Below are 72,089 nucleotides of genomic sequence, written 5' to 3'. Positions count from 1 at the left end.
ACTGTTACAGTAAACACATTCTTAATTCCCCACTATAATAAACAACTCTCTAGGGCCTTTGCAATGTACTCCCCCTTATGAGAAGAAACTGGGACAAAGGATATAATTTTTTTATGAAGCCTCCACTGGTCATGTAAAAAATGTGCAGTAATGCACATATAATTGATTCTCTGGACGGAAGTCCATGTATCAGTGGTTAGACTAACCCTTTGAGTGCCCACTCTAAACAACTTCTTAAGGTTTAGCCTCTCATCAAGGAAAATTTGGTAGATGTCCCTAAAATGGTCCACATAGAAGGGATAAGAAACTTAGGACAAGCAACCAGAACAAACCTCTTGAACCCTTGGCCCTCTACAAACCTAAAAGGGAGCTCATCTATGATTATCATCTCACAAATGGCCCTCCTAATGGCATCTTGATTAAATACCCATGTCTCCAAAACACCCTCAGGAGCCTCTGTTACACCCTCATAAGTGGACAAAGTGTTGAATGTAAGTAGAGACTGCCTTGTATCCTTTGCATGAGGATTTTTAAGACAACTCACCATATGATTTCTTAGTGATGATGTGCCATGTTTTTTAGTTTCACAAAAATACTGTTTTGCACAGTAAAGGCATTTGCCTTTAATCACTTTATTATCAGCATCTTTGATCTTTTCAAAGTGCTCCCACACAATAGATCTAGAATCTAATTCCTTCCTCTTCTTAACAGCAGGAACATTAGGAGTGGGCTTAGGCTATTGAGCATTTGTCTCAATGCCTGACCCTGGGGTTTGTACTCCTTGTTCATCCACTGTTGAAGATGGAAGAGGTCCAGTTCCACATCCACTTATATTTTGATTGCTCTCCATCTATAAGGAATTAAGGATGAGCAAATTGGGTTCACATAACTTACAAACTTAGGAATCAGTGATTCACATTTCACACAAGCACACATAAGGACATACACTGATACATATTCCATAATCAGGATTCATGATTCATGAACTCATCATTTTATGAAAATGCCCACAAATTAGGGCTTAACACTTCCCCAAACCACAGTCAACCATCAAGGGATCAACAATTTAACCAATTAACCATTTAACCATACAGCCATACTCAGTAAGTCAGTAGTAAGTACTCACTACTCAGTACTGACTACTGACATACATAATTACATATAACACATTAACAAATTCATTCCATAATCAGGAGTCATGGATCATGAATCATGAACTCATCATTTTATGAAAATGCCCACAAATTAGGGCTTAACACTTCAACAATCATCCAACAACTAACATAACCAATTAACCATACAGCCATACTTAGTACTTCCACAATGGCACCATAAGTGCTTAACAACATACATATAACTGATATAAGTGAATAAGTCATATAACACATTCATTCCAATTTTCAACAGTCAACCATCAACAATTTAGCATTCAACATGGATATCATAAATTCATAATATAAATTACAACTCAATAGGCTTCCACCACCAACATACATTTTGAAATTACAAATTTAAGTGTCTTTTAACCATAAACTTACAAATACATATCAGAATAAGCACAAATTCATCACGCATGTGGAAAGCCCTAAAAATTAGGGTTCAGTTACAAATTAGGGTTCATGCAACATCATAAAACTAGAACAGAACAGACAAACATGCAACGGGAAAATAAGAAAAAAAAAATGACAGAGTTACATTTTACTTGTTTTCTCAAATGTTGCCTCTGAGATCTAGGGCTTCAAGGCGTCAAACTTCCACTAGCGTCCAACTTCTACCGTCTTTCCAGTTTGCATAGAGATTTCCACAAGATCCCCGTCGAACTGTCGAAGACTCGAAGGGGAGTTCGGGATGGACAGACTCTAAGACTCTCAGAATCTCAGACTTTAGAGAATCAGAGATTCACGGGAGAACGGAACTTATGGAAGAAGATTAGATGAGAAGGACTGAAGATCAGATGGGAAGATCAGATGAGAAGATCAGATGGAGAAATCGAGAAGAAGCTTAGAGAGAGTTTGAGGTGAGCAGTGGAGGAGAATGGAAATGGCATAGTGGCAACTGACAAACCTTAAGTCTAAGAAGGGTTTTATATTAAGCATATACTTCGGATCTAGGACGGGTTCGGTTGGGATAAATCCTAACCCTACCCGTCCGTCCTTTATATACAAACCATTACTCGCCGGTTCGGATATAATCCGAAGTTTTCGGATTCCCTCAAGATGCGGTGATTCATTGATCGGGTCGGACGGGTTGTTCGAATCCTTCGGGGGTATTGCACAGCCCTACTCAAGGGGTCAAGCCATGCATTTTGGACCACCTCTCCTTATCTATGCAATACTCTCTCCACCGTACTTTCACATCATCAAATTATACTCTCTGTCCCATTTTATCTGTCCTACTTACTATTCATTGTTTTCTTTGTTTATTTTCTTATTGTACTTTTAGTGTAGTTTCTAAATATATAAATTTTATATATTAATATTGTTAACCAAACCAGACATATAAAATGGGACAGATATACTATATTCAAAAATCACGTCTACCACCCACCATTTAAGACGGAAATATTAAGGGGATAGGTGAAATTACTATATTCAAAAATCACATCTAACACCCCTTCATTACAAATTTAATTCAAAGTTCCAACTTTTGTAACACCCTTTAATCGAACTCATTGTGTAAGACCAAAATTAGTATTTGCTCATTCAAAAAGTTACAAGTTTAATTCCATAAGATCAATTTTTGTAACACCCTTCTAATCAAACTCATTGCACAAGATCTTCCTAGTAGGAGACTTTCTTTCTTTGAATAATGATGCCGACCAATACACTAACTTTTTTTATAAAAAAAAAATTAAAAATGTACATAGATGACATACAATCCAATCAAAGAACTGCAAAAGGGATAAAACAATAACATCAAGCCATAAATATTAACAAAAATGAACATTTTGCTAATGTGACAACCTGTCTTAACAGATAAATTAAAGAATGTGCTGCTCACAAGTCCTTTCTACTTTAAACAAACACCTAAAACAAGCTAATAAAAATGGTAAAAGGAAACAAAAAAGAAGGAAAAAGAGAACAAAAAGGCTCACCACAAACAGGTGGACACAATTTCTAAAATTAGTCTACAACGATTATAGGACCAATTCAATATCATCCTAAAAGTTAAATACTCGCAACAATTTGAGAAAAAACAGGATAACATAGAGAATTTGAGCAGGCACTCTTAGAACATCATAGTTGCTGCAATGCTTTCTGGTTTTGACCAACTAAGCACCTCCAGCTACCGCATGGATCGGCCCATTTGATTTGAATCCACGCCCTCGCCCCCGAGGTCCCCCCCTTCCATGACCGCGGCCTGCACCATTTGTCACCCATGGAAACGGTGAATTCATGTTTGAAGTAATTGTAAAAAGGATGGATAGTCATATTGGTATCAAGGGCTACTACTATGTGCAAGTTTTGAGATGCTTGAAAGAAAAGAGTTATGCACAAGAGCAAATGTTATTTAGTCTAGAGATATGCAATGCAGTACCTCGGCCCTGAGGAGGAGCCTCGTGGTTGTAGCCACCATCCTGTTGGGTATCAAACTGTGGGCTATTGTAACCACCGCCCCTTCCACGTCCGCGGAAATAGCGGCCTCTACCCCGACCCCTTCCCCTACCACCATAGTTGCGACTTCTATCATAACCACCATCATCATACTCCATACCCATATAACCATTTCCTGCAGCAAGATGTAAAAATCATCATTTCCAAGCAAATATGAGACTGAAAAATTAAAGCCTCGCAGTTATGATCAACACAAAATAACAGTACAAGGAATCATGTTCTAACAATATGCATAAATCTACTATTTTACTAGACAAATAATGTTATATTACTAAATTCACTTCAGATCATCCGTATAAAGTAAATATATATATATATATATATATATATATATATATATATATCCTAATTGAACTGTATACAGATCAAGACTCTATGGAAAAGTCCTCTTAATCAGCTAGTAGATGGTAATCAAAATCCATACCAGATGCAGCTCTACCACCTCGGCCTCTTCCTCTACCACCCCGGCCTCTTCCTCGAACATTAGGTGATCCTTCTGGATGAAAATTAAGTATCAGATGATATTCCAATTACACACATCAAGAATAGTAAGTTGCAAAATAGGATACCACCTCCTTCATAATCAATCTCTGTAAACACCTTCACCTGATCTGCTGGTATGGGTGGCTGATACCTGCAGAACAATAAATGGTAATGAGCATTATAAATTTAAACTAAGAGCCTGTTTTGGTACTCTCCCCAAATTTCATTCACCCAAAGAAAATTTTGATTTGGCTCAACTAATATTGTTAGGAGAAAACTCACTAGGAGATATTATGTTCTACATTCAGTAAAAAAATTGTAAACTCACCCGACAGATTTTGTATCAAGCTCATTCTTAGAGAGAGTAATTGTAATCATTGAAACATGCCTGACGGTTTCCAATCTACAACCAAAACAACGAAAATAAGGGACAGCCACTTCAAAATGCTTGTCATTCAATACAGTGTGAAATTCAGTTTGAGGTGCTCTTACGGAAGGAGGCCTTCCTCCAGGGGCTCCCATGTATCAGTGATATCAGTGGATGTAATAGCTGTAATTTGATGAAGGCCAACAATCCTCCTCTACAATAAGAATAAAATAATTTTAAAAATCATGATAAGGAAAACAAAATTAAGAAGAGCAAAAAACATAAGAACAATGAGATAGGGCAAACCTTAATAAGCTCCACCATAGTTACAGTTTTGTTGATTGCTCTACCCATGGCCTTGAACACAATCTCATCGGATCCTTTTTCCTACATTAAAAGGCATTCAATAATTCACAAATTCAGCCTTTTGCCAGTCTCATTACACCATATATCAATGAATTTGACGTATTGCGTGTAGGACATTCAATGATTGGTAAAACTTCTCAGGTATAGAGAAGAAGATTCCTCATCCATCTCAGGTGGAAGATGACGGCTCTTCGTCCAATGAAGAAGAGGAAGCATGAAGCATCACATCACGAGGGCCTAATTGCATTGTTTCCAGAATTTAAGTGCATATTTGGAGTTTTTCCAATTCGGTAGTCTAATTGCATTTGTTTGTTTAAGAAGTTTGAAGACTTCTGACCATTTATACCAAAATATTAAAAAATCACAGGCCAGTGGTTCAATGCATGCACTAATTAAAGAAAAGTTCTCATTTTAATGAGGAATCCAAATTCATAGTTAAATCCATCCGCTACAATTTGCTGCCACATCAACAATGAATGTAGACACCCTTCAAAAATTCATACTCTTTTTATTAGTCGAACAGCCTCATTTTGTAATAGGAGCTAGGAAGCACCCATAAAATTTATATGAGACTGCAAATGTCAAAAGTTATTGTCTCAAATCGAACGGATTGAAGCACAATTGAAGAAAATTGTGCTTTAATACATCAACCAAGTGAACATAATCTTTGAGGAGAGATTCAGTCTTAAGAATGCCAACCAGCCTCCAAAAACTTCATCAAATCTCAATCTAATGCTTGTCAACTCCGAAGCTTCCCAGAAATTTATCCACGACTCCATAGCTTCAGGCGAGAATTGTTCATCCTAGTGTGTTCAGTCACTTCACCTCAGGTATGCATTCAATATATTGTGCAGTACTATTGTACTAAAGCTATTAAGTTCCTCAATGTTTTTGAGGAACTTGTGGTTGGAAATGGTATCTTTCCAGTTATTCTAAGAAATAGCTATTTATATGTCACAATCGATTAAAAGAAGAATGGAGTTCCTAGGGATTAGGGATGAAAAAAAGCATGTGAACAAGATGTGGTAGTAAGGAGGTGAAACTAGGACTAACTCTCAGGTGAACAAGCATGCGAACTCTAACTTAGTAAGACTCGGGTTTCTCTCTTCAATTCTTTTCTAAAGATATACCATATTCCAGTAAAATTTCTTCCTATATTTGGTTATCTATGAACGGTTTACCTTAAATCATAACTTAATTCTAACACACATAGGCAAACTTTCAGCACCAAGGTAACACCAATTCATTTAACCAAACCATATAGACAGCAAAACATTCACACAAGTATAGTTTCAAAAGCATATAAGATACTCAGCATGAATCAATACATGTGAAGCAAATAAGTATGGTGTGCACCAATTAATATAAACTGTATACCTGAAGCAGACTCATAGCATAAGTGATGTAGCTTCGCATCCTTCCCTGGCTAGTAATCCGAATCTCATTCTCATCAATGGGTGTCTCTGCTCTAGGCTTCTCAACCTTCTGGTACCGATCCATCTATCCACAACAAAGAAAAACTCACTGCTTAACACTGTAACCTCCAGAAAAAAACAAAACGAAAACAAAAACAAAACTTCAAGCAAATCCCAGATTTTATTCCGTACAAGGTTGGATCTCTGAGTGAAAAATCAAATTGAACCGCTGAACACAACAGTAAAAAGAATCTAGGGTTTCTGAATTAAACCTAGGGTTTATCGTTTCATCAATCCATTATCCAGAAACCATAAAACACAGTAAACTGTTACTAGGATCTGAAATGACTGAAGCTTTTATCCATAGATACCTGTGGCTTGGAATAAGGATAAGATTAGTATGCTCCACGAGAGAAAAGCCCTCTTCTTCGGCTTCGTTTCTTCGTTTACGCCCTGGCCGCTTTGCTGCGGAGTCGCAAATATTTATAGCCGGTTCGGGGCAGCTGCCCTAACTCTATTCGGCCGGTTTAACCGGGAAAGGATTTGCCCTCCTAATCCTACTAAACCTCAAAGCAACAATATCGTGATATAATATTAAAATTTGTTCCCTTCAAATGATTTTCATACCGAAAAATCACGAAATTTATCAAGTATACTCTCTTATGTTGTGAGCTGTCTTTGATCATATTATTTGAAGTGATGTTCCTCTTTCGTTTATTGTAAATGTTTCTGATAACGAAATACAGTTACGTTCATTTTCAAAAAAAAAAATAAAGCAAGGTTGTGAGTTGTCCTCGTAATTACATTTTTTTATAAAATAAATAAGATTTCCAATTTACTTAATATGTTTTAAAATCTAAAATATTAATCACAATCAATAATATTTTATTTCTTCTATTTGCATATTGTTTATTTTAGCTAGTAATTAGTAAGTATCATTAGTTTATAACTTAAGAAATTGTTACTCACCCCTACAATTTTAGCTGCATTTTTACTAATTGATAAAGAAAATACAAATATTATGTCTAAATATGATATGGCAACGACCCTAATTGTCTGTTCTTTGTATACTCTAGAGAATTATAACTTCATTCTTTCCTTACCATATGTGCAACTATGAGTTTTAGTTCTAAAATATGAAATTTGTTATTGTTGTTATTGTTATGTCAAGTATTTAAATATGATGTTATTATTACTTCATACGTTAACATATTTTCATAATCTTTATTACCAAAATATGGTTATTTTTATTTTCAAAAAAAAAAATGGTTCTTTTTGAAGTATGTATCATTCTATCATTGATTACCAGAATATGATACCATTCTCTTAGTAAAAGTCAATACAAGTGTAAAGTGCTTGCAATAAACGCTAAACCTCAATAAATATATCTCCATGGCACCAATGAAACTGGTATGGGGTTTCTCTCCGTATAATAAGAAAAAAGTATATTTTCGTGGCATAAATTTGGACAATTATTATAGTATTAGAATAAGTTATGATAGGAGTTTCAAAGAGGTAGATGTTGAAAGTGTTTCGTTGAATGGTATAGCAATAAATACAAAGAATGATGTTGTGGATTGGCATGCCAAGATGGTTGTGGAAAGAAGTGAAGAGTGGAGGGTGTTCAAAGACTCACCACCGTGGTGTTTTGAGATTGTGAGGGATGATATATTGAGCTTTGTGGAACAACATTCCATGTATGCAAGGGTGTAGGCTCTCCCGTAGTTTTTATTCTCCGGGTGTCCTCCCCTCCCGTTCCAAAAAAAAAAGTAATGGTACCTTGTGTTCATGTTGTGAGAGCAATTAGGAGTATGCTCCACAAAGAGTGGTCAATAACGATCTCGTATACTACATAAATTGTATTCGCTCCTCATTGTAATCCTAATTAAAGGCCTAAATAGTTCAAACTATGTGATCTTTAGAGCTATTGAAATAGATGGTCTACCTACTGATCGATGTTGACCTCCATAGTATTTCATTATTTGTGTTGTTTTTCTTAAATGCTCAAAGTAAATAAAATTAAATAAATTATTTACTTGTAGAGTGTCGTTCAAAAATTGCAATGTGATAAAATTTTGACAAGAATATAAAACAATTTCAATGTAAAATTATCTCTTTAATTTTAAAATTAATTGCTATGGAGTAGCCTACAAAATTCTTTATGTAAAATCTTGAGTTTCATTGATCAACAAGGGTTATAGCTTTTAACCCAAATAAAGTTCAACAATACTTGCACGTTTAATTTGTTAAAATTTAGGGGAAAGAACCACCTTCTTTAGCAAAAAGGTTGGCAACATACTTTGCAAATTGTTTAACAAAATGAAGGCAAATATATATATATATGGCCATGTTGTTAGGTGTGGTCATATGGTCAATTATAGGTCATTAGATTAGATAGATCCAATGAATCATATTAATCAAGATTTTTTTAGTATTTTCGCGCACATTCTCCTACCCAGCGAACTGCAAGGGTAAACTCGTCATAAAATACCAGAATATTAATCAAGATTTTCTTGTGTGTTTTATTACACTATTGGTGCATGTTGTCAACACTGTTGGTGTATTCTGGAACCCGACCGCTATAAATGGCCATTGTAATTACCATAACTCGGGAATACACCATTGGTGTGCTTCACTGTGGTGTGTTTTATTACACTATTGGTGTATGTTGTCAACACTGTTGGTGTATTCTGGAACCCGCCCGCTATAAATGACCACTGTAATTACCATAACACCCCCACCTACCAAAACACGCGAAAATCCTCAAAATTATCACTGCCGTTAGATTAAACTGATTCAACGACACAGATATGACCACACGACCACACCTAATGATATGACCACATATGAGCGCTCTTCTATATATATATATATATATATATATATATATATATATATATATATAAATCTTAGTTGAATTTCAATCCACTAGAAACTTAAAAGAATTAAATTTACATCATAATTAACTAAATTTATATTTCAGTCATAACTGATAGATTAAAAGTGTTTTTTTCTTTAACATTTTATAATTATCGAATGACGAATATCAAATTATAAAGTTCGCTACTAGATCGATTCAACAAGTCAAGATAAGTAGTTTCTTAAGAAGGTCAATAAATTAATAACTCGGGTGGACTAAACTCGTCATAGCTCATCATTATATCAATTCCCGGGTCTCACCATGGGATAGCCCGACCCGCAAATATTTCCCACGGCCGATATTACTGTAACCGATACAAAACGTATACATTCATGCAAAGAAATTAAACATGGCTGAAGAAGAGAACAATCCAGCGAGAACGAAGGTAAAAGCAAAGCAAAGAACCTCTCGAAAATCAAACCTAATAAACCCTCACCATTGATCAATCCTCCCACAAAATCGCCATTAACGTTCTCCGTACGTCTACTCAAACCCTTATCTACTTCAATTCCCCGGCAGGCCGGCAGTTTACCTTCTTCTTCTTCAATTCAATGGGTCAATGCTGCCCAATCGGGAGGCAAGAGATTCCGATATCATCTGATCCAGACGCCGCTAATAGCTTCGCTCATCAGATAACGATAGAAGCGCCGCGTCAATCGCCATCGCCGCCTTCGCCGCCGCCGAAACCGACTCACACTTTCGTGCCGCCGAAATTCGGGAGATCAGCGACGCTTCCGCCGAACGTACACATCGGCCCGATTCTCGGGAATCTGTTAGTGGATATCAGCACGATATACGATATGGACAGGGAATTAGGGCGGGGGCAATTTGGAGTTACGTATTTGTGTACGGAGAAATCTACGGGGCTGAAATACGCGTGCAAGGCGATTCCGAGGAGGAAGCTGGTGGCGACGAAGGATATGGAGAACGCGAGGAGGGAGATTATGATGCTGCAGCATTTGACCGGGCAGCCGAACATCGTGGAGTTCAAGGGGGCGTATGAGGACCGGAGGACGCTGTATTTGGTGATGGAGTTGTGCTCCGGCGGGGAGCTTTTTGACCGGATAACGGAGAAGGGGAGTTACTCCGAGAAGGAGGCGGCGAAGATTGGGCGGCAGATTGTGAATGTGGTTCATGTTTGCCATTTCATGGGAGTGATGCATAGGGACCTTAAGCCTGAGAATTTCTTGTTTGTGAGCAGAGATGATGACTCTCCCTTGAAGGCCACCGATTTTGGACTGTCTGTCTTCATTGAGGAAGGTAAAGTTGAAAATTCTCAGTTTCATTTCCTAACTAAATTTTTAACTTTTTTTTTTTTGCTTCGTCGCAACACTGTACTTCCAAATCTCAATTCTTGATGTAGCGGGCTCTGATACTATTTTTTTATGAGTTAATACCCAAAATCGTCCTCGACTATAGTGGTTTTTCTCAATTTCGTCCTAAACGACTTTGGTGACCTAATATCGTCCCAGACTTTTGTGTTTCGCTCAATTTAGTCTTCCATTTGTTATTCCGTCAAATTGGTGTTAAATAAAGGGACAATTCAGTAATGTCAATATTGATCTCTCTTTACTTTCAACTTGTGAAGTGCGAAATTCCTCTTTCTTGTACGAATTACACCCAGAATTACTCCCGGACCTGCAAATCAAATTTTATATTCGCAGTTTTAGGAGTAATTCCGGGAGTAATTCGTAAAAAAAAAAAGGATTTTGCAGTTCACATGTCTATGAGTAAAGAGATGCCAATATTAAAATTACTGAATTGTCTATTTATTTAACACCAAATGGACAGAATAACAAATGAGGGACTAAATTGAGCAAAAACACAAAAGTCTGGGACTAAATTGAGCGAAATACAAAAGTCTGGGACGATATTAGGTCACCAAAGTCGTTTAGGACGAAATTGAGAAAAGACACTATAGTCGAGGACGATTTTGGGTATTAACTCATTTTTTTATATAGATCTTAATATAAATATCTATATCAAAGATTTTGTATCTGGAGTAATAGTTGAAAGTATAAACTAGGTGTACAAATAGTATTTTTCTAATTTCTATTAGACGGTTACGGTTCTTTTTTATATGAAAAAAAATAATTATTATTATTAAATATGTTTTGGAATTCAATTAGTATTTGATCGTATATATGGTAGCGACACGTGGCTAAAGTCATCAATACAAATAATTTTTAATAATAATATAAAAAAGAATAATGAATATTAGAAATATGGATTAGGAATATTTTTTATTTTTCAATTTTTGAGCAACCAACTTGTTGGGTGTCAGCAAAGTTGTTCGAGACGTGACGTTGCCATGACTTATCATGGAAAGGTGTGGTTAAATGATTAATGTTTACCTATTTATCATTATAGATTTTAAGTAGAATATGACAAAAAAAAAACTTTGTGGTTGAGTGTGAGCAGCATAGTGCTGCTGGGATGTGGGATCCATCACAATTTATTGAAATCTCATGTTTTTTTCGATAACCACTAGGTTTAAAGTTCGACTCTTCGTGAAAACTATCTATTGGTTTGAGCCGGTTAGTTAATACGGGTTTCTATAGATTAAAATAATAGGTATAACTTACTAACAAATTGCTTCATTAAGATGTGGAAGCTAGACAATAAGTTAATTTATCTTTTATAAACACACTTTTTTAACTCCCCTCTGTTGTTTGTCTCTGTTCTAAGTTGTGACATGAACATGAACCTCTTATGTTAATAACCCATGAATTCAAAGAACAATGATTGTTCAGGCAGAGTGTACAAAGAAATTGCCGGAAGTCCTTACTACGTAGCCCCTGAGGTATTGCGAAAGAGCTATGGAAAGGAGATAGATGTGTGGAGTGCTGGAGTTATACTATACATCCTTTTGAGTGGATTTCCCCCATTCTGTGCAGGTAATCATACTTTTACCTCCACATATACACTTCCGATCTTAATGGCAAATTATTCTGTGGACTCAAGTCCACATTGCAAGGTAAACCCGAATTCAAAATACACAATTTACATACTGATAGGGTTGAAAAAATCGCTAAACGCCTAGACAGCCGTTTTAATTTTTTAATATTAATTTTTTAAAAAAGAAAATTAGTTAAACTCCTGCCTAGGCCACGTCGACCTACTCGGCGCCTAGAGCGCCTAAGCGGCCGACCGCCTAAAACGGCGATTCCAGCGAATTTCTATGCGACCGACCGCCACCTAGCGCCTAGGCGCGATTTTTGCAACCTTGCATACTGAATGCTCACAATTTTGTAAAAGGTAAAAGAACATTCAATATGCAAATTGTGTATTTTAGACCTGAATTTACCTTGCAAGGTGAACCCTGGTCCATGGTATAACAATTGTATCTTAATTGTGTGGGTTTCCTAATGTCATTTCATGTTAGAAGAATGAACTTATCATGATAATCCAAACTCAATGTAAAAACTAGGTTAAGATGGTATTTATAAGATTTACATTAGTTGATATATGCATCTTGCGAAATAAGACTAATCGGACTGAAACTTGGTTAAGACTCTAAAAGTCAAATCAGGGGACAACTCTCTTAAAAGCGCTCTACATCCATTGGGCTAGTGGGTTACACTCATCACTTATCAAACTCAGCATGTTTCAGTGAACAAGATCTCTCTGTTTTCCATGATCTGGTCTCTGATAAGATCATATCCTTACTCCTTAGATTCCTATTGACCTGACATTACATGGCCAACATTTGATGGCTGAAATATTCCATTCTCCTATGCTAAAAACAATATCATCATGGGCAGTAGACATAGATATGTTGTCTATGCCCCATTTCTTGTGCAAGTAAGAAATGGCCAATACTATGTCTGCCCAATAGTTATGCTGTGGAATCGTGTTCACCATGCGCATGGTGAACACGGGATAGATCCATAATTTCTAAGCTGTAGATTCATAATTTCTATACTGTAGATTCATAACATCTATACTGTAGATTCATAATTTCTATACCGTACTGTAGATTCATAATTTCTACAACATAGAAATTATGGATCTACCTCTGTGTTCACCATGCGCATGGTGAACACGTTTCCACAGCATAATTTGCGATGTCTGCCCCACCTGTTAGCTCTGCATCACATAATTTTTCAACATCTTAATAATCATTGGTTTGCTACACTTCAGACAATGATAAAGGCACATTTGAAGAAATTCTGAAAGGACAGCTTGATCTAAAAAGTCCTCCTTGGCCTTCCATATCTCCTGATGCAAAGGATCTTATCAGAAGAATGCTGGCAGTGGATCCCAGAAAAAGGATAACTGCAGCAGAAGCCCTTGGTGAGTGGATATTCTAACTCGTTCTTTAACCAAATGCCTAACCTCAAAGTTAAGTAGTAAAATTTCAATCTACCATTCAAATGTACAGTAAACTAAGCATATACTGTGTCTGTGTGAGTGTGTGTATTCATTTTTGTAAAGCATCGTTAAAATTTGGAACGTGATATATGAACTAGAACATCCATGGCTCAAGGAAGATGGCAATGCATCAGACAGACCTATTGATAGTGCTGTTCTAAACAGGATGAAGCAATTCAGAGCAATGAACAAGATGAAGCAGCTTGCTCTGAAGGTACCAGTAATACGGTTATAATGCTAAGTTTCTTGCAAACCTGATTTTTTTCATGAAGCTCTAATCACTTTCTGAGTTTCTGGTATTTGCACCGCATCATTTTCCTGCACCTTTGTCCAGTTTTCTGTCTATTTCTGCACTCTTTTGATGCCTGAAATGTGTATTCCTTGAAGGTCATAGCAAAGACCTTATCAGAAGAGGAAATCAAGGGGCTGAGAGAGATGTTCAACAATATGGACACTGATAGGAGTGGCACTATCACATATGAAGAACTCAAGACTGGGTTAGCTAAGCTTGGATCTAAACTTCCAGAAACGGAAATACAACAGCTGATGGAAGCAGTAAGAATTTTACTACTCCGAAATTTCAACTGCAGCATTCATCTCATTACTTCCGTCTTTCCTCCTAGGCTGATGTTGACAAGAATGGAACTCTCGACTACTTTGAGTTCATCACTGCTACCATGCATCGGCATAAGCTTGAGAAAGAAGAGAACTTGTACAAAGCTTTTCAACACTTTGACAAGGATGACAGTGGGTATGTACTCGTTTTTTCTTTTTTCTGCTTTTTTGTTTTCAGGTGGGTGCGATAATAATCTGACATTAAATTTGCCAGATACATCACAAGAGAGGAGCTTAGACAAGCTTTGACTGAATATGGCATGGGGGATGAAGCCACCATTGATGAAATCCTCAATGATGTAGATACAAATAAAGTATAAACTCACAGAAAAACTTTATCCCCTCCTTCCCGTTATAGTTTCTTCAGTAGTGACGCCTAAAAGCTATGTTCTGTTCAATTACTATGCAGGACGGGAATATTAACTATGAAGAGTTTGTAGGAATGATGAAGAAATGGGGGTAGTAGATGGTCAAGGGAAGCAGGGATAATATTAATACTCTGTTGCAAATTCTTTAATTGATTTGTAAATGTGCATCAGAAGTCCAAACTTCCACACTGTTTGCTCTGCAAATTCTTGGTGCCATTAGCTTGTTTTGTATTCTTGGTATGATCACTATTAAGTCCTCGGCTACGCCCAATTCCCAGTTTGGGTAAACCCCGATTTAGTCCGTCCAGCAAAACACATGCTTTACACCATTTCTGCAAATTAGACACAAAAGAATAAATCCCCAACTATCAAATAGAAGATTCAGGCACAAAAGAACAAACCATTTACAATATGGGCAGGTGTACTGAAAATATACTTGTAAATTTGTCTTTTTACCTGGCTGGATATGTAACCACATCGTTCGCAATTTCCTTGTTCTGGCATTTTTGCGGAAGTCGAGATCCTGAAGTCCTCACCAGATTTGATGATATCCAGTATGGATTGTGGTCTGTAATGGACCATAGACAGATTACTTAGTATGGATCCAGAGCTTTGAATACTGTAAGAACCAAAAATGAATAATCCAACCGGGCAGGAATGTTAACCTGATTCTCTCTAAATCCTTGATGAACTCACGAGCAAAGCCACGGTATGCATTTGGAGAGTAAATGCCTGAACCCAAACAAACTACTTAAATTCTTACGTAAGGAATAAGAACCACTTGAGCACAAAAATAGCAGCATGCAAACTCAGGAAGTATGGACACTAGTACAATTAAAGAAGCTGGCTTATTCAGTATCATATCTCATGAAACATGTCACACGCAATCTCAATTATAAAAACTGAATAAAAAATATTACAATAAACAAAAATAAGATTGAATTTACACTTACATTCAGTGGAGAAGTAATCCAACTTTTTAAAGTATGCATACGTATTCAGTAAGTTAAGGAAATTCAATCAATAAATTATAAGAATCAGATAGTAGAAATCCTACATTCCTACTCAAGAGATTTTCCAATAAATAAAGTCTTCAATATATATATATATATATATATATATATATATATATATATATATATATACACTACATGTACTCCCTAATTTTACTCCCTGATGTGGCAGATTCTGATAAGTTATTTTTTTCATGTGGGTCCCAATACAAATGTCTACATCAAAGGTTTTCTGTGTAGGAGTACAAATTGGGAGTACATGTAACATTTTCCATATATGTATCAACAACTAGAGATATTTTGAAGCAAAAAATGCCATTACTCTACATATCCTGACAAAATGAAAGGATATATAACAATTTCCTTCTCGTATGTGTATTTGAAAGGCTTGCATCTAGGAATAGGTCCATCTTCTCCAGTAACTATAGATGTACACCTACTCAACCTAGTATTTTAAGAATATTAACTGTGTTAACAAATTTATAAAGAAGAAAAAAGGAAGAATAGAAAAAAACGCTAAAAACTAGAAACAATTACCTGGCAATATCACCACGTAATATGTTCAGAAGAACTGTTTCAGCTATATCATCTGCATTATGCCCAGTTACTAGCTTGTCCACTTTTAGCAATGCAGCACCACGGTCAAGGGCCTTATAGAAAAAGGAACTACTAAATAAGAAATTGCACAATTCCTTATAGTGATCAAAACTTGATAGGCCACAGCATTAAACAAGCAAGTGCTCGGACAAAATCTAATGCCCAAAAGATCAGTGTATTCTAAAACCTTGCTAATAATTATGTCACTTTTCAGCAGTGATGATGGGCACAATTTAACTAGCAGAAAGAACCAAAATTAATGCGCAACAGAAAACATTTTAAGTCTAAATCGAGCTTTCTTTTTAACATTATGAAAACCCAAACTTCCCTTGGCAGTGTTGTACAGGCCCAAATTGAACAAAGAGCTAACTTCCAGTCATGAAATAGATAAAAGATTTACCTGGCGACGGAAAACACCACAAAAAGTGCAGTTGTTCTTCAGACCTATCAACTTTACTATTTCATCCATTGTCCATCCATACAGCTCCTTATAGGAAACAACTTTCAATGGAAGTCCATACTAGGTTTTTCAGGGGTGGGGGACAAAAACAAACAAAGAGAATAAGAGACATAACTAAATAAATACACTTCAATAAAACAAGAATGATTAGTAAAAAAAAAATCACAACTCCAAAAGTTCAAAAACTAAAGAGATTAAAAATTAATAAATATGTCATATGCACACCTGGATTTCATTTCTTTTAACAGTTTCAAGAGAATCATCCCTGTAACCAGTGATACCTTCATCCACAGATAACAGGAAGAGATCCAGGCCATAATTGTGCCTGCGATTCAACTCTGACATCACATAAGCAAGCACCGTGGAGTCTGAACCAAGAAGAAGAAAATTAACAAACAATCAATGTATGGCACTCTTAACATGTGGAATTAAATATGAAGGCCTCAGTTTTACAGATCAGATGGCCTTGATCATGTGAATTTGAGAAATACGTGTCCACATATAGTAACAAAAATTGAAACTTTCAGCAATCCAGGCAATCAAGTAGAACCTATGAAATAAATTCTTCTTTTAACAAATTACATATAGCACTAAGATGCTTGTTAAAACCTAAACGTGCACATAAAATATAGAAACACTCAAACAAGGCAAGATAGCTGAAACAAATATTTCCTAGCAGTGGAATTCATCCAAAATAACAGGGCAACTAATACATTTGAAAAAGTTATCACTGAAAACTCTATTCACATCAGAGTAAGATGGCCAGAGCCAAAGAAAAATATCCTTTAAGTGAATCTCTTTCATTCTTATATCTTCTCTATCCCTTTATGTTAAGCATTGCAACTAAACTTAATGAATATTGAGCTCACCAGTCAATCATGCCTAATTAATTACAGTAAAAGGTAATTCAAAGCTATGAAGTGAGTATGTAGATTGCAGAATTTCTCTTAATTTACACAATAAAATAAACTTCAATCACAATATATGTGCGCGCGCACACACACACACACACATATATATAGACCTTTTCCGCCAGAAGCGCCAACAGCGATGCGTTCGCCGGGCCTGAAGAGCTGGTTGTCGACGATAACCCTATGGATCTCCTCCTCGAAAACTTCATAGAAGCACTCCCTGCATATCTTTCATCGGAAAAACAACAGAGCTAGTAAGAAGACAGGGAGAGGTGCTAAAAAAAGTAAGCCGCCGCGACTGCTACTTACTTGTTGAAGAGTTTTAGGGCGTTTCAGGGCGGCGCGTCTTTCATTGCAGATAGCGCACTGTCTACCCTTCGGTTTCGCCACCGCCGTCGCCGACTCCATGTAGATGGCCACCGCGCCGTCGCCGGTTTTCGCCGGTTTCTTCTTGTTAATAATAAAACGCTCCTCGCGGAGATTGCCCCTTCGGCCCTTCCAAACCCGGAGGAATGTTTAATATTGGCCCCAATATTTTCAATCCCTTACGTTCTGGCCCCGTGAAAACAATAATTAACTATTCGGCCCTTTAGGGATTAACAAATACAAATACTCCATAATTAAATAAATGTCAAGCAACATGTGCTCAGATGGCATGTAGTGACATTTCTTATATAGGAGCTCATGAGATTGAGTCTCGACTCTGTATGTCTCTACAATGTAATAGAGTCAGTAACATTTTGGACAAAAAAAAATGAAGACTCAAACCGATTAAGCAAGAGGTCTCCACCACCAAGCTACACATTAAACTTGTTTTAGGATAATTAAAATTTTGTAATATGTAATAATACTTAGTCAAACCGTCTAATTGCAAGAAACTAACAGACAATGTGAAGGGCAAGCTGATCCTTGGGGCAAAACTTCTCCAAGTAGGTGGCGTTGAAAAGGTGTTCAAGACGAATAAGTATTATTACAAATTTTTAATTTTTTCGAAATAAGTTTAGAGTGTAGCTTAGTGGTGGAGACCTCATTCTTTATACAAGAGGGTGCGCATTTGAGTCCTCACTCTTTTTTGGTCCAAAAATCAATATTTAGTACATAGACTAAATTAAATAAAACACCATAGTAACCTAGCAGGTACTTTAACCTCCAACTTCTAAAGATAGTCCATTCCCCTTGTTCGCCCATCAACACACCTTTTGCTGTCACTTCTCTTGGTTGACCACTTGCAAATGCAATTATATATTCACATCAATTGGATTTTTAGTACATAGAATTTGGTATGAGAAAAAAAAAAATTGATGAATTTAATTTCTGAATTATATAAATAAGTCAATATTTAATTATGTATTATAATTATTATTTTAATTTATCTTGTCACAATTAAAATAATCAAAATGAATTTAATTCACTGTTTACGGTCTTATCTTACCTAGTCATCTAATAAAGCTGATGGCATGTTGGGATCTAATGAAGTAGGGGTTAGGAATGAGGATTTAGAAGTCCTAGACTCTATATGTATTATCAAATGGCGGACTTTTAAATTAACTATTAATTAAATATAATTTTTAAAAATTTAATAGACGAACAAGTTAAAATATTATAGACTTGTCCTAGATAGTGAAATGATAGGCTTTAGCATGCTACGAGTAGTCAATCCACTTTGTTAATACTAGTAATCACAATTACTTATTTCGTCTTAAATTTTATACATGATTTAATTATCAATGTCAAAATATATAAGCAAATGACATGAAAATCTAGAACAGTCAAATACGATATAATTATTTAATCCTCTATGATATTGATGCACACCAAATTCTTCTTTTTTTTTCCTCTCTATATTTATTATTAATTTTATTTTTACCCCTTTAAAAAAGAGAGTAGAATTTGAACTAAAATATGAAGCATCACATAAAAGGGTTTAACTCTAACTCATATTATAATTTTATAAATTTTATAAATTCTATAGAACTCGAAAATATTTCCTTTTCTTTTATATAACTTCAAGAATCCATCATGGGCGGATCCAAACACGAGTAATCTCAAGCAATCAATACTTTTCAGTTTCGTCTAATTTGGTTGTTGAGCAGAGCCGCTCTCATCTCCGCCGCGTCCATCTCCTTCGCGATATTCTCCGGCCGGTAGTACCCGGTGACGGGGTCCGGCACCCACGAAGTTTCCTTTCTCGACGCTTCTCCAGCCTTCTTCATCACCCCGCCGCCGGACACTTTTCCCTGCGACGCCGCGGCCGCGGCGTACCCCCTCCGCACAGCGACGGAGACCCTGTCGGCGACGTAGGCGGAGACGAGCTTGGCGTTGGAGAAAGAGCGAGCCATCTCGTCGTCGATCGCTGGAAGGCAACAATTCAAAACAATTGCTTAATCGAGAGTATATAAAGCTAAAGCGAAGGTGCTGGAGATTAGAAAGTAGAAAGTATGAAGTGTTTGGGCTATGGAAGATGAATTTGTTTGTGAAGACGAAGGTGTATTTATAGGCGATGAAACGCGTGAGGAGGAAAGGAGAGAGAAAGAGAGATACCACTTGGGAGCGAGGTGGAGCCAAGTCTAAGGTGGTTGTGGGGGGTAACCATGCGACAAAGTCATCTTGCTTGTTTCTTGTTTTCTTCCTAATTACCTATATTCTAGCAATTTAGAAACATCACTTAATACTTATTATTTTTTTTTTTTATAGGATGACACTTATGTGGATTTATGAGACTGGTCAGGTCGAGTCAAATCAATATGAAAATGTAATATTAATATTAAAAAATAAAACTGTAGTACTAATTGAAAATAGAGTAAATACCTAAAATAGTCCTTCGACTATAGCTAAATTCACAAATTGGTCATTGACTTTCAATTTTAACCAATTAAGTCCTTAACTTTGCAATTTTGACACGATTTGATCCTCCATCTATTTGACCATTTGTTGACCGTGATCGACGATCTCCAGAAGAACCTTCAGCTCTCGTCGAAGCACATGAAGGCCTCCAGGATGACGTTGCACCAGTTCGAAAACACGTCGTCTTCTTTGCTCTGATACGAACTCAACTACATTGAATCCAAAGGGAGGATAAAGAAAGGCGACCGGATTTGGTAGATTGCTTTCGGCAGTGGATTAAAATGTAACAGTGCGGTCTGGAAATGCAACCGGAACCTTAAAAACCCGACGATGGACCATGAAATTACATATATATCCTCAAAAATCACAGTCAACAAACGATTAAATAGACAGATGATCAAATTGTGTTAAAATTGTAAAGTTAAGGACTTAATTGGTTAAAATTAAAAGTTGAGGACCAATTTGTGAATTTAACAATAGTCGAAGGACTATTTTGGGTATTTACTCTTGAAAATAAAATGTTTGTTACTCATAAGAAAAATGTAATACTTTTGATGATGAATATAATACTTTTACATTTTGATGTAAAAGTATTACATTTTTCATCAAAAAATATTATATTTTCCATTATAAGTAATGTTGGTAAGTGTTTGTTATTTTTTATAAGGGAAAATATAATATTTTTGAGGAAAATGTAATACTTTTAGGCTGTGTTTGGAAATCCAGAAAATGATTTCTGAAAATCATTTTTCAGATTTTTGGTGTTGGGCTACACTTGAAAAATTCAGTCAATGAAAAATATTTTCCGTTGACTGAGAAAAATGTGTGCTCAATTTGGGTTGGCGGAAGTCATTTTTCGTCACATTCAGCCCGTTTCTTTTAAGGTTTCTGGCAGAACTGATTTCCGCCGTTTTTTTTTTTTTTTTTTTTTTTTTTTTTTTTTTTTTTGTTTTGTTTAAAACATATAAAAATAGTTTTATATTCTAAATAAAATAATTAAAAGATTTAATTATACAATTCTACTCATTTTCCAGAAAATGAACCAAACACACCAAAACAGTTTTCCAGATGCAACCATACACTGTAAAAGGAAAATATTTTCCGAAAAATGACTCATTTTTCAAAAGTCATTTTTCTGCTTTCCAAACAGACCCTTAAATCAAAATGTAAAAGTGTTACATTTTTCCATATAAGTAATAAATATTTTATTCATTATTAGTTACTAATATTACATTTACCAGTATAAGTATTACATCTGATCTTGACTCGACCAGTCTCACGGATTCGTGAGACGGTCTCACACAAATTTTTGTCTTAAAAAAAAAATAGAATCATATATATATATAGCTCGATTATATTTCATTTTACATAGACACAAACAATTTAGTGTTGAGTTCCAAAATTAAATTGCTCGATATGCCTCATCATGAATTTGAAGGTAGTCCATTATTATGGTAAAATTAATTAAAATAATATTCAGTGTTGCTATAATAACCTTATTGTATGCATAAAATAAAACTCAATATCAGAGTTTATGGAGATACCCATATTGTCAAATGAACATGTAATATATATAATTAAATAATTTTTTTAAAAATCAATTAAAATGATACTTTGGTGTTGTTATAGTGAACCTATTGTAGGTATAAAATGAAATTGAATAACCGAGCTTATAAAAACATATACATATTATCAAATGAATTAGTTTTGAAATTAAAATGATAATTTAATGTTGTTATAATAAATCTATTGTGTGTATAAAATAAAACTGGATACCTAAGACACGCTGTATAATTAAAATTATACTTTAACATTACTATAATGAAACTAATGTATATAAAAAAAAATGAAATTCAAATAGAGTTCATATCATGTTTTATACTGCGCAAATTATATCGTGCACCGTACCAAGGTGCCCTGAACGGTTTTCCCGTTTATGCCGTTAACTTCTAAGAAAAAATAATAAAATTCTCTGTTTCGTATATGTACAAAATTATAGTAAAATACACCTAAACTCCTAATATAATACACATAATCTAAGATAATACATAATACACATAAAATCTTAACATAATACACATAAATACAAGTGTTAAAAAAACTGTAACTGAATTACATAGACGGAACGGTGTCGGTTGCGTCAACTCCCCACCAACTTATAAAAACATTATCATTTCGAGTCAGGACATACAATGCATTGTACGCCCTAATACACGATATAACGATTGCCTCATACCGAGATCATGGTCCAGAGTAAAATTTGCCGAATGATTATATGCCCGCGGAAGAAAGTGAAAATCCCACGGGAGAAGAAAATTTGGTTTTTGTATCTTTGAGATACAAAAAGCCAAAAAGGGCTAAAATTTCCAAAAAGTAAATATGAATGGAAGAAGCCAGATGGCGTTGACTAGAGTCAAGCTCTCAATCCATTCCCCTTGGCCGTCCAATGACTCAACGTCTCAACACACCTTTTGCTGTCACTTCTCTTGGTTGGCCCCTTGCATGTGTAATTATTCACATCAATTAGATTTTTAGTATAAGAATTTGGTAGGGAAAAAACAAAAACAAAAATATTAATTTAGTTTCTGAATTATTTAAGTTAATATTTAATTATGTATTATGATGATTATTTTAATATATTTTGTCATGATTAGAAGAGTTAAAATGATTTTGGTTTATCGTTCATCGTCCTATCCTATCATGTCATCTAAGGACATCCTCAATAATAAAAATTTTTTGTATGATTTTTGAGGTGTTTTTGTAAGTATGATTAAGAAAGAGAAAATGAGACAACACTGCACTGCGGCTATCTCTTTGCTCAGCTGGGCCCACAAGCTGATAAAATCTCCATATTAACAGACGAACCCTAAACATTCTCTCACTTCTCTTTCATTCATGTTGACAATTTTCTTTAAAAATCGTGAACAATTCTCCTAATGCAGATGCTCTAATGAAGTGGATCGCATGCTAGAGATTTTAAGTTGCAAAGGACGAAAATACTAAATATTTTGATATGTCTTAAATGAAAGGATGACTAACGAGATAATTTTTAACACTAAAATAATAGTCGTAGATAAAAATTGATAATAATTGAACATATAAACAAAACTATTTTTTTGCTAATACTATATTTGCTCAATTATTTAATGAAGTCTCCCAAGTCCCACATGAGATCTTTAAATCACACATTCATAATTAAGAACAACATTAATGCACACCTAATTCTCTATTTCTCTTCATATTTATGATTAATTTTACTTTTACCCCTATACTTTTTTTTTCTTTTTTACATAAAAGAATAGAATTTTGAACAAAAATATGAATCATCACATAAAAGAGATTAACTCATCAGCTCATATTATAATTTTATAAATTCTATAGAACTGGAATATTTTCCCTTTTCTTTAATATAACTTCAAGAATCCATCATGGGCGGATCCAAACACGAGTAATCTCAAGCAATCAAAAATACTTTTCAGTTTCGTCTAATTTTGTTGTTGAGCAGAGCCGCTCTCATCTCCGCCGCGTCCATCTCCTTCGCGATATTCTCCGGCCGGTAGTACCCGGTGACGGGGTCCGGCACCCACGAAGTTTCCTTTCTCGACGCTTCTCCAGCCTTCTTCATCACCCCGCCGCCGGACACTTTTCCCTGCGACGCCGCCGCCGCGGCGTACCCGCGCCTCACAGCGACGGAGACCCTGTCGGCGACGTAGGCGGAGACGAGCTTGGCGTTGGAGAAAGAGCGAGCCATTTCGTCGTCGATCGATGGAAGGCAACAATTCACAACACTTGCGTAATTGAGAAGAAAACAAAAGCTAATTATAGAAAGTATGTGAAGTGTTTGGGCTATGGAAAGATGAATTTGTTTGTGAAGATGAAGGTGTATTTATAGGCGATGAAACGCGTGAGGAGGAAAGGAATAAGAAAGAGAGATACCAGTTGGGAGAGGGGTGGGGCTAAGTCTAAGAGTGATTGTGGGGGTGACCTTGCGACAAAGTCATCTTGCTTGTTTCTTGTTTTCTTCCTAATTACCGACTTAACAACATACATAGTACTCTTTACGTCCCATTTTATGTGTCTAATTTAACCAGACATCACTTAATACTTCTAGTAGTAGGGTTGAGGTTCGATCCCGATCTGTCACGAAACTAAGTCATGAAACTACATATTACTCCGTATATTCGTATAGCGAGTATACTATATATACGTGATTATATTAATATATATTTACAATAGTTATCATTGAATCATGTATATTTACCGAATACTATATGTATCTTATATTAAGTATAATTTAAAAAGTTTATTTTGTCATTATACTACAACGTATCTATTGTATTCTGTGCAAATTCTAAAACTTTTTACATTTACTTTTGGTTATAGCTGGTATAAAAGATCATATTTTCCCAACTTAAAATTTTTCTATATATTATATTTGGTAAGATTACATTTTCTTTGAGTTATATTGCTAATGAAACATAAGCTATAATTTAACTATACATATAATATCCTCAAAGGATGCAATTTTAAGTATGCCTGCCAAACGCATGCATGATCAAGACTCTAGTTTTTTTTTTTTTTTTTTTTTTTTTTTTTTTTTTTTTTAAGGGAATCAACACTCTTTTAGTTATTTAACTTTTAAAGTTTTCTTTAAATATCGTATTAAACTCAAGTACCATATAATTAAAAAATGACAATGCTCAAGATATTTACACTTTTAATCATTTCTCAAACCCAAAACACTACCCATAAGTTACTTGAAACCCAAATCTATCTTATAGTCTTATTAAAGTTCAAAAGGGTTAGGTTTAATTTGTATTATTGGGTATTATCAACTTGTCATCATTCTTAATATAAAAGTCAAACTAATACCTTTTGATCAACATGAGGGGTTCTTACCATGCTTGCTAAGAGTTTGCTTAAAGAAACCAAGTTCTTTAAATGTGGTATTGCTTGTTAAATTAAACTAAATATTTATATTATGGCAAACACTTGTGTGAGACTGTCTCACGAATTCTTACCCATAAGATGGGTTGGGTCAAGATGAAATGTAATATTTATACTATCAAATGTAATAATAAATCAGGAATAAAATGTTTATTAATTATATGAAAAAAATTTATACTTTTTTAGAAAATTTTACATTTTGATGTGAAAGTATTACATTTTCCTTTATAAGTGTAACATTATTTATAAGAGAAAATATAATACTTTTTTATGAAAAAAGTAATGCTTTTACATTAAAATATAAAAGTATTGCATTTGTCCTCAGAAGTATTATGTTTTCCCTTATACGTAACAAATATTTTATTCATGATTTAGTATTACATTTGCTAGTATAAGTATTAAATTTGCATATTGACCTTACCCGTCTCACAGATAAGGATTCATGGAACAGTCCTACACAAGTGTGACTCTTATATTATAGAGATAGTTAATTATTGTAATTAATTCTTAGTTAAATTTAAATCAATACTATTGCTGTATTTGGACCACAATTTTATTATATTTAATTAAAATCTTAAATATTTCAATACTATTGCTATATTTGGACCACACTTTTATTATATTTAATTAAAATCTTAAATATTTAGGTAACAAGTAAATAAATAAATAATAAATTTAATTTCATGAAGCCAGATGTTAGGTAAGGAATTAATATATGCCCCGGAAGAAAATGAAAAGCCCACAGGAGAAGAAAATTGGCTTTTGAGATAGAAAAAGGGCTCAAAATTTCCAAAAAGTGAATATGAACGGAAGAAGCCAGATGGCATTGACTAGGCGTCAACCACCATTCACCACCGATACAAAGCATCTAATTTAAGTAATTTTTGATGACGAGGAATACAGAGTATATATTATGACAAAATAAAGATTAGTAGAACTAGTATTAAAAAAAAATGAGTTAATACCCAAAATCGTCCTCGACTATAATGATTTTTCTTAATTTTGTCCTAAACGATTTTGGTGACCTAATATCGTCCCAGACTTTTGTGTTTCGCTCAATTTAGTCCCAGACTTTTGTGTTTTTGCTCAATTTAGTCCCTCATTTGTTATTATGTCCATTTGGTGTTAAATAAATAGACAATTCAGTAATTTTAATATTGGTATCTCTTTACTCATAGACATGTGAACTGCGAAATCCATTTTTTTTTTTTACGAATTACTCCCAGAATTACTCCTAAAACTGCGAATATAAAATTTGATTTGCAGGTCCGGGAGTAATTCTGGGTGTAATTCGTACAAGAAAGAGGAATTTCGCACTTCACAAGTTGAAAGTAAAGAGGGATCAATATTGACATTACTTAATTGTCCCTTAATTTAACACCAATTTGACGGAATAACAAACGGAGGACTAAATTGAGCGAAACACAAAAGTCTGGGACGATATTAGGTCACCAAAGTCGTTTAGGACGAAATTGAGAAAAACCACTATAGTCGAGGACGATTTTGGGTATTAACTCAAAAAAATATTATAGAACCGAAAAATTTTAAAAAGTAACATTTTCGAAACACAAAAATATGTAGCTTAAAAAAAGTAATTAGTATGGCTTAACAAGTATCTATATTAACTCTCAATCGGAGTGATATAATCTTCTTGATTTGAGCCAGTAAGTTATGAGCTACCTAGAATGGTTCATATTATTGTGTTCCTTTATCGATTGAAGTCACAAGGCGGATTTATCCAATGCAACATCAGATAGTGGTTGCAGATATATATGACTGCGGTTCAGTTCCAATTCTGAATTGTCGGTTCACTGTTTCGGGAAATAATAAACCGGAACTAACAATCCGATTTTATTTTTTTAAAATAAGATAAATTCTATTTTCTATTTTTTAAATAGTCCAAAACCAAAAACGACGGATTTCGAACATGAACTAGCGATTCTAGTTATGAACTGTAACCGAAATCATCTCGAACCATGATCATTCCTAGTTGCAGATTTTCCCTAGTCACTCAAAAAAAAAAGGTAATAAAGATATTCAAGTATATATGCCTCAAAAGGAGTGACACTCTAAAAAGAGTAGTGAAGTAAGTGGAACATAATTTTTCATATTTGATTGTATATTCAACTCTTGATAACATTCTTTTGATCGAGCCAAGGTCTTCCTAGTCCCGAATAATAACAGTGCGTTGCTCACATGAGCAGCTCAGTTGGTCACATTGACGAAATTTGAGAATAATGATCCGTGATCAAGTCTCACCAACGACAATGTGAGAGCAACCTCTCAAAGTAAAGAGCTCCTTGTGCACAGTAAGCAAAGATATAGCCCCTGTGTTCAACTGAGTTACTATAATTTACACTCTTCAATATATTCTGTCAGGTTAAGTCGTGAGGAGCCTTGAAGTTGGAGATTTAGGCCCTGTTTGGTAAAAAATTGGCCTATAGGCCAATTTTAGCTTATTTGATCACTATTAATTGTTTGATTTAGTTAAAATATCAATATAAATGTTTGGTTAATTAGCTTTTTGCAACTCCAAAAGACTAAAATTAAAAAAGCTACTCCTAGCAACTTTTTCAATTAACTTTTTGAGAAAAGAAATTATACCAAACAGCTATCAGCAAACAGCTAATTTACCAAACACTTTTCTACAATCAGCTAATGTTATCAACTATTTATACTCTCTAATTAACACAATCAGCTAACAGCAAACCGCTGTCAGCTAACAACCATTTTACCAAAGAGGACCTTAATCTTTTGAAAACAATATCGGTGGGTGGGTTCCTCATAAAATATCTTATAGCAAATATTATTGCAACTGCACTATAATTATTACAAAAAAGTTAGGTTTCTGTCACGAGAATCCAGTTGAAAACGTATGACACTCAATTTGGTTGTCTGACTAAGCACATAAACAAATATAAAAATGGCGAATGATGCGGAGAATTGTAGAAGCAAGTGGGAGGAGGAGAAAGCATAGCCAATTTCCAGAAGTTTTTGACAAGTCGCCAAACGTCTCGAATCCCCACAAGATTCCAAACCTCTTTCCAGCTCTTTAAGAGCTCAAAACAGCTATTCTCGTTGACGACGTCTTTCTCAAATTTTTATTTTGTTTCCTAAAATATTCATTGCCGACCCTCTCGCCGTTCATTACAAGTAAACAACGTAAGACGTTTCGCTACGTAACACAATTGTGTCCTTCCAGAAGAAGGAAAGATGGTTTGGACAATCCAATCCAAGTTGTTATTCGTTACTTCACCTTCATTTTTCACGAGCTGATTTTAGTTAGTTCACGTGTTTTGGTTTCATTATAACGTGGTGTATCAGACACTCTTGCTCATTGTTCTCCACGTGTCTTAATCACATACAATGGAGCATCCCATCAATGGTGCATGCATGGGGAGGTTTTTGCATATTTCAAAGCTTAGGTGGATGAAAGAGAGAGATGAGAGAAAGTGTTCAAGGTGCTTCTGCAACTACCTTTATTTTTGCAGGCATAGTGGATCCCACCAAAAAACAAAGCATGTTCATGTGAGGCGAGAGAAAGTGTTCAAGGTGCTTATGCAACTACCTTGGTTTTTGCCGGCATAGTGGATCCCACCAGAAAACAAAGTATGTTCCCTGGTGCATGTGAGACGAGAGAAAGTGTTCAAGGTGCTTCTGCAAGTACCTTAATTTTTGCAAGCATAGTGGGCCCTACCAGAAAACAAAGCATGTTCCCTGGTGCGTGTGAGGTGCATTAAGAGCGCCGCGTTTTCTATGCTGTTGATTTTTATTTTTTTTTCTTTCCCTTCTCTCTCCATATTCTCTCTTAGTAGGCACCTAAAAATTTGTGTTAAAAGCTACACAATTGAGGATGTTGAAAGACCTTTCTATGCCCCTCAACAAAGTATTGCTTCATCTTCATATTGAGTTAATACCCAAAATCGTCATCGACTATAGTGGTTTTTCTCAATTTCGTCCTAAACGACTTTGGTGACCTAATATCGTCCCAGACTTTTGTGTTTCGCTCAATTTAGTCCCAGACTTTTGTGTTTTTGCTCAATTTAGTCCCTCATTTGTTATTATGTCCATTTGGTGTTAAATAAATAGACAATTTAGTAATTTTAATATTGGCATCTCTTTACTCATAGACATGTGAACTGCGAAATTCTTTTTTTTTTTTTTACGAATTACTCACAGAATTACTCCTAAAACTGCGAATATAAAATTTGATTTGCAGGTTCGGGAATAATTCTGGGTGTAATTCGTACAAGAAAGAGGAATTTCGCACTTCACAAGTTGAAAGTAAAGAGAGATCAATATTGACATTACTGAATTGTCCCTATATAACACCAATTTGACGGAATAACAAATGGAGGACTAAATTGAGCGAAACACAAAAGTCTGGGACGATATTAGGTCACCAAAGTTGTTTAGGACGAAATTGAGAAAAACCACTATAGTCGAGGACGATTTTGGGTATTAACTCTCTTCATATTTCTTGAATCTCACAACTACTACACCTCAATATCACTTTCACTGCAAGCCAACTTATGACTTCCAACACAGACTCTACCCAGCACATGCATCTGAACAAAATGACAGTTGATGTTCACAATCTTTGGAAGTTAATCACTTATTGGATCATTAAAGAACCCTATATATCCACTTTCTGGTGTGCACTGAATAAACTTCACTTTGTGATCCTAACCGACAAAGAACCACAATGAAATAAACCAACCTAAATTATCCATAACTAACCGACTCAAACTAAGAAGATCAATAGACTGCTCCCAAATGAAATCGAATTGAAAGTGACAGACTTTTCGTATACAAGAAATGATTCATAATGTCAATGGCTTAGTGTTGAATGCTTATCAACAGTTCCCTATCATTCAAGAAGTGAAGGGTTGTACATTTGTTCATAAGTTTTGTACAGAATAACTACAATCATTTCCCAAACCAAAGAAACAAAAAAACAAAAAGCCATATGAATCCTAGGAAGATGTACATGTTTTCTCAGACAAGCTTTGGCTGCACTTTGTGAAAATGTCTATAAAACTGACAATAATATATACTGCTGTAGCCTTTTGGTCAGACTGGGATAATATGTGCAGAAGAAATAGATGAGAAGTTTCTTCATCTTGATAAAATTCTCAATCACAAGCCTCCTCCCAATTATCTACTACTAAACCTGAACTCTGTGCTTCGGTTTCACTATCCAACACTCGAGTAGGTGCAGATTTCTTCAAAGACCCCTTCACCGTACTAGATGTAGCAGATGAACTTGGGGAGGTTTCGGTGTCGAGAACACTCCACCTGTTGCTTGAAGCAACAAGAGGAGGAGGAGGAGGGGTTTCCTTCCCCTTCCAAACTCCGGGGGGTTCCATGTTCGAAGAACTATTGGTCCACTCTTCGGAGTAGGCTCTGGGGTAGCTCCTGGACTACGGCTTTCTTCCATGCATTATTCTTCAGAATTGGACCTCCACCGGAATCCTTGTTCACACCAATCTGAGGAGCTCCAATAGCACCATAATAAGCAGAACCGTGATCTAATCTCCTCATAGCAGCCGAGGCTCTGGCGGGATCACTGAACACGGCCAATGCGTTTTTATCGTTCAGCCAGACAAGCTCACATTCCCCGCCAAATCTCAGCACCAATGCGCTTATATCTGCGTCTCTTGGCAAGTCAAAAAGTGTAACGACAAGCCTAGGATCCATGTCTACCAAAGGGTCGAAAATTGCAGGCTGTAACATTCTACTGGCTGTGCAGCCTTTAGCGCCAAGTATACGAGCGGGTGCTTTGGACTTTGGCGTAGCATGTAGTACAACAAACCGCTTTGGCTCCCATCCCGCAGCATTGACTCTGAGCTTCCACCTTTCGGCTATCAGTCTAACAGCATCCCGCTTTTCCTTCAGCATTGGGCAAAAGACGTGAACTTTTAGGGCGTTAACTCCACCTCTGCCCTTGCCAAGGACCAAAAACTTGCATCTTTCTTCCACAGTAAACACCCATTTAGAATCACGCCTGAGAAGGTCTGAAAGCACCTCTGGAACAGCAGAATTCTCGCCAAAATGAAGTGCATCTGAATTCGAGGAATTGATACCAAAAGCATAAGCTAGAACCTTATTCTTCTCCATCTTTGCACATTCATCATCACAAATTAGCTTCCTCTGACCGAGTGGAACTTTCTTGCTATTTATCTCAACAGGTTGAAGTGGTGATGGCAACTTCTGTAATATTGATGCTTCCAAAATATTGTCAGCACTATACCCACCATTACTGCCCCCCGCATCACATGGAACACTTGCAGTTATCCGACCACAAGAACAAGAAATGGTGACAGGGAACTCGCATCTAGTGTCGGGACATGGGGCGGATGGGTGACACAGAGAAGTACATGTGTGCCTACAATCTCTCCGAGGAGCACCACATGTCTGACCACAAGAAGCTCTAGAACCAGCATTGGCCCCTACAGAAGAATCACACGGTGCAGGATGACATGTTCTAGCACATGCATGCAAGCCACACTGCCTGGTCTTGCCACAGAGCTTGTTGCATCTGATGTCCTTCGATCCACAAGGTATATTCCTAAGAACCACATGTCCACCAATGCATTCCTTTGCTATGGGAACCGCACATGGCGGGCAGTCCCCAAAGTGGCAGCTGTGAGTGGATGAATGACCACATGGCTGAGGAATTGAGCATGGGTACTGGCATGAAGGAGAAGGTGTCCCACATGGCAATGGAGGAGGTATCGAAGTCCTGCCACAAGCACAAGTCAAATCATTGAAAATTGTTTCAAGACAAGGAGGACAATGACCACTGTGGCAAAGTGACTCGCAAGAATGCTGTCCACATCTTAGTTTCTTCCCGCAAGGCATTGAGCAGAAATGTGGATCCGAATCACCAGTGAGGGAACTGTTAGGATTTGAAAGAGGGCAGCAGCGTTCACTGCATCGGTGTCTTCCACAACTCTTCTTCCGCCCGCAAGGCCTATCACAAGTAAATATATTATCCTCTGGAAATGTTCTGTAACACACCACAGTACGAGAAGTTGATCCACATCGACATTGTTGAGTTACAGGCACATGACATGGTGCACAATCACCAGAATGACACACCTTTTCACACCGGTGTACCCCACAACGAAGTGTTTTATTACAAACTTCTGAACATGTTGGAATTGGATCCAAACAACTGTTTCTGGCTTCTGCTAGGCTAGTTTTTCCACACCAGCATGTCTTGACCTTGATGGGCAATAAGGCACAATCCCCACATGGGCCTAGGTGGCATATTTCAGGACAAACATGGTTTCCACAACTAAGTTTTTTCTCACAACATGAACTGCAAGAAAAGATGCCATTTTCTACTCTGATTTCTCCCTTCACAGCCATGTCACCGCAAAGAACAACCTCAGTCTTCTTTTTGCAGAAACAAGAAGCATTAACAAGAACTTGACAATGGTCACAAGGACCAACATGGCAAATTTGTTCACACTGGTGGCGACCACAAGCAAGAAGCTTGTCACACCGTTGTCCACAGGTAAGAACAGACTTCCTATCAGAGCATCTTGTGGTAATCACATTCTTTCCACACGGACAGCTTCGTGAGGGAGCAAATGCCTTACAAGGAGGACATGGTCCAGGATGGCACTGCAGGACACAATGATGAGGGCAAAGATCTTTCTTGCTCATGCCAGAACCAGGAACTTCCTTCTCCAGTGGCTTCCCACAAGGCTCCCCACAAGAATGTGGTGTTAAATACAAATCGGACGGCGGGTCCTGCCTTTTCCCACAAAAGCAAATATAGTGGATATCCTTAGAAGAGGTGAGCTGAACATATTGACAACCAGGGCACCGCCAATTAAACCCTTGATTCTTCTCAGCTGATAAGTCAACTGATGTAGGAGCCCTGGCCCATTTCTTGATACAATTCAAGTGAAAGATTGAGTAACAGCTAGAACAAGACCAAATTGATGCAGATCTGCGAACCATATCATAACAAATCATGCACTCAACTGTTCCTTTCAAGAGCTTCTCCTGAATTTCTTGTACAAGTTGAGGCAAGTTAGGGTCCTTCAACTGTTTACTTTCATTGTTATGATCTGGCTCCTTCACCTTTTCTGCCTTGTTCCTTTCACCATTATCCTTATCCCTTCCCGTTCCCCTATCTCTCCTTTGGTTTGCATATTGAACCACATTCCTTCGAGGACCTGTATAGTTCCTACTCTGATACACTTGTGGAACCGATCTATCATCCAATTCCCTGCCAATCCCAACTGAGCTCAAATTATCAACAGCTACAGCAGGGCTCTCCACAGTGGCAGTAGGGGCAGTGGTGGAGGAGGAACCACGGGGAACCCACTCCTGTCTAGCAGTTTGACCAGGATAGTTTCTACCCCTGCGGCTATTATCTGACCGGTTACTTTGGACTGAAAAGTTCATATTCTGATCCAAAAACTCCGAACACCCTATATCACTCCCCAAAGCGAGTCTGCTTCTCGAATCCAGAACCCTAGCCTCAATCCTCTGTAAACCATACATGGATATGAAGGAATCTTCAAAAGAAATTCAAATCGGCAACCAATTTTAATTAATCGGGTTTTAGAAAAAAAAAAAAAAAAAAAAAAAAAAACATAAAACTCCCTGTCAAAGCGGCTGGCAGGGCAGGCTAAAAAGCCCATCAATAATACGGGCCTAAGGAGGACCAGACCAGCCCGGCCCAAAGGGTTAGGTGGGCCCGCGAAAACATTAAGTTTGTTATTTTTAAAAATTTGTAAAAAAAATATGTAAATGCTAAAATTATTTTAAAGAAAATTGCTAACCAATGTATAAATTATCAAGGCAACAACTCTATCCAGAACACATTGCCAAAAGTCCCCATTTACACATATTTAAAGAAAATTGCTAACCAATATATAAATTAGCAAGGAGCTAAGTGGGCTGCATAGGGGAATTACCACCCAACTCCAAAATTAAATTTCTTAAAACAATACATCAATCTCAAACCCTAATTCAATTCCAACACAATCTATCAAGCATACTTTCGAATCAAACATTCATTTCCAAACAAATACATACATCTACAACCACAATCGCAGAGTAAAGAAAGAAATGAAGCAACTAGGGGTGGTTTTTTTTTTTTTTTTTTTTTTTTTTCCCGGTTTGTTCAGTTTTGAAAAAATGAAACCATTCGGTTTAAATTCATAGTTCGGTTTGGTTTGAAAAAGTTCGGTTTCGGCTCGGTTTGGACTTCAGTTCGGGTTGAGAATCCCAACTTCCAAAAAAAAATTCTTTTTATTTTTCAAGTTTTGATCACATAATTATATGCTCTCAGCATTACTACTTCATAATCCACAGTTTCAGTTCACAGAAACATAACCAGAAGGAAGAAACAGTATAATACTCACATCTTTTCTGTTTAGTGTCTTGAAATGTTTTTACTTCAAATCATTTATAGAGACTCAATCACGCACAAAGTTTTCATCATCTCAAAATTTCAATACTACAAGCAAAGAAAACTAAGCAAATAAAAAGGTAGAGAGAATTTGAATAACTAAATGCACGGATGGATAGATAGAGAACAACATTCACCCTCAATTTGTGCTAAAAAGAAAAGGAAAAGTTTTTTTTTAATGAACTCATTGGAACTTGTTCATAAACTGCCATATAGGTTCTGGATTGTTAAGAAAAATGTACAATTTTTATGGATACAACTAGAAAGTTTAAAGCAGGAAGCTAATCAGGGATAAGTATGTAACTAAGCCTACATTCAAATTGTATCAGATAGTCAAAACTAAAGTGATAACTTGAAAAGAAGCTCAATAATAATAGTAAGCATTAGAAATAGGAGAAGGAAAAAAAAAAATAAAAAATCAAACACCACCAAAAAATAAAAAATACTTATTTTCTAACACAAAACACAGAGGTCAATTTAAATGTATTAGATTTCCTTTTCTTTTCTTCTTCTTCTTTTTGTTTTTTTTTTGTTTTTTTTTTTTTTTGTTTTTTGTTTTTTGTTTTTTTTTTTGTTTTTTGTTTTTTTTTTTGTTTTTGTTTTGTTTTGTTTTTGTTTTTGTTTTTTTTTTTTTGTTTTTTTTGTAATTCTTCTTCTCTGTTTAATATTGTCTATGAGGGGTAATATCAGCAAGGTGCAAGTCTTTAATTACACAGCATAAAACCAAACACCACATATGCAAGTTATGTTTTTTGCAGTGTTTAGACGCTTAACCGATTATCTGAAATGGGAATCGTTCACATTGCAAATTGGAAATTGAAGAATCAAGACAACATTGAACATTAAACTCATTAAAGCATTTCCCTTTGACCCTTTCATCCATCCAGAATATATCCAACAAGAAACTGAGACACAAAATTAGAAAATGGAGCCTAAGAAACACAAACACCTACCTTGAATTTGGAAGTGACCAGAGGCGCAGGGGAGGCGGAGTCCTCGTCGGCGGCTGTCGCAGGGGATGCGAAGTTCTCGCCGGCGGCTGTCGCAGGGGATGCGAAGTTCTCGCCGACGGCTGTCGCATCGGAGTCAGAGGCCGGATTCCTCGTAGGCGGAAACAGTCGTCGTTGTCCACTGCTCGCAAGGCAGACCGTCGTCGGCGATTCGCCGGAGTGGAACCGAGGATGCAGATTGCTAGATTAGTTTTAGATTTTTAGGTTATTATACATTATATATTATATATTACTCCGTATATATTACTCCGTATATATTACTAGTCTTTTGTATGCGCGATGCGCAAAAATATATGTCCAATATTTATATTTTTAAAAATAATTAACAAATCCTTACTAATTAAAATCTATATGAAGTCAAATTTATTTATTATAATAACTCAATATATAATGTCTACAAATAGAAAATATATGGTGGATGCATGTGCATGTTAACAATAATGGAAAAGATAATGGAAGTTATAACGGTAGGGGTATTTTTGTCTAAAAAATTATATAGTACAACTCTAAAAGCACAATGTACAAAATTATTAGCATTAAAAACATGAACATAAATGAGGGATATAACTTTGATTGAGACTTATTATGTTTTTAGATATATTTATATTTATATTTATATTTATACATATTAAAAAAAAAAAAAGCAAAAACAAAAACCAAACTATTTTCGATTCGGTTTTTTTTTTTTTTTTTTTTTTTTTTTTTAAGTTATTATATTGTAGTATTTGTTTATCTATACTTTCTCAACCTGTTAAAATACAAAAAGTCAACACCGCCTTCTCAACCTGTTGAAACACAAAAAGTCAACATCGTCTCTCGATCTCATAACCTCCCATATGGAAGAGTGCCATTTGAGAACAAGGTTAATCGTTCGGTTTAGTTAAAATCTATACGGATTGGATTTTAGCACTAAACCGAAATAAAACGGAACCGTAGCGTAAACCCCTTCTTATAACCCTAATCGGTAAAAGATGGATCACAATTAGACAAACCAACTTAGGTTGTTTATAGTTGACCGGTTCAATTTAAGAAAGTCAATAACACGCTTCCACTTAGATCATAATTGAAAGTTACAGACTTTTCCTATACAAGAAATGAGTCAATAGTTCCCTATCATTCAAGAAGTGAAGGGTTATAATTTTCAAAAGAGTTAATATCCAAAATGGTCCCTCGACTATGTCATAATTACCAATTTGGTCCTCAACTACTATTCTTACCCAATTAAGTCCTCAACTATGTAACTTTTACTCAATTAAGTCCTCAACTATACAATTCTTACCCAATTTAGTCCTCAACTATACAATTCTTACCCAATTTAGTCCTCTGTATTAATTTGACTGTTTATTGACTGTCAAAAGTCGGGATAAAATTATAATTTTACAAGATTTCTCCTTCCTCTCCATTTAGCAGCGCCAAACCATGCAGCAATACACTCCGATCAGATTTCGATCGTCAAAAAATCGTTGGAAATCAAATTCATGGGCTATCCGATGCATAACCACTACTTCGATACTGACAGGTTTAGAACCCAACCGGAGCTTATTGCTACATGGTTTGGCGCTGCTAAATGAGGAGGAAGGAGAAAACTTGTAAAATTACAACTTTATTTTCACTTTTGACAGTCAACAAACAATCAAATTGACAAAGGACTAAATTGTGTAAAAATTATATAGTTGAGGACTTAATTGGGTAAGAATGATAGTCAAAGACCAAATTGGTAATTACGACATAGTCGAGGGACTATTTTGGGTATTAACTCTTTTCAAAAAAAAAAAAAAAAAAAAAAAAAGTGAAGGGTTATACATTTGTTCAAAAGTTTTGTACAGAATAACTTACAATCATTTCCCAAACCAAATAACATATGAATCCTAGGAAGATGTACATGTTTTCTCAGACAACCTTTGACTGCACTTTAGGTGAAAATGTTTGCAAAACAGACAATATATACTGCTGTAGCCTTTTGGTCAGACTGGGGTTAGGTTTCTGTATGCTACTTATTAACCATTGATAATCAGACACTGCCTTGTCCGACAATGGCTCCAGAAATTCACATTTCGTCAGGATGTCGGGGGGAGGGACACCAGCTACGAGGTTTGTTTCGAGCTTAGGCTTGCCTCTTTCGCGATCTTCAGAGACCTCTATCGGGGCTTTGAGTGCATATGGAGTTGCGCCCGGGATGACCTCGTCCTTGAATGGTGATTCTCGTTCAGCTTGCAGACAGAATTCTATCCACTGATGTAGTAGCGGCGAAGGCCCTCTGACTCTCCCCCCGATTTGATCAGATGCAATTCTTGTGGCAGCCGGTATTGCCTAAATCACGAATTTTAACATGTTTCTTGGTGAATATTAGGATCAAAGTTCAGTTTAATATAAAGGAAAGTTCTTGGATTGACCGGATGTATTTTTTTTAGGTGACGAGAAAAACCCGTAATCACTACTGGAAGGTCTGCGGTAAAAACCCCACTTTATAACCCTAGCCGACAAGCGACCACAAGGAGGTAAACCAGCCTAGGTTGCCCATAGCTGACTGGTGCAAACCAAGAAAGCCAATAGGCCGCTCCCGCTAGGAGTCAAACTTGTAACTTTGTGGTTACCAAGTCAACAATCTGACCAACTTCGCTAGGGTTGCCCCCAAGATAGTATTTTTTTTTTTTTTGGTTCAGACCACGAGGTGACCTAAGCAGGCCCTAACTGTAGGAGGCACCTTTAAGCCCGTACCATACTCAGACTAATCCCCAAAAATCGATTCGGAACATACCCAAAAATCTGCCCATAGACTTGCACCGGATTTTGGAACAATAACTGCAACGTTTGACATCCGCTTTGCAGCCGGAAGAATGTCGGTACTCCATCCAACAGCTATCCATACATCTTCCACTCCAAAGGCTTTAAGATAGTTTTGACTGTCAAATAGCCGAACCTGCAAACACATACTATGATGAAAAAATAACCCCAAAAAAAAAAAAAAAAAAGTTGCACCAAGAACTATATGAAATATGATAAGCCTCGTCCATCTTGTCTCATCTGTTACCTGTTTAACTAGCGATGCAAGATTCTGCTGCACGGCATTTCGCCCACCAGTAACTTCAGACTCAAAATCTTTCGTGTTATAAGATGCCCCCATATACTTCAAAACTGCACCAACAATTTCTCTCGGTGAATCGACCATTGAAATCCTTCCCGCGAGCTCAGGCCGCCATAAATCATCCCAGTCCTGTAATTTGATTTACAGACATTTAGCCAGCTAACTATAACGCATTTTGCAGATCAGTTTTTGCAAAGTAAGAGAATATACCATTATTAACACGCATCGAATATCGAATCTTTTAGAAAATATTTACGACCCTAGATAAATAGAAACCTTAAGATAACTTGCCTTAATAGGAGCCAAGTTACGCTTACGAAATTCTCTCTTCTTATAAGCTATCACGATGCTTCCCCATCGGAAGGGCGCAGACCATATCCTCCCTTGAGAATCCAGTTTCCCTTCAGAACTCCTGCGCAAATATACCTGACATTATTTAAGTCAAAGGGAGCTTCAAAGGGGTCAGAACGAAAAACGCATTGCAACAATTAATTGAAATGAAATTTGTAAAAGAAAATGCAAGCCCAAAAAGCGCCTTCTGGTAGTGATTGTGGGTTTCCCTCTGATGTGGCACAGGGCAATTAAGAACAAAAAAAGTTTTTTTTTTTGAATGCTATTGACTCTGTTACAATGCAGTATCTGTTCATAACTACTTTCTCAACCTACTGAAGCACAAAGAGTCAATACTGCCTCCACTGAGGCCCGAACCCACAACCTCTCATATGGGAGAGCAACTTGGTGCCACTAGACCACAAGGTCCTTATAAAGTAGCTGAAATAATTGGGAACGCATTTTTCATCTTTGTCAAATCGTTTTTACGAGTCCAATGGCAGATAAAAGTCTATGCAAATACTGTCCCTTATTATACAAACTAAAGTACTCTCACCTTCCATTTGTCACTTAATCCATTAAACCAGTCTTGGTCTTCTACCCCTTGCATTGGCTCGATTAAGCCATTCTTAATGGCAAAACTAAGCCACGCATCGCCAAGAGCAATAACATCGGCCGCTGCAGCAGATTTTGGATTGAGAACTCCTTTCTCAAATGCTGTAGAAAGTTCACGAAAGATATCCTGAAGGCTACGGCGAAACTCAGGGCGTACTTGAGCTCTCTTTCCTTGAGAACGTATAAAATCCTACATGTTTCAAAGAGTAGAGCATTGTTAACAAAATTAAATTTTTTAAAAGAAAAAGAAAAAAAAATCATAGCTACCATTCCTTCAATTTATACTTTTTTACTGAAAGCTTCCTAAGGACCCTGATATAGGCCAAAAGCAAAGTGGGATCAAAGTAACTTCTATTAATAAAAAATTAAAAGCTACATATCATACCTTGATCCATACGGGAGGAAATGAGTTGTTGAAGGAAACAATTCTTAGAGGAACCGTTAAAGCATATGTCTTTGCCTTCCATTTCTCGAATTCTGCTTGGAGTTCTTCATCATCAAATTCAACAACTTTTTTTGTTTGCCCCCCTTCATCATTCTCTACGTTATTAAAAAAAAAAAAAAAAGCCACTTGAACCATCACATTTGTGAATTTTTACTGTAAAATGGTACAAGGTGGACATACTACATACCCTGTTTGGTAAAATTGTTAGCTTATCAGTCAATTTTGGCTTGTTTGACCACTATTAGCTGTTTGACTTGGTTAAACAACCAATATGAATGTTTGATTAATTAGCTTTTTGTGACAACTTATTGCTCCAAAACACAAATTCAAAAAGCTACTCAAAGCAGCTTTTTCGATCAGCTTTTTGAGAAAGTCATTTTGTATGTAATCAGCTATAAGCTAACAACTAATTTACCAAACATCTTTCTACAATCAACTAATGTTATCAACTATTCAAATCCACTAACCCAATCAGCTAACAACTATTTACCAAAACCCCCATAAACTACTGTTCTTTGTTGGCTTGCTTTGCTGTATCATAATGGCAAGTAACAATAGTCCAGTCTCTTATAAGCACTACTCAAAAAATAGTGCACTTTCTAGTGTTTCTAGCATTCAAATTACATAGGGAACTGTTGTGTATGTCACATATATGTGTAGGATCATATTTAAGGTTGCATATAAATATGATGTTCTGCCATCACAATTAATGAAAGATAACTTTGCTATCCTGGATGACATTGGCGAACTAAGTAAATCTTGTATTCTTTATTTTTCTGCCATTGTTTTGGATTCTTGTGCTAGTTTATCACAACAGGAACCAAAATTACTAGCATGGTACCAGTACATTTAGCTGAGAAAAAGTAGCAATCTTTGCAAGCAAAATTAAAATATCTCCAGCACCCTTAATTCAAAGGCATTCACAGAGCACAAAAATTGCAATTTTATAATTCTTAACAAAAAGAGGGGGCAGGGGAGGGGAGGGGGGGATTCTACCTTGGGGTTTAGAGTCCTGAGTCTGATCCTCGGATGAAGCGACAGGGGGAGCAACGGCGGCGCGAGCGGAGGCCGAGAAGGAGTGAAGGGCGAAACCAAGACTGAGTAAAAGGACAGTGGAGGCGGCGAGTTGCCGGAAAATGTCGCCGGGTGTCACCACCCTTGCCGGCGGTTTTAAGTTGCATTGAACTGGAGTGCTGAAAGCCTTAGTGCAGAGGTTTAATCTTTTGCTGAAACGCAGATGGTGGGAATTGCGGAGGGAGAGCAGCCTGAGAATTCGGCTATCACCGCCGTTTGGGTAATGGCGGAGTAGATTGGGCGCGGCCGCGGGTGAGAGTGAGAGTACCATTTTTAAGAGAGAGAATGGCCACCAAATTCTTCATCTACAAAAATGAAGAATTTTTAAAGCATTAACAAAATTCGTTTTTTTTTTTCAAGAATTCATTATTTCAACAATATTATTATTATTATTAGATAGAATTTATTTTTTGTCCTAGTTTTATGTGGCTGGGATAATTTTTGTCCTTTAGTCATTTTGGACACTGTGACATGCACAATTTTAGTTTTCCGTTTATAATTTGGTTAGTTGATTGTTTGAGAAGAGGATATTTCTGTCAATTCAGTCACAATACGTCTGGGATCACAACAATTCTTCATATTAAAAAAAGACTATATTGCAAGAGCTAAAAGTCAATATAAAAAATAAATTACATTGTATGCAAATAATAAAATGTACAAGAAAACTTTGATTTATGAAAAAGAATACAATCACTACCCAAACGTGAGACTCTCTAAATGAAGTCCACCTTATAATTGTAACCACAAAAAAAAAAAAAAAAGATTACAAGAAAATAAATACTTAAATACCCGAAAAAGTCAAAAGCAACTCTCACAGAAAATCGAATTTGAAATCCTCCCATGTACAAGAAAATTGATGGTGCAATTTCTAAGATGTCTGTACAATTGAGAAATTTACAAAAATAGACATACAACAACAAAAGCATTGTATTTCAACACTGGGTATTTTATAGGGAAGACTCCTCTTTGGCTAATTTGATGGCAGGGGTTTCTTCTGTCCTTTCCACATAAGCTGAGGGAAACCAGCCAGCTTTGCCATTGCATTCTCCTTCAGACCATCCATTAGGAGCTACCTGTTAGTCCCAAGTGAACCAAAATACGAGGTTATTCTCGCTAAAACTCATTTCACCGATCATCATATCTAACAGTGTCACTTAAGCATAGCAAAAATGTCAGTGTTGCAAAAATCGCGCCTAGGCGCTAGGCGGTCGGCCTCATAGGCGCCTTAGGCGCCCGACTAGGCATTCCAGGCACCCGCCTAGGCATTCTAGGCGCCCTAGGCGGTCCCCAGGCGCCCGACTAGGCATTCCAGGCACCCGCCTAGGCATTCTAGGCGGTCCCCAGGCGCCTAGCGATTTTTTCAACATTGGAAAATGTTATGCCATCGAGGGTGAACGGGTGATGTGCATGAAATGAAAGTTCCGGAGTTCAACAAAACCGAGCAAATTATGGGATTTCTTCCAAGCAACGGAAAAAGAATGGCTTTTATATCTGCGAACCAACTAATAGGCGCTACCTATTAGTCCCAAGTGGACCAAAAACTCGAGGTTATTCTGGCTAAAACTCATTTCACCAATCATCATATCTAACATATAGGGTATGTATTGAATATAGCACAAAGGGAGTGAACGTATTTTATATAATCGAAGTGTATATAGTGGCGCTAAGTACCTGACGGACGACAACATAACCATCAACTTCAAGACTTAGTTCACCATCAGCTTGGGCATCAAACGAGTGTAAAACCTTGCAGGGGAAAACAAGTAAAGAAGCGTAAAAGGTAGGAAAGAGAAAGGAAATTAAGACTTGAGAGGAAACGTGAATGGTTTTTCCTTACCTTTGCAATAAAATAATCGCGATTTTTAACATCACCTCGTTGATGCGAAGATCTATTTGAAGTCATTTCATGTGCCTCTCTTTGTGGAGTCGATGATGATTGTAGTACAGACTCGTTTAATTGTTCTTCTACAACCATCTACTCTAGCAATGTAGTGTAGTATGCCGGTTATAATCTTTTTTTTTTTTTGAATTGAATGAAAAATAGTAATAATAATAATAACACCGAGTAAAACTCGAGAAAATGTTGCTAAGAAACTATTGAATAAAACTCGAGAAAATGTATACAAACCTCGGAATGTAGCTTCTCCAATAGAGCAATGACACTTCGGTGATAAGACCTTTCAGCATCCACCTGCCAGCTGAAACTAATTTAAGATACGATAATGACACCGATTTTTCAACTCAGAAGCAATGCCCCGGGGGATGAATATTCACCGTACTTGTGTAGGTAACAACAGATAAATACGGAGTAACTATTTGGCACAACTATCTTACAAAAAATAGTTCATCGCTCATTTGTCCGGGGGGTACTTTAACTACACAAATGCTAGTTTCACGTGGCTTGCAAAGTTTGTATTAAAACTTTTTCTTTTTTGGTCAAACCACGAGGTGGTCTAAGCAGGCCAGGAGGCACCTTTAAGCCCGTACATACTCAAACTAATCCCCGTTTCACCCGGCCAGACCAATTAAGGGGCAAAGTGCTAGCCAGATTAGTTTTTCCATACGAGAGGGGGTTCAAACTCCCGACCTCTCTTAAGGGACGAGAGTGCACAGCCACCCACACCAACTAAGCTGGTTAAGTTTGTACTAAAACTTTAAAGCAAAAGGAAATACCATCGTGAGAAGCTTCTTGTAAGTTGTCTGCTGCTGCTCCTCCTCTACATCAAGCATGGCCTCCGCAGCTTCCTTTCCAAGAACCAACATGGCGGATTTAAGATCGGTCAATCTCGCTTCGGCGTTTTTAAGCTTTACTAAACTCTCGGGAGAAGCATCTCTAAACTTTGATTGCCGTCTTATTACTTCAGAAGCCTGAGAAAGAAACGGGGAATTGAAGCAGCATATAATTACCAAGTTTATGACCCCAAAGACGGTGTGCAGGTTTTCAGCCGAATATTACCTGGGTTTCAAGCTCCTGGCGCATTTTATCATAACGGTGAGTCAAATGACGAGCATCCTCTAAAGGAGCGCCATTTATTAATGCACGGAGCGGCTCAGAAACCTATTGGTAGATTTAAGTGTAATACAAATGCAAGGAATTCAGATTTCAGAAAATTGATGTTTAAGCATTTTTTTTTCCAACGATGATAGAAAGTAAATCCTTACACTAAATTGATGTTATGACAGTTCAAAGGAAAATTGTGAAGCACAACATTTCTAGTCTATTGCTATTTGTTCCTTTTTATAGTTTGTCCAAGAGGAAGATGCGGCCTTGTTTGGTAAAATAATTAGCCAATCAGCCATTTTTGGCTTATTTGACCACTATTAGCTGTTTGACTTGGTTAAACAATCAATATGAGTGTTTGATTAATTAGCATTTTGGAGCAATAAAATGCTAAAATTCAAAAAGCTGGTCAAAGTAGCTTTTTTGATCAGCTTTTTGAGAAAGTCATTTTGTATGTAATCAACTAATAGCTAACAGCTAATTTACCAAACACTTTTCTACAATCAGCTAATGCTATCAACTACTCAAACCCACTAACCCAATCAGCTAACAGCCATTTACCAAACAATCGGGATAGTTTTTGACAGGGAAAACTCTTGCCTAGCCTAGTCCCTCAAGAATTGAATTGTGAAATAGAGAGAACCGGTAAAGAAGTGAATTCCGGATCATATTTATCACATGAGAAACCATGGGAGATAACGACTAACGAGTAGTCACTAGTCTTAGACGAGCCAAGATATAACCTGCTTTCCAAGAATCCCGATCATCGTTTCCCTTTGGTCTTCCATTGCGGCATGTGAAGTGCCAAAGATTGAAGCAGCCCTTGCAAGGGGAGGAGCATCACTTGCATTCTCGATCCCGTATTTGCAACAATCCTCAGCCAACTTTCTAGCTACATAGTTCGAGTTGAAACTTTCATATCCACGCCATATAATTCAAGCAAGGTAAGATACGGCAATAAATCCACGCACCTATTTGCATTTGCTTTTTGTTGGTCGCAATATATCCTTCTACGCCGCGAACAATATCCTTCTGAAAGTGCTGTGGAACATAATAACACGGATATAATTATATAAAACCTTCTTCAAACATTAGCTCTAAGTAGATTGAAGTTGAGTAAGAACATCCATTTATCAGATAAAAATTGGGAGAGAAAATCACTAGCCTCGACCAACATTACCTTTGCGGCCCTGGTGGATCTGTATAAATTCTGAAGTTTTTGATGACATTGCAGTTCAGCTTCATCCACCATCACGGCTTCATGGCCCAATTGTCCCAAGTGCCTCAGAATTGTCTAGCAAAAGAAAGGAACACTGAGCGGCAGAGACATCAAAAGAATCGTCATAGACTATTAGAATCCAAGTGAAGTATATATGCAGCACGCTATTAAATAAATTCAATAATTTCATTTTCCAAACATGTAAATTCATCTTCTTTTATGTTCGGCTAATCTTCCCAATTCCAAGCAGCATTTGAAATAAATAGCCACCGGAACTTGGGGTACACTAGCTCTTCTAAAGTACTGGCAAACAAGAACTCGAGATTGCAAAAATGGCCTAATCTGGACTGGGATTCAAATCATCAAAGCGTCTCACATTGAGACATCATTGGGTGACAAGGCAAACAACTAATCAAATCAATGTAGGACAGGTCCCAAATCCTAAGCTTGGCCAATGCTTACCTAAAATATCAAGAAGGCATATATATATTCACATTTTTACCCACAAAAGGCGAAATTCCCTAACTCAAGCCCCACATCCCAGCTGACAGGATGGAGTATATACTATTTTTTACTTGAATTTGTCATATATTCTGAGTATCAATTTCTCCAAAACAATTCTCCTAATATAAATAAATCAACATTCATATAACAGTCCAAAGTGCTCCATTCAAGGATTTTACAATCACAGACATTCCAAAGAAAAAAAAAAAAAAAAAAAAAAAAAAAAAAAAAAAAAAAAAAAAAAAAAAAAAGCCAGAAATCTGCAAAGGGGTTCCCAGAATCGAATCAAAACTCAGATTGAACGCACTTTCAGGAAAGAAACCGGCACCCCAAATCACAAAATTGAACAAACACTTAAAAATCCCAGAAAAGTTTCGATTTTTACTAGGAATACATGAATACCTGCTGTTGCTTGGCAACTTGCTCCCTGAGTTTAGTTGCCTGCTTCTTAATAGCCTCCATTCTCCCCTGCAAAATTCTTGCTTGCTAGGAATATCAGCCCCTCAATCAAAGATGAAAAGAAAGACAAGAGCCAAATCAGGGTGTGAGGATAGGCATTAAAGGAAATTGAAAAGGCGCTTTTACAGATGTGAAATCTGATGAGGGGTTTGGGGTGGGACAGGTAAAGTTAGGTACTGCTGGAAAATTCTAAAGTATTATGGAAAAGTACACAGAAAGGCCTTGAAGAGATGAAGCTGTTCTTGTCTGTAGCGCATTTCGGCTATGGTGAATGATGATGATTCTTCGTTTTTAATGAACTGCCCAGTTGGACATATATACATGGACTACTTTTTTTTTAATAGAGATATATATTTTTAGTCCCCAATTATTAACCCAAATTATTTTTTTGTTGCTATAATAATATGTTGCAGTTTTTTAAAGGAATTCCCTTGACATTTTACAAATGTGTGATTCCTACACGAATTAATTCCACTTTTGTTCCCACGATTTTTCTTTTAGTGTATAAGTTTAATATTCTTTTAAAAAATAAAGGCTAATTCATTAATCATAAGCAGAAATGTTACAATACAAATCGTTAGAATGGTAATGTATTCTTTATCGTCATACATAGAAAAAAATTTCCTAACAATTCTATAAAAAACTTAAATCGCAAACTGTTTTACAAATTTGAAGCCGAAGTTGTTGGATGAACTTGGTGCTTATTCACAAATCTGGTCAACACATAGCCAAGCCTGGTGTGACCATTTTATCATTCCACGCTTATGAGGAGAACTCGGCAAAGAGATGAGAGGGAAACACTTGCCAGAGAGACGAGAGAAAACAAACTAGACAAATGAACAAAGGGATAACGTAGAACCAAAAGAAAACAAAATAAATGGAAAAAGAAATAAATGGAAAAAGATGATAAAAAAACCTGTCAGATCTGGAGAGTCTCTGAAGTCTTCCCTGAAAAATGATCGGAGATGATCTGAGATCTAACACTTATTCCTAAAACAGCCAGAGGATGGAGTCTACTAATGGCACCGCGGACTCCACCCTCCATCAGAGCGTCGGCCGGCAACACCAACAGAGCAATAGTATTGGAGCGGACGGTTAGCCGAAAGATGGTTTACTTATTGGGAGCGGACGGAAATGGAGAGAAAGCGGTTCCTTGTATTAAGTTTTAAAATTTTGATGCTTAACTTTGTTAATTTTATCAGTTTTGGTCATTTTCGACCAAATTGACAACGAAATGTTGCCGGATTTTATATTTTTATGAGTAAAATCGTCATTCCAATGAAACATCTTCCATATCTAAACAAAATCACTGTAAAAGCATATCTATAGGTGTTTAATTGATGAGAATAATGGGAAAGGCGGGCATACACTAGACACAGATCTATAGGATTTATAGCTTCGACGATGGACAAAGTCTTCTTTTCTCTTAATATGATTTTTCTTTTGTTTAGATATTGAAGATATTTCCTTGCGATGACAATTTTGTCCCAAAAATATAAAATCCGACAATATTTCGCCGTTCATTTGGCGGGAAGGACAAAAACTGATAAAAATAACAAAGTTAGGCACCAAATTTAAAAAAAAAAAAAAAAAAAAAAAGGTGTGCACCAAAAATGATAAGGCTTCAAAAGTCATGGAAACAAAAGTGAAATTAATTCTACCTACATCTACAAATTTAATAAGAGCCAAATTTAATATGTGGCAGTTTTTGAAAGAAATTTCGCTTTTTTTTTTTTGGAATATTATTATAAATTTGAAAAGAAATTAAGTTCAATACTATATTGGTATATATATTACTATATTAGTAGATATATTACTATATTATTTCAATAAAAAAGAAAAATTCTAGAATGATTTTTTCATTTATTATTTGAGATGAAAATATTATATATGGTAAATATTTATGTGTCGTTGATTAGTTTGACATATATATATATATATATATATATATATATATATATATATATATATACTCCGTACTTAATAAGAGCCAAATTTAATATGTGACAGCTTTTGAAAGGAATTCCTCTTAGTTTTTGGAATATTATTATAAATTTGAAAAGAAATCAAGTTCAATACTATATTGGGAGATATATTACTATATTAGTAGATATATTACTATATTAGGCCGGTAAAAAAAGAAAAATTCTAGAATGATTTTTACAGTTGTTATTTGAGATGACAATATTATTAGTTTTTGCACACTTGTAATCATTTTAATGACTTTTTCTATTGTTAGTAATGGCAGTTTTGTCATTTCATTTTTTTTTTGTTTTTTTTTTATTTTTTTTTTAATTTTTTTTTGTTTCAGCCGATTTAATTGGTTTAGAATTTTAAATAACCTCTGATTTTTAGTAATCATATTTTTCAATCGATTTTTAGTACAGTCTTAAGCCAATTAAACCGGTTGAAACATGAAAAAAATAATAACAAATGAAAAGTATGAATAGACAAAAATGCCCTTACTTGATAGTTTGGGATGTTAAATGGCAAAAATAATAGTCTGTGACTAAATTTGAAATTGACACCATAGACATGGGACCTCTTGTGGAATTAACTCTAAATATATATTATGAATATGTATTTAATATGAACTTTGGTCATTTAATTAGAATTACGCATTGGGCATTGATTAAATGGTACACCTAATTTACAGTTCAACACAAATGAAAAACAATGCTTATTATCATTGTCTTTTGGGGGAATGCTGATTTGGTTATGTGTTTTGAAGGTGCAATGTGTCATGACACTAAAATTGCAGTGAAGCACACTAGGAGACTAAATGAAATCAATAATTCATTATGGTGGAAGTGACAAGAAGAAGAAGCATGAATTACACCAATTAATAGGATTTTGCGTTGCAAAAAGTATACTTCAGTACTATCCAGTGAGGGTGTTTATTCTCTAAAACTGCAATTGCACCAATTACTTTTATGAAAAATTATACCACAATTCATAGTTATACATTATTGAAATATTTATTTTTATAAAAAAAATTGATAATCTTACATTGATATACGACAAGATACAAATGATACATTAATAAATTATAAAACATTAATTTAAAAATATATGTTGAACATTGGATTGTTTGCGCAGTATGTGTGTGTGGGCCTGTGGGGTAACTAGTATAAGGATTAGGACATTAGAATTGAACCATCCAAAGGTTGTTGAAGTTGAAAGAACGGTTTTATTAGGCTAGAGAAATTAAAGCGTCACTCACAACGTCATTCTTGAAAATACTCTCACGGACATACTTTAATTTAGGTATAATAATTCATTAATTTGACACAGATAAGAATAATGTCTCAAAATGGGGTTAAAATAAATTTAATAATTATACTATATTTAATGAGTAGTAATTAATTGGGTCCGTCCATAATTATATTATCGATCGAGTAATGCAAGCCGTTTTTTTTTTTTTCCGAATATTATAAATTTGAAAAGAAATTAAGTTCAATACTATATTGGTAGATATATTACTATATTAATAGATATATTACTATATTAGGTCGGTAAAAAAATGAAAAATTCTAGAATAATTTTTACATTTATTATTTGAGATCACAATTATAATAATATAAATATTATGTGTCTTTAATTAGTTTGATGTATATGCATGAGATTATTGAATTTGCCAACCGATATTAACTAATCGGATAAAATTATACTCCAAATTTAATATAATTTAATACAAAAAAAAAAGTGATAAAAACATTTTTTTTTTTAAGTTGATGTCGTAAAAAATAAAAAATGATATGCCTCATAAGTCATAAGGGGCCGGTGACCGAGTGTGAGGAGCATATAATTCTTGTATTAGATGGCCATGTGTAATGCAAGACGTTTTTTTTGTTTTTTGTTTTTTTTTTTTGAATATTATAAATTTGAAAATATTGGTAGATATGTTACTATATTAGTAGATATATTACTATATAAGGTCGGTAAAAATGAAAAGTTCTAGAATGCTTTTTTACATTTACTATATTGGTAGATATGTTACTATATTAGTAGATATATTACTATATTAGGTCGGTAAAAATGAAATGTTCTAGAATGCTTTTTAAATTTATTATGTGTCGTTAATTAGTTTGACGTATATGCATAAGATTGAATTTGCCAACCGATATTAAACTAATCGGATAAAATTATACTCCAAATATTAAATATAATTTAATACCAAAAAAAAAGTGATACAAACATTTTTTTTTTTAAGTTGATGTGTCGTCAAAAAAAAAAAAAAAAAAGCTTCATAAAGGGTGACCGAGTGTGAAGAGCATATAATTATTGTATTAGAAGGTCACGAGTAATGCAAGACGTTGTTTTTTTTTTTTTTTTTTTTTTTTTTTTTGTTTTTTTTTGGAATATTATAAATTTGAAAAGAAATTAAGTTCAATACTATATTAGTTAGCGAGAGTAATAATAGAAGTCCATATAATATTTTTCCACAACAAAATATTTGAATCAATATCAATATATATATATATATATATATATATATATATATATATATATATATATATATGATATATATTTTTTTTTCTTTCATTCTTTCTTTATATATAGACACGCGCACACACAAATAGGGTGTCAAGGTGGACTAAAGCGCGCAGGCCAGTCCCAAACTGCCCCGCTGTGGGTTGGGTTAGGGCCAAGAGTTTTTACCTTGAAAATGCAGGCCTCGCGGACTTGACCCGTGTGGATTGGCGGACTACGAAGCCCACGAGCTTTTCAATCAATCGTTATACCGTGCATCAGGGCGCACATAGCAATGTGCGCCCCACGCCTCCCAAAGCGACGTCGTTTTGTATTCTGTTATAAAATTATGTATTTTCACTTTTCAGGTATAAAATTATGTACATTCGAAACAGGGATTTTTTGTTTTGTTTTGTTTTTTTTTTTTTTAATTTTTAAAAGATTATGTGTTTTCAGGTATAAAATTCTGTGTTTTCTGTTATACAATTCTGTACATTCGAAATATGAAATTTTTTTTTAACAGCAAACACGCGAAAAGGTCAAAACGATGTCGTTTTGAGCCAGGGCGCACAATGCACCGTGCGCCATGGTGCATAGTATAATTTGCCCTTTTTAATGGAATGTTATGTTGTGGAAGCCCACATTGCAAGGTGGGGACGATTCAAGATTCATAATTTTTATACTGTAGATTCGTAATTTTTAAACTGTAGATTCATAATTTCTGTACCGTATGTAGATTCATAATTTAAATACAATAGATTCATAATTTATATACAGTGGATTCATAATTTCTATATTGCAGATTCATAATATATGTACTGTAGATTCATAATTCTATACTGCATAGTTATCAAATTATGAACATATAATTCTGTGATTTGTGAATACAGAGTTCAACAATTGGGAATATCGAAAATTATGAAATATAGCTCTATAATTATGAACATATATTTATAAAATTATGAATATATAGCTCTATCACATGTTCACAAACTTAATAGTGTAGATTCATAATTTCTATACTGTAGATTCATAATTTATACACTGTAGATTCATATTGAAGACGAAATAATGCGATTGCGAAGAGAAAAACGACGTTAACGACAAGTGAAAAATAATTTTTTTGTAATTAGAAAAATTAAGAATCTACAGTATAGAAATTATGAATCTGGAATCAAGGTGGGCACGTTTCCACGGCATAATTTTCCCTTTTCAGTATATATATATATATATATATATATATATATATATATATATATATATATATATATATATATATATATATATATATATATATATATATATATTTATTTATTTATTTATTTATACACACACATACTAAATATTAAAATCTTAAAAATTTTAAAAAATTTTAATTTTTAAACAGGAAAAACTTTAATATTATTTAGGTTAAATTATTTGAATATAGAATGAAATAATATTTTTTTGAAGTTCGGTCATTCGCGAGCCCGCATGAGACGGATTAGAGTTGTATTTTAACCTGCGAGTCAGCTCGTAAAAAAAAAAAAAAAGTATGCAACGAGACAGGTTGACACGCATTGACACCCCTACACACAAATATGCACATATAAGCACAACACTACTACAAAAACATGAATTTACCATCACCTTTTTAAAAATGCCTACTAACAAAAATTTTGAAACAGGCAACAGGCAACATCTGAGTATGTCTAAAAGTAGATTGAAATAAAAATTATTTTCCCGCTCATTTGAATAAAAAATATTAAAATATTTTTGACGAGCCGATTCATTTTAAAGTACGTTGAATTTCAACAATAATATTACGGAGTACATTTTATATTATTTATTTTTTGATTTTCTAACGTCATCACTGACATATTTCTTTACCATAAGTCCCGGTTTGACAGCTTTCTAAAATAAGAGAGTAAGGGGTATTTTTGTCCATCAACATTCCGAAACCCTAATTTTTCGTGTATATATAGCCTAGGCGTAGACAATATAACCCCCAGCGGCTCATAATAAGCTCATTGCTGCCGAAAAACAAACGGCAATTGAGGAGCCGCCGTCCGAACAGCCGCAAGTGCTGTTCCGTTGAAGACCAAACGTTGTACGGCAACGTTAATTAGCCGTGCCGGCCGTCATGGTCGAAATATAATGTTCCAAAAAACTTTGCTCCATTGTCTTCTTTTCAATGATTGGCCTGGCTATCATTCTCAGACTTTAACCAGTTTTTGAGGAATTCAGAAAATCGATATATTGTTTTTGAATATATATATATATATATATATATATATATATATATATATATATATTCGAATATCATAACTTGTATTGATGTTAACTATCATTAGATAATTGCAGGGTTTTCTTTATCTTTTAGTTTCCATGGTTGAAGGTTGCTTAGGAGCAGCCAAAGGACTTATTTCTTCCATGGCCCAAGAAGCCTAATTGTCGGACATGTTTCTCAAAATTTTTTATTTGTTTTGTAATTGTAGTTAATTAACATATTGAGCATATATATATATATATATATATATATATATATATATATATATATATATATATATATAGTTGTATGAACATTAATGATTAATTCTGAATTTCATTTCATTGTTTCCAGGACTTTGATGCAAAGTTACAAGATTGCTTGGACCTGAAGGTGGAAGATCAATATCACACTACGTATTAGAAGTGATGGGGAGTTGTGGTTATGTCCTGCATGCACATGCAGGCCAGGTAACAAACTGTTGCTCTACAAATGTTATTTGATGTGATATATATATATATATATATATATATATATATATATATATATATATATTTATTTATTTATTTATTTATTTATTTATATTCACGAAGTATTTAAAAAAAAATCAACAATTTCAAACAAATGTAAAGAAATATGACATGAATTAAATGCAAACCTCCTTGACCAGCAATAAGGAGAGAAAATGCAAATAATTATACTGCTGCTATAAATTTTTGAAGATCAGACTGGTTTAATTAACATTTTCTATGAAAAATATAAACAAGTTTAGAAAGACAATGAAAAGAACTGAATTAACTATGTCCCTTGGTAAATGTGGTAAAAAAAAATTTAAAATTTTAAAATTTTCATCCACTTTTTAAATGTAGTTTGAAACACGTGATTTTTCTAATGGAACATAAAACACGTAACAACTAAGAGTGACATGTATAGCTTGTGAATAGTTCCATATATGTTATGGGCAGGACAAAAATTATTATGATTTATAATTCTTAAAATCATATTTTTATTTAATTGGATGTATTTTAATACAATTTTCATTATAATATATAATATAATATGATGATTATATTAATAATAAATATTTAAAATTATGTTTGTATCAAACTATCCATATACATATTTGATACACACATAGTTAAATATTTATTATTAATTTAATCATTATATTATATACTATATTTATATGATGATATAAACGAAGATTATTGTTAAAATACATTCAATTAATTACAAATTTTATATTTAATTTTTATCTATTTTGGTGGTCAATTTTTTCTGGTTACCAAATATTATAAATCAAAGATATGGTTTTAATTAATGGTGTTTCTAAATTGGTTGGCGTTTAAGCAAATATGGAAATGTTTTAATGCTATTTCTAAATGTGAAAAGTTTATTTAATTCTTTGCATTAATGATAGTGTATGATTTGTATCTTAGGAAACTTAATCGATTTTTACACATTTTCATAATGGTTTAAATGTCGACCAATTTAAAAATATCATTAAAATGTGGTTGATAAATTTTGTTCGACTACCAAATGGTGAGAAATTATATATTTTTCTTAATGTTTGAAAATTTTTAACCATCTTTTAGATGTGGTAAAAAAATTTAAAAATTTAAAAATTTTCATCCACTTTTTAAATATAGTCCAAAACATATGTTTTTTTTAATATACCATAATACACGTAACAACTAAGAGTGACCTGTATAGTTTGTGAATATGTGCAAGACAAAAATTATTATGCTCTATAATTCTTGAAATTGTAATTTTATTTAATTGGATGTATTTTAATAACAATTTTCTTTTATAATATATAATAAATATAATATGATGATTATATTAACTATTAATATTTAACTATGTTGGTATCAAACTATCCATATACATATTTGATACACACACATATATAGTTAAATAGTTATTATTAATAACCTTTTTATTATATACTATATTTGTAATTGTATGATAATATACACGGGAATTGTTGTTAAAATACATTCAATTAATTATAAATTTTATATTTAATTTTTATTCATTTTGGTGGTCAATTTTTTTTTTTTTTTTTGTAGCAAATATTATATATAAATCAAGGATATGGTTTTGATGGTGTTTCTAAATTGGTCGGCGTTTAAGTAATTATAGAAATACTTTAATGGTGTTTCTAAAGTGGTCGGCTTTAAACATATTATATAAATATTTTAATATTTTTAAATTAATCGTCGTTTAAGCTATTATGAAAATGTTTTAATGATATTTAATTTTTATCCATTTTGGTTGTTAATTTTTTTATTTTTTATTTTTTATTTTTTTGCATTAATGATGTTTCTAAATTTGAAAATCGATTTAATTCTTTGCATTAATGATAGTGTATTATTTTGTATCGTACGAATCTTAATTGATTTCTACAATTAGAAATATCGTTAAAATATTTCTATAATTGCTTAAATGTCGGCTAATTTAGAAATATTATTAAAACCATATCCTTGATTAATAATATTTGGTAAGCAAAAAAAAAAAAATTTTGACTACCAAAATGGTAAAAATCAAATATCATTAAAACATTTCCATATTTGCTTAAACAACGATTAATTTAGAAATATTATTAAAATATTTCTATACTAGGTTAAACGTCGACCCCCTATAAATATACGACAAAAGTTTTAGAAAATGTAACTAAACCAGTCTGATCTGCAGAGGTTTATATAACAATATAATTAATTGCATTTCCTCCACCGGAAAAGTTTTCCGATCATCATCACCATGCGAGCTGCGATGAAAAAACGCATGATTGAGAGGAGGACAGAAGCGTTTTTCAAGAAAGCGAAGGAGCTTTCTGTTCTATGTGGGTCGGAGATTGGAATTGCTATCGTTAGTCCGACGATGGAGAGGGGTGAGATTGTTTGGCCGACGGTGGAGGCGGCGACGAAGATGTTCTTGGCGTTTATGGAGGTTCCGGAGGACGAGAGGATGAAGAGAATGGTGTTTCATGAGGAGTATATGAGGAGTAGGGTTAATGAGGCGATTGGGAAGATGAGGAGGATGGAGGAGGAAGTGGAGAGGAAGGAGATGAATGTGCTGATGACGGAGGTGATCGCCGGGAGAAAAAGCTTGATGGAGATGGATGCCAGGCAGCTTGAGGGTTTGTATGCGTTGGCTGATGACAAGATGGCGGAGCTGGAGAAGAGGAAGCAGGATTTGCTGGGGTTGGCGCAGAATAACAGCGCTGCGGCGGCGGCTAGGGCTCCCCACCGCCGCCGTCGAAACCGTCGTGACAGGAATCATCACCGCGCTGCTGCACCGGATGCCGTCGTTTCCGACGGACTAGATGGTGGCGGTTCTTACTACGTCCCTCAGCCACCAGCCCCGCATTTTGATTCACGGTGGACGACGACTCCGCCAGCACCGGCGGGACAATTGCTCCCAAATGTCGACCCTGCAACATGGTTCATCCCGAACATGGTGGCTCCGCCGCCGCCGCCGCTGCAAGGCGGCGGCTTCGGTGGTGAGGGGAGCTATCAGCCACAGATGCTTTTCCCTGCTGCTGGTGCTGGTGGCGGCTCATTGCCAACTAACAATGGCGGCGGCGCCAGTAATTATGCATTATCGGCTTATCAAGTTCCTGCTGGTTTGAATCAAGATTGGCTCTTCAATTTCTTCCCGTCATCTTTCTAAATCCAGTCATCGTGTTCATCTTTATCTGCAATTGTTGGCGGGCGGGCTTGCAGTTAATTTAAGTCATGTTTTTTAAATTTGTTTGAAATATGTTGTCGTTTTGTGTGTTGTTTCTGTTATCAGTATGTCGTAGTGTTGTCTTGTTATGTTTTTATTTATGATTCAATCCAGTGTTTTTTAATTTCCTTCTTTTGATGGGTATGCATGTATTCTATTTAAGTTATATTAATATAATTTATTTCCGCCTTAATTATAATTGCATTTATTACTTTCCCCAATTGTACTTGAAGCAATTATTTTTACTTGCAAATAATTCGTTAACAATTTATGATTCCATAAAAAACTCTAAAGATACTTTCCCATTTTTTTTTTAACCAAGCAAACAAAATTAACCCAAGCTTTTTTTTTTTTTTTTTTTAAAAAAAAAAAAAAAAAATCCAGAAAATGATATTGTGTCTCCAACCCCTAATTGAATTTACAAATTTAGAAGAATTTATATGTAACATTTAGACTAATTGATATAATTTTATTTTATTTTTACCAATAACAAATATACAGAGTAATTGTAAATTTAACAGTGCGGGATATTTTATTCTCTATATTTGAGTACTAACTATATATGTAGTAAATATTATTTGGCAATATAAGTGAAATTAATTCTACCTACATCTACAAATTTAATAAGAACCAAATTTAATATGTGACAATTTTGAAAGGAATTTCACTTTATTTTATTTTATTTTGGAATATTATTATAAATTTGAAAAGAAATTAAGTTCAATACTATATTGGTAGATATTTTACTATATTAGTGTGTGTGTGTCTATATATATATATATATATATATATATATATATATATATATATATATATATATATATATATATATATATATTTGAAAACCATATTAGTAGATATATTACTATATGTTTTCAAAAAAAAAGATACATTACTATATTAGTTCGCTAAAAAAGAAATATTTTAGAATGATTTTTTCGTTTATTATTTGAGATGACAATATTATATATGGTAAATATTTATGTGTCGTTGATTACTTTGACGTATACTCCGTACTTAATAAGAGCCAAATTTAATATGTGACAGTTTTTGAAAGGAATTTTGCTTTTTTTTTTTTTTAAAGAAAATTATTATAAATTTAAAAAGAAATCAAGTTCAATATTATATTGGTAGATATATTACTATGTTAGTAGATATATTATTATATTAGGTCGGTAAAAAGCAAAAAATTCTAGAATGATTTTTACATTTATTATTTGAGATGATAATATTATTAGTTTTTAATTTGGACACTTTTAGTTCTTCTTATGATTTTTTATTTTTATTTTTAATAATGGCAGTTTTGTCTTTGCATATTTTTTTTTTCGGTTTCAATCGATTTAATTGGTTTAGAATTGTAGATAACCTCCGATTTTTAATAACTAGTATAAATATTGGGACATTAGAATTGAACCATCCAAAGGTTGTTGAAGTTGAAAGAACGGTTTTATTAGGCTAAAGAAATTAAAGCGTCACTCACGACGTCATTCTTGAAAATATTCTCACGGACATATCTTTAATTTAGGTTAATAATTCATTATTAATTTGACAACGATAAGAATAATAGCTCAAAATGGGGGTAAAATAAGTTTAATAATTATACTATATTTAATGAGTAGTAATTAATTGGGTCCATCCATAATTATATTATTATCGATCGAGTAATGCAAGCCGTTTTTTTTTTTTTTTTTTGGAATATTATAAATTTAAAAAGAAATTAAGTTCAATACTATATTGGTAGATATATTACTATATTCGGTCGGTAAGAAATGAAAAATTGTAGAATGATTTTTACATTTATTATTTGAGATCACAATTATAATAATATAAATATTATGTGTCTTTAATTAGTTTGACATATATGCATGAGATTGAATTTGCCAACCGATATTAAACTAATCGGATAAAATTATACTCCAAATTCAATATAATTTAATACAGAAAAAAGTGATACAAACAATTTTTTTTTTTTTAAAGTTGATGTTGTCAAAAATAAAAATTAAAAAAATGATATGCCTAATAAGTAAGGGGTGGCCAAGTGTGGGGAGCATATAATTTTTGTATTAGAAGACTCTTTTTTTTTTTTTTTTGGAATATTATAAATTTGAAAAGAAATTAAGGTAAATATTATATTGGTAGATATGCTACTATATTAGTAGATACATTACTATATTAGGTCGGTAAAAATGAAAAGTTCTAGAATTCTTTTTTACATTTACTATATTGGTAGATATGTTACTATATTAGTAGATATATTACTATATTAGGTCGGTAAAAATGAAAAGTTCCAGAATGCTTTTTACATTTATTATGTGTCGTTAATTAGTTTGACGTATATACATGAGATTGAATTTGGCAACCGATATTAAACTAATCGGATAAAATTATACTCCAAATTCAATATAATTTAATACAAAAAAAAAGTGATACAAACATTTTTTTTTTAAAGTTGATGTTGTAAAATAAAAATAAAAATGATATGCCTCATAAGTAAGGGGTGGCCAAGTGTGAGGAGCATATAATTTTTGTATTAGAAGGCATTTTTTTTTTTGAAATATTATAAATTTGAAAAGAAATTAAGTTCAATACTATATTGGTAGATATGTTACTATATTAGTAGATACATTACTATATTAGGTCAGTAAAAACGAAAAGTTCTAGAATTCTTTTTACATTTACTATATTGGTAGATATGTTACTATATTAGTAGATATATTACTATATTAGGTCGGTAAAAACGAAAAGATCCAGAATGCATTTTACATTTATTATGTGTCGTTAATTAGTTTGACATATATGCATAAGATTGAATTTTTCAACCGATATTAAACTAATCGGATAAAATTATACTCCAAATATTCAATATAATTTAATACAAAAAAAAAGTGATACAAACATTTTTTTTAAAAGTTGATGTGTCATAAAAAAAAAAAATAATAATAATGATATGCCTCATAAAGGGGTGGCCGAGTGTGAGGAGCATATAATTCTTGTATTAGAAGGTCACGAGTAATGCAAGACATTTTTTTTTTTTTTTGGAATATTATAAATTTGAAAAGAAATTAAGTTCAATACTATATTAGTAGATATGTTACTATATTAGTAGATATATTACTATATTAGATCGGTAAAAACGAAAAGTTTTAGAATTGCTTTTTACATTTACTATATTGATAGATATGTTACTATATTAGTAGATATATTACTATATTAGGTCGGTAAAAAACGAAAAGTTCTAGAATGTTTTTTACATTTATTATGTGACATTAATTAGTTTGACGTATATGCATGAGATTGAATTTGTCAACCGATATTAAACTAATCGGATAAAATTTATACTCCAAATATTCAATATAATTTAATACAAAAAAAAGTGATACAAACATTTTTTTTATGTTGATGTGCCGTCAAATAATAATAATAATAATAATAATAATAATAATATGCCTCATAAGGGGTGGCCGATTGTGAGGAGCATATAATTCTTGTATTAGAAGGTCACGAGTTTAATTATTGCCTATATTTTCTTGGCCGAATCCGTCACACATAATTTGTCTATTAGACACAACATACACTATTAGACACTGACAATGGATTTCCTTCAACATAAAAAATAAAAATAAAAATAAGAAGGCGATGATATCATTAATATAATATTGTTGTTATCATGCCATCAATATATGAATGCAAAAATAAGTACATTAAAATTTGTTGTACAAAATTTCATTTGTGAGGTTAGTCGAGCCTCAGTGTGGGCGATATTGACTCTTTAATTTCTGCTTTAATAAATTTAGAAAGTAGTTATAAACAGATACTGCATTGTAACAGAGACAGTACTATTAAAAAAAAAAAACAAGTTTTATTAAAATTTTACTATATAATTCTTATAATTAAATTATGATTGACAATGATAACATCCTTATAGCTTTATCACTATAAGAAATCTTACATTTATTGACAAAAAATTTAAAGGTGTTATAAAAATGCCACTAAATATAATATTTCATAGCATTATATTTAACATCACCATTATTCAGATTAATATAAGTGATTCAAACTTTTCTAACATTTAATGACGAAATTTAGTTCATTTGATCACTAAATTTGTAGCATTGGTGATGTCATATACTTGTATAGTATGCATTACTAACTACTTTTGTTCTGTAATAGATTTTTAAAATATGACGTTATTATATTCAAAGTATATATATATATATATATATATATTAGCCTTTTATAACATAAAACTAAGAGCTCAACCAAATAAGCTATTCAAATCATTGCTATTTTCAACATAAGTATAGATTTTATATAATATTTCATTCTATATATGTATACATATATAGACATATATATAAAGGGATGGGGTGACGCCGTGACGGGAGTGGGGGCAGCTGCCCCCACCTCCCCCACACTGGGTCCGCCCACAACATCTGAGTATGTCTAAAAGTACATTGAAATAAAAATTATTTTTTCGCTCATTTGAATAAAAAATATTAAAATACTTTTGACGAGCCGATTCATTTTAAAGTACGTTGAATTCCAAATTTCCAACAATAATATTACGGAGTACATTTTATATTAGTTATTTTTTGATTTTCTAACGTCATCACTGACATATTTCTTTACCATAGATCCCGGTTTAACGGTTGTCTAAAATAAAAGGGTAAGGGATATTTTTGTCCATTAACATTCCAGAACCCTAGAATTTTTCGTGTATATATAGCCTAGGCGTAGGCAATATACAGCATGGAGAAAAACAACTCCGAGCGGCTCATAAGCTCATTGCTGCCGAAAAACAAGCTCATTGGAGCCGCCAGCCGCATGTGCTTTTCCGTTGAAGACCAAGTGCTGTTCCGTTGAAGACCAAAAGTTGTACGGCAACGTTAGCCGGTGCCGGCCGTCATGGTCGGAATATAATATTCCAAAAAACTTTGCTCCATTGTCTTCTTTTCAATGGCTGTCTATCATTCTCAGACTTTAACGAGTTTTCGAGGAGTTCAGAAAGTCATCTCTATCAAAGTAAGATAAGTTATCATATTATCGATCTATTAATTTTGATTATATATATATATATATATATATATATATATATATATATATATATATATATATATACACACACGAAGTATTTTAAAAAAACCTCCTTGACCAGCAATCAGGAGAGAGTTCAAATAATTATATTGCTATATAAATCTCTGAAGATCAGACTGGTTTAATTAAACTTTTCATTAACCTTTTCTATGAAAAATATAAACGAAGATCATACTTGTTTAACTAACCTTTTCTATGAAAAATGAAAAATATACACGAGTTTAGAATTATAATGAGAAGGGTTGAATTAACTATGTCTCTTGGTAAATGTGGTAAAAATAAAAATATACACGAGTTTAGAATTATAATGAGAAGGGTTGAATTAACTATGTCTCTTGGTAAATGTGGTAAAAATAATTTAAAAATTTTCATCCAATTTTAAAATGTAGTTTGAAGCACATAATATTTCTAATGGAACATAAGACACGTAATAACTAAGAGTGACATGTATAACTGGTGAATAGTTCCATATATGTTATGGGCAGGACAAAAATTATTATGATTTATAATTCTTAAAATCATACTTTTATTTAATGGGATGTATTTTAATACAATTTTTGTTTATAATATATAATAAATATAATATAATATGATGATTATATTAATAATAAATATTTAAAACTATGTTTGTATCAAACTATCCATATACATATTTGATACACATAGTTAAATATTTATTATTAATATAATCATTATATTATATACTATATTTACTTATATTTATATGATAATATAAACGAAGATTGTTGTTAAAATACATTCAATTAATTATAAATTTTATATTTAATTTTTATCCATTTTGGTGGTTAATTTTTTCGGTTACCAAATATTATAAATCAAAGATATGGTTTTAATTAATGGTGTTTCTAAATTGGTCGACGTTTAACAAATATGGAAATGTTTTAATGGTGTTTCTAAATGTGAAAAATTGATTTAATTCTTTGCAATAATGATAGTATATGATTTGTATCTTACGAATCTTAATCAATTTTTACATTTAGAAATATTATTAAAATATTTTCATAATGGTTTAAATGTCAACCAATTTAGAAATATCATTAAATGTGGTTGATAAATTTTGTTCGACTACCAAAGTGGTGAGAAATTATATATTTTTCTTAATGTTTGAAATTTTTTAACCATCTTTTAAATGTGGTAAAAAATTTAAAAATTTAAAAATTTTTATCCACTTTTTAAATATAGTCCAAAACATATGAATTTTTAATAGAACATAATACACGTAACAACTAAGAGTGACCTGTATAGTTTGTGAATATGTGCAAGACAAAAATCATTATGATCTACAATTCTTAAAATTGTAATTTTATTTAATTGGATGTATTTTAATAACAATTTTCTTTTATAATATATAATAAATATAATATGATGATTATATTAATAATTAATATTTAACTATGTTGGTATCAAACTATCGATATACATATTTGATCCACACATATATAGTTAAATAGTTATTATTAATAATCTTTATATTATATACTATATTTGTAATTGTATGATAGTATGCACGGAATTGTATGTAATCAGACTGGTTTAATTACATTTTCTTATAAAACTTTTATCGTATATTTATAGTTTCGATGAGTGGTCGGCTTTTAACCTATTATAGAAATATTTTAATAATATTTCTAAATTAATCGTCGTTTAAGCAAATATGGAAATATTTTAATGATATTTAATTTTTATCCATTTTGGTGGTCAATTTTTTTTGCATTACTGATGTTTCTAAATGTGAAAATCGATTTAAGTCTTTGCATTAATGATAGTGTATCATTTTGTATCGTACGAATCTTAATCGATTTCTACATTTAGAAATATCGTTAAAATATTTCTATAATTGCTTAAATGTCGGCTAATTTAGAAGTATCATTAAAACCATATCCTTATTAATAATATTTGGTAATCAAAAAAAATTGACCACCAAAATGGATAAAAATCAAATATCATTAAAACATTTTCATATTTGCTTAAATGAGGATTAATTTAGAAATATTAGTAAAATATTTCTATAATAGGTTAAAAGCCGACTACTCATGGAAACTATAAATATACAATAAAAGTTTTATAAGAAAATGTAATTAAAGTTTGCAGAGGTTTATATAACGATATAATTAATTGCATTTCGTCCACCGGAAAATTTTTCCGATCATCATCATCATGCGAGCTGCGGTGAAAAAACGCATGATTGAGAGGAGTATGGAGGCGTTGTTCAAGAAAGCGAGGGAGCTTTCTGTGTTGTGTGGGTTGGAGATTGGGATTGTGATCGTTAGTCCGACGATGGAGAGGGGTGAGATTGTTTGGCCGGCGGTCGAGGCCGGGACGAAGATGTTCTTGGCGTTTATGGAGGTTCCGGAGGACGAGAGGGTGAAGAGGATGGTGTTTCATGAGGAGTATATGAGGGGTAGGGTTAATGAGGCGATTGGGAAGATGAGGAGGATGGAGGAGGAAGTGGAGATGAAGGAGATAAATGTTCTGATGACAGAGGTGATCGCCGGGAGAAAAAACTTGATGGAGATGGATGCCAGGCAACTTGAGGGTTTGTATGCGTTGGCTGATGACAAAATGGCGGAGCTGGCGAAGAGGAAGCAGGATTTGCTGGGGGTGGCGCAGAATAACGGCGCTGCGGCGGTGGCTAGGGCTTCCCACCGCCGCCATCGAAACCGTCGTGACCGGAATCATCGCCGCGCTGCTGCACCAGATGCCGTCGTTTCTGGCGGACTAGAGGGTGGCGGCTCTTACTACGTCCCTCAGCCACCAGCCCCGCCGTTTGATCCACGGTGGACGACGACTCCGCCAGCACCGGCGGGACAATTGCTCCCAAAAGTCGACCCTGCAACCTGCTTCATCCCAAACATGGTGGCTCTGCCGCCGCCGCCGCTGCAAGGCGGCGACTTCGGTGGTGAGAGGAGCTATCAGCCACAGATGCTTTTCCCTGCTGCTGGTGCTGGTGGCAGCTCATTGCCAACTAACAATGGCGGCGGCGCTAGTAATTCTGCATTATCGGCTTATCAAGTTCCTGCTGGTTTGAATCAAGATTGGCTCTACAATTTCTTCCCGTCATCTTTCTAAATCCAGTCATCGTGTTCATCTTTATCTGCAATTGTTGGCGGGCGGGCTTGCAGTTAATTTATGTCATGTTTTTTAAATTTGTTTGAAATATGTTGTCGTTTTGTGTGTTGTTTCTGTTATCAGTATGTCGTATTGTTGTCTTATTATGTTTTTATTTATGATTCAATCTAGTATTTTTTAATTTCCTTCTTTTGATGGGTATGCATGTATTCTATTTAAGTTATATTAATATAATTTATTTCCGCCTTAATTATAATTGCATTTATTACTTTCCCCAATTGTACTTGGAGCAATTATTTTTACTTGCAAATAATTCGTTAACAATTTATGATTGCATAAAAAAATCTAAAAATACTTTCCCATTCTTTATTATTATTATTATTATTATTATTATTATTATTATTATTATTATTATTATTATTATTAATTCTTTTCTTTTTTTTAACCGAAGCAAACAAAATTAACCCAAGTTTTTTTTTTTAAAATCCATAAAATGATATTGTGTCCCCCACCCTTAATTGAATTTACAAATTTAGAAGAATTTATATTTTATATTTAGACTAATTGATAGATATTATTTATTTTTACCTATTCAAATATATGGAGTAATTGTAAATTTAACAGTGCGGGATATTTTATTCTCTATATTTGAGTACTAACTATATATGTAATAAATATTATTTGGCAATATAAGTGAAATTAATTCTACCTACATCTACAAATTTAATAAGAGCCAAATTTAATATGTGACAGTTTTGAAAGGAATTCCACTTTATTTTATTTTATTTTTGGAATACTATTATAAATTTGAAAAAAAATTAAGTTCAATACTATATTGGTAGATATATTACTATATCAGTATATATATTATTACTATATGTTTTCAAAAAAAAAAAAGATACATCACTATATTAGTTCGGTAAAAAAGAAAAATTCTAGAATGATTTTTTCGTTTATTATTTGAAATGACAATATTATATATGGTAAATATTTATGTGTCGTTTATTAGTTTGACGTATACTCCGTACTTAATAAGAGCCAAATTTAATATGTGGCAATTTTTGAAAGGAATTCTGCTTTTTTTGTTCTTTTTTTTTTGGAATATTATTATAAATTTGAAAAGAAATAAATCAAGTTCAATATTATATTGGTAGATATATTATTATGTTAGTAGATATATTATTATATTTGATCGGTAAAAAACGAAAAATTCTAGAATGATTTTTATATATATTATTTGAGATGGTAATATTATTAGTTTTTGGACACTTTTAGTCGTTCTTATGATTTTTTTTTTTTTTTAGTAATGACAGTTTTGTCTTTTCATATTTTTTTTTTCGGTTTAGAATTTTAGATAACCCCCGATTTTTAGTATCCATATTTTTCAATCGATTTTTAGTAAAGACTTAAACCACTTAAACCGGCTGAAATATTGAAAAATAACAAAAGAAAAACATGAATAGACAAAAATGCCCTTACTTGAAATAGGAAAAATCATGAGAATGACTAAAAATGTCCAAAAACTAATAGTCTGGGATGTTAAGTGGCAAAAACAATAGTCTGGGATTAAATTCGGAATTGCAAACATAGACAATGGACTTCTAGTGGAATTAACTCTAAATATATATTATGAATTTGTATTTAATATGAACTTTAGTCATTTAATTAGAATTACGCATTGGGCATTGATTAAATGGTACACCTAATTTACATTATATATTCAACACAAATGAGAAACAGTGCTTATTATCATTGTCTTTTTTGGGAAAAGAGGATTTGGTTATGTGTTTTGAAGATCCAATGCATCATGACACTAAAATTGCACTGTAGCACACTAGGGGACTAGATTAAATTAATAATTCATTATGGCGGAAATGGCAACAAGAGGAAGCATGATCACACCAATTAATATAATTTTGTGTTACAAAAATCATACTTGGATACTATCCAGTGAGGGTGTTTATTCTCTAAAACTGCAATTGGACCAATTACTTTTATGAAAAAATTATACCACAATCATAGTTATACATTATTGAAATATTTATTTTTATAAAAAATTTGATAGTCTTACATTGATATACGACAAGATATCAAATGATACATTAATAAATTATAGAACATTAATTTAAAAATATATGTTGAACATTTGATTGTTTGCGCAGTGTATGTGTGGGGTAACTAGTATAAGGATTGGGACATTAGAATTGAACCATCCAAAGGTTGTTGAAGTTGAAAGAACGGTTTTATTAGGCTAAAGAAATTAAAGCGTCACTCACGACGTCATTCTTGAAAATACTCTCACGGACATATCTTTAATTTAGGTATAATAATTCATTATTAATTGGAATAAGGTGCAAATAAGCCATCGAACTAGACATGAAAATGCAATTGAGCCACTGAACTAAAAAAAGTTACAATTAAGCTATCGAACCACTTAAAATAATGCAATTCTGCCAAATAACAAGTTACTTTGCCATGTCACCAGTTACTTTGTTTGCGTGGCACTAATTTAAATTATTTTATTAAAAAAAAAAAAAAAAACAGCCACGCAAGCTGCCATCGACCGGAGAAGTCTGCCTCCAAACGGAGACCGACGGTCTCCAGATCCATGGAGATGAAGAAGCATCTCCGTCTCCATGGATCTGGAGATGAAGACAGAGACCGACGGTCTCCAGATCCATGGAGACGAAGAAGCATCTTCGTCCCCAACTCCCCATGGATCTGGAGATGAAGATCAATGGAGACTGGGTGGATTATTTGGCTTTGAATTTGGTGTCAATCCCAACTTGGATCTTGAACTTGCCCTGGCACTTCGAGTTTTAATGGAAGAAGAAAGAGCAAGACAAGAAGCAGTTGCGAAGATGGCTGCTGAAGAAATTGCAGAACAAGAAAAAGGAGAAAACCTGCCAACTATCCAAGATGGCATGACAAAAAATGTTGCTGCTGGAATATCTAATTCTGAAAGCAAGGCTTCTGATCTAATAGTTAGGATCCTTCAATAACTATATATATTATAAGAAAAACTGGACAAAAACTAAAAGGACTAGTTTCAATTTTCAGAAGTGAGTTACTGAGTTTCATTAACACCCAAGCTTTCTTGGATACATTTCAGGATGATGAAAAGGCCTTGTTAGAGCAGGTAGTAACTATGTCTATGGATTCTACTTCTAACGATACCACACGAGACATTAACATGCCAGAAGCAGCTTCAGATGAAAAATTGGCAACTGGTGAGTGATTTCAGTGTAGATGGATCCGTGGATCTGGATATGGAGAACCGGTTGAAGGCAGTCTGCGTGGCTTTTTTTTTTTTTTTTTTTTTTAATGTTTTTATAATAAAATAATTTAAATTAATGCCACGTAAGCAAAGTAACCGGTGACATGGCAAAGTAACCTGTTATTTGGTAGAATTGCATCATTTTAAGTTGTTCGATGGCTTAATTGTAACTTTTTTTTAGTTCAGTGGTCCAATTGCATTTTCATGTCTAATTCGATGGCTTATTTGCACCTTATTCCTTATTAATTTGACAACGATAAGAATAATGGCTCAAAATGGGGGTAAAATAAGTTTAATAATTATACTATATTTAATGAGTAGTAATTAATTGGGTCCGTCCATAATTATATTATCGATCGATTATGCAAGCCTTTTTTTTTTTTTTTGGAATATTATAAATTTGAAAAGAAATTTAGTTCAATACTATATTGGTAGATATATTAATATATTAGGTCGGTAAAAAATGAAAAATTGTAGAATGATTTTTACATTTATTATTTGAGATCACAATTATAATAATATAAATATTATGTGTCTTTAATTAGTTTGACGTATATGCATGAGATTGAATTTGCCAACCGATATTAAATTAATCGGATTAAATTATACTCCAAATTCAATATAATTTAATACAAAAAAAAAGTGATACAAACATTTTTTTTTAAGTTGATGTTTAAAAAAAAAAATGATATGCCTCATAAGTCATAAAGGGTGACCAAGTGTGAGGAGCATATAATTCTTGTATTAGAAGGCGCTTTTTTTTTTTTTTTTTTTTTGGAATATTATAAATTTGAAAAGAAATTAAGTTCAATACTATATTGGTAGATATGTTACTATATTAGTTGATATATTACTATATTAGGTCGGTAAAAACAAAAAGTTCCAGAATGCTTTTTACATTTATTATGTGTTGTTAATTAGTTTGACGTATATGCATGAGATTGAATTTGCCAATCGATATTAAACTAATCGGATAAAATTATACTCCAAATATTCAATATAATTTAATACAAAAAAAAAAAAAAAAACTTAAAAATTTTAGTTGAGATTAGTGTTTTTTTTTTTTTTTTTTCGAGTGACACTCCAAGAATGTGCATAATTAATACCTTGCTTATGTATAATAATAGTCATCAAAACACACAAAAGAGGTAAATCGCGTCAGGAAGGTTATGTACAACGAGTTTAACCAATTGAGTGATAAAATTAAACTTGTGATATTTAAATATATATAAGAATTGTGTTCTAGCCACTCGATTACCTGTTAAGGGCCGAGATTAGTGTTTTGATCATATTTATCTTAACCTATACTATATAATTTATATTACTTTTGTGTTGCATGTATCATTGCATACTGTAGCCAATAATATTGGTTTACACAATTTTTTTTTTTTTTAATTATTGATTAAAATATACTTGATCATGAACATAAGACCTAGAGATTGGTTCTTATGAATATATAATAAAACGACTCATAGTATTTGGTAGTTGGAATAACTCAGTTGGTTAGAGCATGTAGCTGTTAACCTGAACCCTCCTTCTAGCGTGTAAAACATAATTGGTCTTCCTTAGGTGAGCATGTAATTACGTTATTTTTTCATATACGTTTGTTACCTTAATAAGCAACTCATATTAAACAAAAAATATGAGTAATTTATCGAAAGCTCTGTTAACTAACATCTATACATCCAATCTCTATCATTCACCAAAATCACTCCGTCATAACTATCCTGGAATAAAACGATGCATACTAATGGGTAGCTGGAAAAGTTTAGTTGGTTAGAGCGTATGGCTGTTAACTACAAGGTTATGAGTACGTTTAGATGTGTGTAAAAAATGATACCATTTTAAATATGGATGGCAACGGGGCGGAGCAGGACGGGAAGTATTCTCTCCGTTTTTGTTCCCGAAACCTTGACTCCGTCCATGTCTCTGTTCTCTGGTGGGAAATTGAAAATAGTCCCTATTTTGTCTCCGCGAGAAATTTGACGGGGACAAGGATTCTACGTTCCCAATCAACTTTTAGTCAAAATTTTAAATTAGTGTAATTTTAAATTTTAAAAATTAATATTTTAAATTTTAAAAATATATTATTTATTTATTATTTTTTTTAATTTTTATTATAATAATAATAATTATTATTTGGCGACGGAAGAGGGAGAGGTATCCCGTCCCCGATAGGGAATTACGTACATTCCCCGTTCACGTCTTCATTTTCCAAAAATTTTTCCCATCTCCGTTTCCGTCGAGGGAGGGACCGGGGATCTTTGTTGAGGACGGGCCAAATTGCCATATCTAATTTTAATATTCTTTGAGCATAATTAGCCTTTTTGAAAATCATGCTAAGAATTAGTCTATGTTGACGTGTCTTAAATGAGCATGTTCAGTTTTTGTTCGTTTATTAAATGAGCTCTAAAATCTGTTCTTTGTTTATCTTAATAAACAATGCATATTGAACAAAAACACGATTAATTTACCGAAAGTTCTGTTAACTAACATTTATACATCCAAGCTCTATCATTCACCCAAATAACCATTCGTTGATTCAAATCACTCTTTTATAAACTATCCTTAAATAAACCGACCCATATAAATGGGTAGCTGGAATAGCTCGGTTGGTTAGAGCGTGTGACTGTTAACCACAAGGTTGGAGGTTCATGTCTCGAAAGTGAGAGGAACATTTTTGTGTTGAGAGTTTTCGACTACTTGTAAATTTTTAGGACTCATCCTTTGATGATCATTGACGGTTGAGTATTCATAATTTATGTAGTTGGTTTTACATTTTCATGCATTAAAAAAAAAAAAAGTTTTTCTTCAAAATTTGGGTTTTAGTTGTTGAATTATTTGTTGCCACGCATAACTTCTTGATGTTTAAGCAATAAGTACTGTACTTAGCTCGACAAGTACCTCATATAAAATCAAAAAAATGATTCTAATTAATTAATTAAGTTTATTAATAATCAATTTAGGTATATGGAAAATAATTATTGCACGTGTAATGTTTTATATCATTAACAAAAGGCACTAGAGATGCCACCCCTTCATCTTTAAAAGAAAAAAGGAAATTTGAAGAACCTCATCAAAGAAAAGCAGGGTTGTAAAAATCCCGCCTAGGCACTAGGCGCCTATAGGCCGTGGCGATTTCCGCCCTAGGCTCCCGCCTAGGAGACCAGCCGCCTAGGCGCCCGCCTAGCGCCTAATTCAGCCGCCTAGCGCCTAACTCGTCCGATTACGCCGAGTTAACTCGTCAATTTCTGTCAAGTTAGTCGAGTTAACCCGACCGACTCGACCTTGCTAATTTTGTCCATTTATATGACATATACATATAATATGACATATATACACTCGTAGACTAGTTTGATACTTTCAATCTTTGGATGATTGAAGTATTTGAGTATTTCATTTGAGTTTTTTTTTTTTTTTTAATATTCTTTTGATGTTATGACTTATGAATTGTCATTATGTCATTTATTTGGATGTGTTATTTGATTGAATGTTGAAAACAGCCTCATTAAAATTGTCAAATTGCAAGTCTGCTACTGTTTTTTTCGCGACCGCCTAGCGCCGCCTAGATTCCGCCTAGGCGCCGACTAGTGCGCTTAGGCGCTAGGCGCTGCCCGGGCGCCCGACTAGCGCCCAGCGCCTACTGCAACCATGAAGAAAAGACAGGAGAGGAAATATGGGAGTAACCACAAAACATCCA

At 33.9% G+C, this 72,089-nt stretch overlaps 7 protein-coding genes and 2 pseudogenes across 14 annotated transcripts in view; 2 read left to right on the top strand and 7 right to left on the bottom strand.

Moving 5' to 3' along the window:
- The window catches only part of LOC109153003 (keratin, type II cytoskeletal 1-like), a 27,351-nt gene extending 20,623 nt beyond the window's left edge, over positions 1-6,728 (bottom strand). The window contains exons 1-9 of one of the 6 annotated variants that reach the window (XM_019300720.1): positions 6,617-6,728; positions 6,208-6,330; positions 4,771-4,851; positions 4,590-4,678; positions 4,426-4,500; positions 4,184-4,248; positions 4,039-4,110; positions 3,538-3,729; positions 3,342-3,360 (exon numbers count right to left, since the gene is read on the bottom strand). In XM_019300720.1, coding sequence (XP_019156265.1) covers positions 3,342-3,360; positions 3,538-3,729; positions 4,039-4,110; positions 4,184-4,248; positions 4,426-4,500; positions 4,590-4,678; positions 4,771-4,851; positions 6,208-6,330 — 716 coding nt within the window. In that variant the 5' untranslated portion in view covers positions 6,617-6,728. Of the gene's footprint in view, positions 1-2,927; positions 3,361-3,537; positions 3,730-4,038; positions 4,111-4,183; positions 4,249-4,425; positions 4,501-4,589; positions 4,679-4,770; positions 4,852-6,207; positions 6,331-6,616 lie in introns of those variants that run through there. The other 5 variants (XM_019300722.1, XM_019300723.1, XM_019300719.1 and 2 more) reach the window with 5 other exon arrangements.
- Positions 6,729-9,397: 2,669 nt separating this feature from the next.
- LOC109153293 lies at positions 9,398-14,751 on the top strand (annotated as a pseudogene).
- LOC109153294 (cytoplasmic tRNA 2-thiolation protein 1) lies at positions 14,434-18,009 on the bottom strand. Its single transcript, XM_019301180.1, has 10 exons — positions 17,813-18,009; positions 17,617-17,731; positions 16,818-16,960; positions 16,533-16,652; positions 16,073-16,185; positions 15,888-15,980; positions 15,476-15,516; positions 15,188-15,254; positions 14,979-15,090; positions 14,434-14,854 (listed from the first exon to the last, which is right to left on the bottom strand). Exons 1-10 carry the CDS (start codon positions 17,909-17,911, stop codon positions 14,690-14,692), a joined length of 1,068 nt encoding a protein of 355 aa, XP_019156725.1. The 5' UTR covers positions 17,912-18,009; the 3' UTR covers positions 14,434-14,689.
- Positions 18,010-19,458: 1,449 nt separating this feature from the next.
- On the bottom strand, positions 19,459-19,981 carry LOC109153302 (protein SENESCENCE-ASSOCIATED GENE 21, mitochondrial-like). The gene has a single exon (XM_019301194.1). It carries the CDS (start codon positions 19,840-19,842, stop codon positions 19,567-19,569), a length of 276 nt encoding a protein of 91 aa, XP_019156739.1. The 5' UTR covers positions 19,843-19,981; the 3' UTR covers positions 19,459-19,566.
- Positions 19,982-23,672: 3,691 nt separating this feature from the next.
- Positions 23,673-24,202, bottom strand: LOC109153303 (protein SENESCENCE-ASSOCIATED GENE 21, mitochondrial-like). The gene has a single exon (XM_019301195.1). The coding sequence runs from the start codon at positions 24,096-24,098 to the stop codon at positions 23,823-23,825; it is 276 nt and encodes a 91-aa protein (XP_019156740.1). The 5' UTR covers positions 24,099-24,202; the 3' UTR covers positions 23,673-23,822.
- A 5,876-nt stretch (positions 24,203-30,078) lies between these two features.
- LOC109153153 lies at positions 30,079-33,834 on the bottom strand (annotated as a pseudogene).
- A 3,689-nt stretch (positions 33,835-37,523) lies between these two features.
- On the bottom strand, positions 37,524-41,605 carry LOC109153154 (spermidine-binding periplasmic protein SpuE). The gene is made up of 7 exons (XM_019300953.1): positions 41,215-41,605; positions 40,159-40,313; positions 39,715-39,963; positions 39,120-39,254; positions 38,775-38,957; positions 38,502-38,663; positions 37,524-38,053 (listed from the first exon to the last, which is right to left on the bottom strand). Exons 1-7 carry the CDS (start codon positions 41,561-41,563, stop codon positions 37,634-37,636), a joined length of 1,653 nt encoding a protein of 550 aa, XP_019156498.1. The 5' UTR covers positions 41,564-41,605; the 3' UTR covers positions 37,524-37,633.
- Positions 41,606-42,055: 450 nt separating this feature from the next.
- On the bottom strand, positions 42,056-46,768 carry LOC109153155 (SH3 domain-containing protein 2-like). Of its 3 annotated transcripts, none has more exons than XM_019300955.1 (10): positions 46,419-46,768; positions 45,474-45,606; positions 45,265-45,334; positions 45,037-45,185; positions 44,249-44,350; positions 43,966-44,160; positions 43,421-43,483; positions 43,130-43,267; positions 42,964-43,038; positions 42,056-42,365 (listed from the first exon to the last, which is right to left on the bottom strand). In XM_019300955.1, the coding sequence occupies exons 2-10, from the start codon at positions 45,543-45,545 to the stop codon at positions 42,240-42,242; spliced, it is 990 nt and encodes a 329-aa protein (XP_019156500.1). In that variant the 5' UTR covers positions 45,546-45,606; positions 46,419-46,768; the 3' UTR covers positions 42,056-42,239. The 3 variants fall into 3 exon arrangements, with proteins under 3 accessions (XP_019156500.1, XP_019156499.1, XP_019156501.1); XM_019300954.1 differs by having other exon boundaries at positions 45,474-45,587; XM_019300956.1 differs by having other exon boundaries at positions 45,037-45,181; positions 45,474-45,587.
- Positions 46,769-56,051: 9,283 nt separating this feature from the next.
- On the top strand, positions 56,052-71,468 carry LOC109152862 (agamous-like MADS-box protein AGL92). Its single transcript, XM_019300531.1, has 2 exons — positions 56,052-56,662; positions 71,327-71,468. Exons 1-2 carry the CDS (start codon positions 56,080-56,082, stop codon positions 71,332-71,334), a joined length of 591 nt encoding a protein of 196 aa, XP_019156076.1. The 5' UTR covers positions 56,052-56,079; the 3' UTR covers positions 71,335-71,468.
- The last annotated feature ends 621 nt before the right edge of the window (positions 71,469-72,089 follow it).

The sequence above is a fragment of the Ipomoea nil genome, unplaced genomic scaffold, assembly GCF_001879475.1.
Source record: "Ipomoea nil cultivar Tokyo-kokei standard unplaced genomic scaffold, Asagao_1.1 scaffold2480, whole genome shotgun sequence".
Taxonomy (NCBI): Eukaryota; Viridiplantae; Streptophyta; class Magnoliopsida; order Solanales; family Convolvulaceae; genus Ipomoea; species Ipomoea nil.
The sequence above is the reverse complement of the archived record's forward strand: the minus strand, read 5'-3'. Positions and strand labels throughout refer to the sequence as shown.

Bases quoted from the DNA above. Each gene is read 5' to 3' on its own strand.
- LOC109153294 (XM_019301180.1), bottom strand. From the start codon at position 17,911: ATGGAGTCGGCGACGGCGGTGGCGAAACCGAAGGGTAGACAGTGCGCT. The intron at 15,517-15,887 runs ATATCCTTTCAT...CTTACTGAATAC, and splicing joins TACGAGAAGGAAATTGTTAT to GTATGCATACTTTAAAAAGT. The intron at 15,091-15,187 runs GTTAACATTCCT...GGTCCATTACAG, and splicing joins AAGGATTTAGAGAGAATCAG to ACCACAATCCATACTGGATA.
- LOC109153302 (XM_019301194.1), bottom strand. From the start codon at position 19,842: ATGGCTCGCTCTTTCTCCAACGCCAAGCTCGTCTCCGCCTACGTCGCC.
- LOC109153303 (XM_019301195.1), bottom strand. From the start codon at position 24,098: ATGGCTCGCTCTTTCTCCAACGCCAAGCTCGTCTCCGCCTACGTCGCC.
- LOC109153154 (XM_019300953.1), bottom strand. From the start codon at position 41,563: ATGGTACTCTCACTCTCACCCGCGGCCGCGCCCAATCTACTCCGCCAT. The intron at 40,314-41,214 runs GTAGAATCCCCC...TTAATAACGTAG, and splicing joins TCAGGACTCTAAACCCCAAG to AGAATGATGAAGGGGGGCAA. The intron at 39,964-40,158 runs GTATGATATGTA...TGAAACATGTAG, and splicing joins TTCCTCCCGTATGGATCAAG to GATTTTATACGTTCTCAAGG.
- LOC109153155 (XM_019300954.1), bottom strand. From the start codon at position 46,478: ATGGAGGCTATTAAGAAGCAGGCAACTAAACTCAGGGAGCAAGTTGCC. The intron at 44,351-45,036 runs GTTATATCTTGG...ATCTACCAATAG, and splicing joins TCGGGATTCTTGGAAAGCAG to GTTTCTGAGCCGCTCCGTGC. The intron at 44,161-44,248 runs GTAATATTCGGC...TTTCTTTCTCAG, and splicing joins GCCAGGAGCTTGAAACCCAG to GCTTCTGAAGTAATAAGACG.
- LOC109152862 (XM_019300531.1), top strand. From the start codon at position 56,080: ATGGAGAGGGGTGAGATTGTTTGGCCGACGGTGGAGGCGGCGACGAAG.